The sequence below is a fragment of the Talpa europaea genome (assembly GCF_964194135.1).
Source record: "Talpa europaea genome assembly, chromosome: 11".
NCBI lineage: Eukaryota > Metazoa > Chordata > Mammalia > Eulipotyphla > Talpidae > Talpa > Talpa europaea.
Genome location: NC_140078.1, coordinates 27,407,346 through 27,479,434, shown reverse-complemented (window position 1 = coordinate 27,479,434; position 72,089 = coordinate 27,407,346). Strand labels below are relative to the sequence as shown.

Below are 72,089 nucleotides of genomic sequence, written 5' to 3'. Positions count from 1 at the left end.
CTATCTAAATTACAGCAAACACCAAATGATTTGATTCAAAGTTCCTGAGGTTTTGGGGGGCATTTCTATTAATGATTTTTGTTAATTTTTTCATTTTTAAATGTTTTCCCTTTTTTTAGTTTTTATTTTAAAATAATTTTTATTAGATGATATGTAAGATGACAATTCTAGAACTATCTACCCCATATTGTGTAAAATAACTTGAATATGGTTAAATGACATCATTAAAAGCTGACTAATAAAGTAATAAATATATACTTGTACTTTTAATAGTACAAAGATAAAAATAAGAAAGGAAGTGTTATTGATGTAAATTGGGTGGAAATCAGAAAGGACATGAGAAAGAGGAAACACTTTTTTTTTCTCATCATAGAGAATGTTAATGCACTGACTAAATGCATTAATAGGGATAATCACCTGAACAGACTATAAGCCTTCCTAAACCAAAAGCAAACAAAAGGAAACAGACAACCTAAAATATCTTTAAATATATAAAAATAGATTATGTGAAAGAACATATAACCAAGACCAAACATAAATGTCATCTCAATAAATATAAATGGGTTTAACTTAATATTAAAACAATTTTAGATTAGATTATATTACCAGGCAAATGCAAGCTCTATGACCTATATAAAGGACACACCAAAAAAGTGATTCAGAATGGTCAAACAGAAGGATAAGCAGAATTCTACTGGGAAAGGCACCTCTTTAAAAACTCAAGAATTATAACTACAATATAGAAAATGTTTAATTCAACCCCTAAAACAAAAAGTACTTTGTAGTTTTGAAAAGTGCAATGTATACACAAAGATACCAGTTATGAATATCGAATATCTATGAATTAAGTAACAACAACAACAACTACAGGCAGAAATGATAGAAGATAAAGAGAAATAGAGGCTTCTACTTTGGTAGAAGACTTCAAATCAATTCTTTTAGTCTATAATAAAATTTTGAGTGGAAGAAAAGAAGGAATGTGAAAACGCTAAATAACTTCAAAATAGAATGAATTGATATATATCCTGAAAACAGAGCATATGCTTCCGAATTATTCAAGAAATTGACCACATTTTGAAGAATTGGAGTAAAAAAAACCTCAATACATTCCAAATAGAAATACTTGAAAGGCTTGAATGAGTGAATGAATGCTCCTTAAGCATCTATCGTTTCTTATTGACATTGAAAGTCCTTTGCAGAGGCTGGATATTGAAAGTTAGACTTGTGTGAATTAAATGACTAAGAGGAGTAGAGAGATACAGGTTAAACAGCAGCATCTGATTTTAAATGTACAGTATAGCATTAAATTGGGGAGAGCTAATATCAGAATGTATGAGTTTTTCTTGGGTTGAGCAAAGGTAAAAAATCTGGCATTATTTCCAAAGCTACCTCATCTTATTTTTCTCTTTCCCTACAAACTACTTAATGGCAACACCCTCTGCCAATTGGTGCATAAGCACACCCCTTCTTTTCACTAAACTAGGCTGTATAATTCTTCAATACTCAGTCTTGTCTTATTCTTAGAATCCTTTGTAAGAAGAGTTTGTATAATCTTTCCTCACTCAGGTAGTATTGAATGTAGAGTTAAAATTTGTTCCTATTCTAGGCTTGTCCCTCTTGTTTTTCTTTATTATTTGCTCTTGCTGTTTTTAAAGAGATTCACATTGTTTTTGTGATGTGACTGGTATGTTCCAGGAAGAACTTAACTGGAAAGGGCCTGTGAACAACTTGGTAATGTGAATAATGTAACACAAGGAGCAAAAAGTAAAATATTTTGCACGCAATGTGGTGTGATCACCAGCAAAGCATCATGCATTCCACTGAATGTTGTCTCTTCACTCCATGCCAGAGTTAACCCTTTGGTAGCTGGCTGTTTCTGGGGTTTCAAGAGAGAGACTGGGATGATTTGGGATAACTTGGGGACTCACAGCCATGACCAGTTGCCCGTTGGTGCTTAAATATTATATTTTAATATAAATTGTAAGTACCAGCTGAAACTGAGCTCTGAGTATAATCTAGATAAATATTTTGTAAATATTTACTTCCTTTAATGGGGTTTAAGATGGCATTTTGCCTATACCTGTTTTACAGATGGAGACTAGAGAGTCTATATATATCCTGAAAGTTTATAATTTACATTGGTTGTAACCAACTGATGGTGGGAAGTATGAACTCTAAAGAGGCAATATGGATTAGATGAGTCTAGATTTATTTAAAAACTCTTCTTCCAATAACATTTCCAAATAATCCGTTGTGTGAGTTGGTCTATATATTTTTATATATAAGTTATTAAAATAAAATGACATGCAACCATTTCTTGAAAGTGTGATTCCCTGTTGCCTGTCACATATAGCAAATTCCTGAAGAAGAATACCAGGATATGGATAAGCTGAATACCAAAATCTAAACTGATTATTTTTTAATCAAAGGGAAGTAGATAACTTGGAATTCCAAGGACTTAAATGTGTTGTGATCTTTTTATCTTAGAAATAGCATGGTATTTCTCTGACTTCTATATACCACATCAATTTTGGAAGGAGATTCTGAAACTCTGTAATGCTATCAAGCTGACTTTGTACAGTGTGACTGCTGTTCACATAATTTTCAGTCAGACACATGGTATTCCAATTACTTTTATTTTTTTTTATTTTTTTTTATAAATTTTATTGTTATATTCCCCATACAATTGCAGCCCCCCCATTCTGACCCCAATTCCTCCCCTCCCGCCCCCGCCCCCCTAAAAGTGTCTCTGGTTCATAGTTTTTTGTTGATTTTGATTTTCACTTTCTTATAGTTATTCATTTTCCTGGTCCCTTATTTAAGTTTTCTAGATTCCTGCTATGAGTGAGACCATCCGGTATTTTTCTTTTTCTTTTTGGCTTATTTCGCTGAGCATGATCCCTTCCAGCGCCATCCATGTTGCTGCAAATTGCATGTGTTTATCTTTTTTGAATGCTGAGTAATATTCCATGGTGTATATGTACCACATCTTCTTGATCCAGTCATCTATTTTTGGGCATTTGGGTTGTTTCCAAAGCTTAGCTATTGTAAACAGTGCTGCTATAAACATAGGGGTGCAGGTGTTCTTTGGAATTGATGTTTCTGTGTCCTTTGGGTAAATACCTAGAAGTGGAATTGCTGGATCATATGGAAGCTCTATGTTTAGTAGGTCCAGAAATCTCCATACAGCTTTCCACAGTGGTTGGACCAGTTTGCACTCCCACCAACAGTGCAGAAGAGTTCCTTTTTCTCCACACCCTCGCCAACATTTGTTGTTGCTAGTTTTTTTAATATGTGCCATTCTCACTGGTGTAAGATGGTATCTCATGGTAGTTTTGATTTGCATTTCCCTGATGACAAGTGATGTTGAACATTTTTTCATATGCCTGTTGGCCATTTGCATTTCCTCTTCAGAGAAGTTTCTTTTTAGCTCTTCTGCCCATTTTTTGACTGGATTATTTTCTTTGTTGTTGTTGAGTCTCATCAGCTCTTTGCAGATTTTTGTGATCAGTCCTTTATCATTAGTGTTGGGTGCAAAAATGTTCTCCCAGTTGGTGGGGTTTCTCTTTGTTTTTGTTATTGTCTCTTTTGCTGTGCAAAAGCTCTTTAATTTGATGTAGTCCCAGCTGTTTATCTTTGCCTTCACTATCACTGCTTTGGGTGATGTGTCTGTAAAGATGTCTTTGATGTGCAAATCACGTAGTGTTTCGCCTATATTTCCTTCTATATATTTTATGGTTTCAGGTCTTATGTCTAGTTCTTTAATCCATTTTGAGTTGATTTTTGTGTATGGTGTGAGGTAGTGGTCAAGCTTCATTCTTTTGCATGTAGCGACCCAGTTTTCCCAGCACCATTTATTGAACAAACTTTCTTTGCTCCAATGCATAGTCTTTGCTCCTTTGTCAAAGATTAGTTGACCATAAATCTGTGGGTTTATTTCTGGATTTTCTATTCGATTCCATTGGTCTGTATGTCTGTTCTTGTTCCAATACCATGCAGTTTTGATGATTATGGCTTTGTAGTATAGTTTGAAGTCTGGGAGTGTGATGCCTCCATTCCCTTCTTTTTTTTTCAGGAGAGCTTTGGCTATTCGGGGTTTTTTGTGATTCCATATGAATTTCATCAATAATTGTTCTATTTCTTTGAAGAATGACATTGAAATTTTGATTGGAATAGCATTGAATCTGTATATTGCTTTTGGAAGGATGGCCATTTTAATAATGTTTATTCTTCCAATCCATGAGCAGGGGATGTCTCTCCATTTCTTTGTGTCTTCTTCTATTTCTTTTAACAGTGTTTTATAGTTTTCTTTGTATAGGTCCTTTACCTCTTTTGTTAGATTTATTCCCAAATATTTGATTTTTTTTGTTTCAATAACAAAAGGGATGGTTTTTTTGATTTCTTCTTCTTCAGATTTATTGTTTGTGTATAGGAAGGCTACTGACTTTTGCGTGTTGATTTTGTATCCTGCCACTTTACTGAACTGATTGATGAGTTGAATTAGCTTTTCTGTGGAGTTTTTGGGGTTCTCTATGTATAATATCATATCATCTGCAAATAGTGATAGTTTGACTTCTTCTTTTCCTATTTGGATTCCTTGGATGTCTTTCTCTTGTCTTATTGCCCTGGCTAGGACTTCCAGTATTATATTGAAAAGCAGTGGTGAGAGTGGACATCCTTGTCTTGTTCCAGATCTTAATGGAATTGCTTTCAGCTTTTCACCATTGAGAATGATACTGGCTGTTGGCTTGTCATAGATGGCCTTTATGATGTTGAGGTATGTTCCTTGTATCCCAAGAATTTCAAGGGCTTTTATCATGAATGGGTGTTGCACTTTGTCGAAAGCTTTCTCAGCATCTATTGATATTATCATATGGTTTTTATATTTCTTTTTGTTGATGTGTTGGATAACGTTGATTGATTTTCGGATGTTAAACCATCCTTGTGTCCCTGGAATGAATCCTACTTGGTCGTGGTGAATTATCTTACGGATACATTGTTGGATTCTGATAGCTAAAATTTTATTGAGGATTTTTGCATCAGTGTTCATTAGGGAGATTGGCCTGTAGTTTTCCTTTTTTGTGTTGTCCTTGTTCGGTTTTGGTATTAGTGTAATGTTGGCTTCATAAAACGTGTTTGGTATTGTCCCTTCCTTCTCAATTTTTTGGAAGAGTTTGTGAAGGACAGGCACTAATTCGTCTCTGAATGTTTGGTAGAATTCATTTGTAAATCCATCAGGTCCTGGGCTTTTGTTTTTGGGGAGGTTTTTGATTACCATTTCAATTTCGCTAATTGTAATTGGTCTGTTTAGGTGTTCTATTTCTTCTTTATCTAGCTTTGGGTGATTGTAGAGTTGTAGGAATTTGTCCATCTCCTCTAGATTGTTAAACTTGTTTCCATATAACTGTTCATAGTAGTTACTGATTATTCTTTTGATTTCTGCTGTGTCCGTTGTGATTTCTCCTCTTTCATTGATGATCCTGTTTATTTGTGCTTTCTCCCTTTTTTCCTTTGTGAGCCTGGCTAGGGGTTTGTCTATTTTATTGATTTTTTCAAAGAACCAGCTCTTGGTTCCATTGATATTTTGGATTGTTTTTTTAGTTTCAATTTCATTTATTTCTGCTTTGGTTTTTATTATTTCTTTTCTTCTACTGGTTTTGGGGTTTTTTTGTTGTTCTTTTTCTAGATCTTTGAGCTTCGAGGTTAGGTTGTTTCTTTGCGTTCTGTTTCTTGATGTGAGCCTGTATTGCTATATATTTTCCTCTTATTACTGCTTTTGCTGCATCCCATACATTTAGGATGTTGGTGTCCACCTTGTCGTTCAATTCAAAAAATTTTTTAATTTCTTCTTTGATCTCCTCATTAGTCCAATGGTCTTCCAGTAGTGTGGTTTTTAATCTCCATGAGGTAGGAAAGTTCCTTGCCTTCTTTTTATGGTTTATTTCTAGTTTGATGCCTTCATGGTCAGAAAAGATGGTTGATATGATTTCAATCTTGGTGTATCTGTTGATGTTTGTCTTGTGCCCCAGTATGTGATCGATCCTGGAGAATGATCCGTGTGCGCTTGAGAAAAATGTGTACTCCGTTTTTTTTGGGTTTAGTGTTCTATAGATGTCTGTTAAGCCCAATTACTCTAGGTCCTTATTTAGAGCTTTGGTTTCTTTACTTATTTTTTGTCTTGTTGATCTATCCATTGTTGATAGTGGTGTGTTGAAGTCTCCCACTACGTATGTGTTTTCTCTGATGTCTGTTTTCAGAGAGGACAACAGTTGTCTGATATATTTTGGTGCTCCTTCGTTTGGTGAGTATATGTTAATGAGTGTTATTTCTTCTTGAAGTATTGTCCCCTTGATCATAATGTAGTGATCATTGGGGCCTCTTTTTATCTTTTTGTGTTTGAAATCTGTTTTATCTGATATAAGTATAGCTGTTCCTGCTTTCTTTTTTGGTCCATTTGCTTGTAGGATTGTTTTCCATCCTTTAACTTTGAGCCTATTTTTATCTTTTGTAGCTAAATGTGTTTCCTGGAGACAGCAAAAGGTTGGGTTTTGTTTCTTAATCCAGGCTGCAACTCTGTGTCTTTTTATTGAAGAGTTTAGTCCATTTACATTTAGAGTTAATATTGATATGTTAACATCTGTATTTGCCATTGTGTTTGTCTTTCCTTTGATTTTATTTATTTATTCTTTTAATAACTTTTTTTTTTTTGGCCTTCTTTCATTGTTATTCGTCGCTCTGAGGTTCTGGCTTTAGGACTCCTTGTAGTATTTTTTGGAGTGGGGGTTTAGTTGCAATGAAATTCCGGAGTTTCTGTTTGTCTGGGAAGGTCCATATTCTTTCTTCAAAGAGGAAGGAGAGCTTTGCGGGATAGAGTATTCTTGGTTGGCATCTGTTTTCTTGGAGTCTGTTGACTATGTCCCTCCACTCTCTCCTTGCCCGTAGTGTTTCTTCGGAGAAATCTGATGTCAGCCTGATTGGTTTTCCTTTGAATGTTATCTGTTTCTTCCCTCTTGCCAGCTTCATTATTTTTTCCTTGTCCTGGATTCTTGGGAGCTTTACTATTATGTGTCTTGCTGTATTTTTCCTTTCGTCGTGGAAGTTTGGTGTTCTTCTTGCTTCTTGTATATCAATTTTCAGCTCCTTCTTCACATTTGGGAAGTTCTCTTCAATTATCTCTTTGAATATTTTCTCTGTTCCTACATCTCTCTCCTCTCCTTCTGGTATTCCTATAACTCTTATATTTCCTTCCCTCATGGAGTCAGATAGTTCCCGAAGTCTTTCTTCGTTCTTTTTCCTTCGTACTTCTCTTTCCTTTTCTGTTTTGGTTCTTTTTATTTCTGTGTCTTCAAGATTACTTATTCGTTCTTCCATTTCATCTATTCTGCTTTCATTGCTTTTCCCAGAATTCTTTAGTTCTTCCATTAATTCTTTGATCTCCTGCATTTCTTTTACTTCCCTCTTTAGGGACTCAATTTCTTTCTTCTGACCATTGTTTTCCCTCTCTAGGGACTCAATTGCATTCTTCTGATCGTTGATTATTTTTCCCTTATCATTGTTTTCCTTTATGACTTCTGTCAGTTTTTTAATCACGGCAATTTTAAATTCTCTTTCTGGAAGGCTCAGAAATTCTTCCAAGTTATTGTCTTTGCAATCTGGGGGCTGGCTTTCTTTTTGTGGTGTGCTTTTTCTCTGGAGAGTTGCTAGGTTGCGTGTGGTTCTTCTCCTCCCTACTGTCTGTTTTCTAATTTGCCGTATGCGTTGGGACACTGTGTTGTTGGGATTGGCCGGCATCTTGGGTGGGCTTCTCTGTTCCCCTCTGGTTCCTCCAGGAGTCATCTGTCAGTTTCAAGCAGTCTTTACTGGAGGAAGGTCCCTGTTCTAAAATGCCGATGTGGGAACACACTCCCCTGTGCGCCTGGTCTGCCCCGGCGGTGGGTTCCTGCTCCCCTCTGGGCTTGGACTGCAGGCCAGAGGGGGTCTGGCGTGGGCGAACTTCCCCCGCTCACCTCTGGCTCCTGAGGAAGCCTTCTGCAGGTAGCCTTTACTGAAGAAATGTCCCTGTTCTAAAATGGTGATGTGGGACACACTCCCTGCGCGTCTGGTCTCAGGCACACTCTTCTGCGCACCTGGTCTGCCCCGGCTGTGGGTGCTCGCTCTCCCTGTGGGCTCAGATTACTTGTTCGGAAGGGGCCGGGTGTGGGCTAACTCCCCAGCTGGCCACTAGCTCCTTCAGGAGCCTCTGCTGGGGTCAAGTCGCTAGGTGGCGCCAGAGATCTCTCCTAGAGCCCTTGGGGAGCTGATTTTCCACCCCGTGGGACAGGGAGCAGAGCGGGGATGGTAGGGTACACCTCAACGGCTTTGGGTTGCTGTGTCTGCCTTGTGCCCCACTGTCGTGGGGAACTCATGCCCCTAATTTCGTGCCCCGGGTCTCAGTTCCAAAGCCCTCAGTTCCAGGACGCGGGCTGTAGCCCAGATCAGTGGCGCGGGAATGGCGCCTTTTGAATCCCGCTCCCCTGCCTGGGCGCCTTGTTCCTGCTCACTCAGGGAGGGCCTCCGCCGTCTCCCCGCAAGCCTAGGTCACAGGCGCGGGGACCTGGGCAGCTGCGATCCGATCCGGATCCGCGTCTGCTTTTGCAGCGCGCCGCTTTCCACTCAAGCTTAACGGGCGGCCGGGGCTGTGTGCTGGTGCTGGTCTCCTCCTGGGGGGCGGGGCTCTCTTTAATGGCGCCTGGAGCTCACCTCTGCGGCGGATCCTGCAGGGTTCTCCACAGCTCCCGTTCACGGGGTGTGGTGGCTGAAATAGTTCCTTTCCACTCACATTCCCACTTGCTGTGTCCGTTGTTCTTGTTGGCCGTTTTGGTTTGTTGTTTTCCTCCTCTCTGCCGGTCGGAGAGTGCCGACTTTGTGGGCGGGGGAGGGGAGCAGGGTTCTGCGCTTCCCTCCCTTCTGGTCCTCATTTATGGCAACTTTCTTCTTTGGGCAGTTTGCTGGAGTCGTCCCTTTATCTTCCGTGTCCCAGTTCTCACTGCCGCTTTTCCTCCCTATTAACTTTTTTTAATGGGAGATCTTACTCGCAGCATCTCCTCGGTGCCATGTTGCTCCGCCCCCTTCCAATTACTTTTAATGTGCATGTTTCTTGACTTTGCTTTCATGCTTTTTATTATTATTGTTGTGAAGAAAAAATTTAATCCAAAACTTAAAAGCGGGAAAACAAGTTTGCTTTTCATTGTAATGATGCCATGTTCCTAGATCAAAAATTGTCAATTTGTTGTTTTTCCTGGTCAGGGTCAAATAGTAGTGTTTTACATTGTGGGACCATCCTATCTAGATTGCAATTTTTCGACTGCGAAGCAAAATCAGTCATCTATAACACAAAAACAAATGGCAGTTTGTTTTTGCTGATAAAACTTTATTTACAAGAACAGTGAGAGCCACCCAGCTCAAGTTTGCTGATCCCTGCCTTAAAGTCACATGATACATATATTTAATGGATTCACTATTTACTATTGCTTAGGATTCAGAAAAGTTTTAACTGTGTGAAGTTGGATGTTCCTTTATTAGAAACTGAAAAGATACAAATGATTTGTTCCCAATGCTATACAAATAATTTTTATCCAAAAGCAATTAAAATTATTTTTATCTGATGTGATGATTTTTCTTGTGTAGAAAAGTCAACTCCGGAGATTATGGTTTTAGCAGATCAATAATCAGTTTTGCATCTAATACTGTGACTTATTGCAGAACTCTTCTTTCATTAACTATATAATCAGCAGTTCCTTTTATCCTCTTTTGAATCAACTTTGCCATCCTGTTGTTTTCTTCATTAAGGAGTTTAATTGATTAATGAGTTCAATTTCTACTCATGATTTCACATGTATAATAATTGTATTATTTTAAATGAAAATATACCTCAGATATCATTCTGTTGAGATATTCACCTAAATGGAAAAGCAAGAAAGTTGGCATGGGCCTGCCTACCTTCTGTGTACTATAGGCCCCCCTGGCTGTTTAATTGTACCCCTAGATCCCAGTAGCTCCTCCACGCAGGAAGGCTAGTTCATGGCATACTGGGACATGTAGTTTGACGGCACCTGCATGTAAGGTGGGGCAAGGAATATGGCACTTTTCCTCCCTTCATGCAGGTATAACTGTAACAAAACTAGAAAAGTAGAAGATTTTTTTCTTCCTAGAAATGCATATGATATGTGTTTCTAATTCTAGTAGGCTATTTGTACCAGGTAAGCCTCTTGCATCATTTTCTATTTTCTGGTTCCACTTATCATAAGATGGCAGATATTTTATAACTGGAATTTGTCAGCACTCTTTTCTGATGTTATCATTTTGTCATAAATGAGAATTAGGCAGAATTAAAATAACTTTTAAGTATAAGTAAAACCTTTCATTAAGCAGCTTTATCCTCCCTCTCACCCCCAAGCAACCCTCAGGATAATTTGAGATGTTCAATTCATTTTTTCCCCCTTTGGCTCATGCCAGTGACTGTACCTACTTTCAGGAGAGACTGAGTCTTTTGAAAGACAGCTGAATTCACGTTAATCAGCAGGTAGTAGCAAAATGAAATGGATTTTCTTTTGCATCGCTCTAGATGGTATAGTGCTAAGCTAAAAAATACTCTTTTTTTGTTTGGGATTTATGGGATTTTTTTCTATTCTGTGATACTTGACAGTCAGAGATAAAAAATGTCATGTAGATCATTACTGGGTTCCCCTGGGATAGTTGGAGATATACACAGTTGAGACTCTTGACTGAGATATGAAGAGGTCAGTTCAGCTCTGCTGTTCCCTAGCTGCCCCCTGCTATTCCTCATTTCAAATGAGTAATTCATTTTATTGTGTCCAGTTGAGACTTAGGTGTGTATATTAGTCAAGACTAATAGTCAGTTGGGTTCCTAGAAGTTTAAAGACAGCCAATTTATGTACATATCTTAAAGGATAATTTTTTGGAAAGGATAAACTCATGACTCTCATAAAATATAAAGTAAGCCCATATAAGAGATTTTATTTAACTTATTAATTAATGAGAGAACAAGTTCCTTACAGCTAGTTTAAGGAATATACAAAGAGACGACAAATATGTAGGCTATCAGGAACATTGCAGTGAATTTGAATTATTTTATTTTATTTTTTTTTATAGAGGCATGTTTTATTTATTTGTTTGTTTGTTTTGTTTTGTTTATACATGCACTGGGTACAGTCAGAAGCGCGGGAGGGTGAGAGAATTCACCAGAGCCAGAGTGGGGAGCAGAGCAGGCAGAAGGACCGAAGTACACTGCTGAGGGGAGCAGCGGGCGGCAGGAGAGGTCTGCGCGCCATGTGGGACCCTCCTCTGGTGGCCGGGGAGCAGCCGGGGATGGAACCGGCGCCGCAGAGGCCGCGAGCAGCATCGCAACCCAGAGCTCAACCGCTGCGCCACCGGGGAGGCCCGAATTTGAATTATTTTAATGGGAGCCAAAATGTTCTTCCACAGAAGACAGAAATTAATTGAACCTTACATTTGCATATTTGTGAACAAGAATTGTTTGCATCTCTTTTAGTTTTCTACAATTTACAGATTTACATAAACACCAATAAAATAGAAGATGTAAAGGCCCCATAGAATAAGGTAATCTGGAAGGATATGCTAGATAATGCCTAGTTTTCCACTAACAACCTCCAGCAATTTTTGGAGGTATATTTCAGTCTTTCCTAATTTTCTCCTCAAAAGAAAACCTGACTAACACTATGTTTGTATTTCTGGGGTTATGTAAAACAGAAAAGGCAATGTGTTCTTCTATATCTGTTTGCCAGAAACAATCAAATAGGGCAACAGATGGACTGAGGAGCAGATACTTGAAAACTGGAGAAATCAAATGGAAGAAAACTAATCTTTAAAATTAACCTTCACTCATTGGCCTTACAGGATTTTACTTTGTATTCTTTGTTGTGGAAAATTTTAAGGAAAAAAACACTAATAGTCCAAACTGTCTTTTTAGCTGCTCTGTTTACATTTGACAATCTTTTCAACATTTTGTTATGTCAGAAATAGTACCATAAATTTTGGAGCTATAGGGGAGCAAAAATCTGACACCCCCGTATATATCATTTTGGCAAGAGGTTGGGCCCTGAAGGCTGGATGGAAATTGTTTTTAATCTTGATACTAAATTTCTCTCTGTAAGGGCCATGACCTTATCTCTTTTGGGTGGAGAAAGCAGAACATAAATTTGTGGGGTTTTCCTGATAAACTCCCATATTGTATTTCCCTTTTCTTCCTCCAACCTCCCTTGTCTTAGCTAAGCTAGTTAAGATGACATGTAAAGCCACATGGGCAAGTTACTCAGTTATACTAGGTCAGTCTCTCGAATGTACAAAGGAGATGTACATGTTATTATTAAACTCCTTTTGGCATTTTCCTCTCATCAATCTGTCTGATGCTTGCTTGATTGTTTCCTGGCCTAGAAATATAAAGTATATACTATAAAGTCTAGTTATAAGAAGCTATTCTTGCACTCTGTGTCGATTAATTATAATCTTTACAAATTTGTATATAATTTTATAAGTTTTCATTAATAGGTGAGTACATGAGGCTTAGAAATGTAAATAACTTTCTCAGATTCCCTGAGCTAATAAATCAAAGAATTGATCATTCAAACCCTTTCCCCATTTTCCAATCAGTAGTATACTCCCATTGTCTGGAAATTGAAGCACACAGCTAAATAAAAAGAAAAGAAGAATCCCTTAAATTTCCATTACCAAGAGTTCACCATCTATACTCACTTTGGCACATATCCTTACAGTTGTTTTCCCATTTGTATGTATCAAATATATATGACTTCTGATAGAAAAACTCACTTGTACCAGATGTCACACTTCTTTATTTTTTTTCATATAAAAATAAATTTGTCTTTGACCTTCATCTTACAGGTTGTTATGTTGTAAGTATCGGGATTCCTGATTTTCCTTGGTGTCAAAGAGAAAACTGGGACTATTTTATATTGCTAAGACAGTGAAAGAAGGCCTTTGATCTTAAACCCAGAATGATAGAATTTATCACTGTCTAGTGGGCTCAGGAGGGCAAGGGCTTCTCTCTTCAGGGTTCAGAGGCATATAGAAAGTTTTGCCCAGAGGCTCAGTGGTAGTTTGAGCTTACCATTGACGTTTTGCCACCACCTAAGGGTACTTGAGGCATGGGGCACTCTGTGCATAGCCCTACCCTTTAAAAGACACTTTATCTTCCTGCTATTTTCTCTTTGTGAAAATTCCTTCTCTCACAGTATGATCTCTTTTCTCCAAGTTAAAAAAACAATGAAAACAAGACCTAGAAGGGGAAATGTTTATAGCTAACAACCCCTTTTTGAAAAAGGAAAAAATAAAGTACTTGGCTATGAAAAATATTTTTTCTAATTATTTATTATAGTTATTATTTACAAATATGAGCCATATATTACCTGCTGTTTTTAATATAATTTAATCTATATTTTATATTTATGTATAAATTTATACACATTTAAATCCATTTATATTTTTAATTGGATTTTTCATATTCATGAGATTTAAGAATTCTTTGTACATTTTGGACACAAGTTACTTTATCAGATGTATGTTTCCTAATTATTTTGTCCATTCTATCTTTCATTTTCTTAGGAGTGTCTTTTGTGAGCAGAAATTTTTAATTTTTAATAAAGTCCATTATATCCATTTTTTTCTTTCACAAATTGTGCTTTTGGTATTGCATCTGAAAGCTGATCTCATTTCATATTTTCTTCTATAAGTTTTATAGTTTTGAACCTTGCATTTAAGTTTATAACTTATTTTGAGTTGATTTTCTTGAAAGATGTAAGGTATATACTAGATTCTTTTTTTTTTAAATGAAGTGTGATATTTCTTTCTTTCTTTTTTTTTTAAATAAATTTTATTTTTATATTCCCCATACAATTGCAATCCCCTTATTTTGACCCCAATCCCTCCCCAAAACTACCCTTTCCCCATTGAATTGCCTTTAAGCCTTTGTCAAAGCTAAATTGATTATATAGTGTTGATCTATATTTCTGGACTCTCGATTCTATTGATCTGTGCATCTACTTTTTCACTAATTCCCTCTGTCTTGATTTTTACCATTTTATAGTTAAGTATTGAAATTGGGTAGTGTAAGTCCTCCTATAGTATACTTTTTCAGTCCTGTATTAGTTACTCCAGGTATTTTTGCTTTTTGATACATATTTTAGACTCAGTTTGTTGCTACCTACAAAGTAGTTGCTGGAATTGCATTGACTTTACAGATGAAATGGCAAGAATCAACATCTCTGGCCAGGATTGTCAACTAATGATAGGAGGAAATACATACCCAAGATTTGCAAAAATGCTCGAGTGTGCATGTTTTACAGTGTCTTCTACAGCTCCCCAGCAGCATAAAGTCCCACTTAGTCATAGTGGCAATTTTTCACTAAAACACCTTTTATTAACTGACTTTCTCTCCCCTGCTCACTACACCACTCCCTACCAATGTTTCCTGTAGTCACCTCTCAAACTACTTGCCCTCAAATATCTCATCTTAGGTTTTACTTCCCCAAACTAGAAATTCAAACTAAGACAGACCTGTGACAACACCACTATATTAGAAGCCGGGTTCAAGTAGGACAATTCTACTTCTGGCATATACCTAGTCTCCAAAGTAGGACTGTTACAGGACAAGGTGAGGGGCACCTCAGGAACCCCAACCCTGCCACTCTAAATACTCTAGTGCGTAAGACCTTTGATGGAAGGGAGCTTTAATACAATTAGTGTGCCATAAAGAAAAGAGAAAGGATAAAGTTTCCAAATAAAGCACTCGTAGTTATCTTTCCCCTTGTGGGTAAATGCCCAGCCCAACAGTGTTGGCCCAAAGCCACTGAGGCCCTAAAGCCTGCAACAAGTCTAAGACACCTCCCACTGATGACCCATAGAAAAGGGCAGAAGGGGGCAGACAATTCTGGTAAGAAAAGAACAAAATCAAAATCAAGATAAAGTCTGCCATTTTTAACACCCCACGGTCTCTCACCCACATCTGTTTCAACCAGTCCAAGACCGTGAAGCAAGTGCAGCTCCTTCACATGTCTCTCTGCTCCAAGTGCCTCCTCCAGGTCTCCTTCTGGTTTTCCATCTTTCTTCCTTCCTGCCTCCAGTCCCCTCTCCAGCTTCACCTCCTCCTTGCTCAACTCCACCCTCCCTTGGGTGCAGCAGGGAAATTGGAACCTCCCCTTTCCCTGGGGACCACCCTGTAACAGGACTAGGCCTACTTAATTGATCTAAATAAAAAATTCATAGTCTGGTAACTTAATACCTATCTTGGGCATTAAAATTTATTCTTTCATATAAAAGGTAGAAAATAAGTGTCCCTCTCAAGTCTGCTTTCTCTCCAGAAGGGAAAAAAAAGAATAAAAATGAAACATTAAATTTCAATGAACATGCGTGTGCATGAAAATCTTCCTCAAAATAACTAAAATGTTAAAAAGATGTGTTGCTATTTTAAAGTCAGATTTGGATTTGCCTCAGGCAATTTTTAGCTTCTAGGGTTTTATGGCTCACTAGTTTCAGGTTAGAAAATTAGAATTGCAAAGGCATGCTGTGGTTTCACTCTGCCATTCTTACACAAGTGTTTCCAGGGAGGGAGATAAGGTTGGGGGTGGAAAGTTAGGAAGGAAGGAATGAGTAAATGAGCAGTACCAAGAGAACTGGCCCAGCTATCTGTCTTTATTTTTAACAGTCTTCAAATCAAGTCATGCATGCTGAGCTCTGCATAGGCATCAGACATTTGGAGGGGTGGTTGAGTCTTCTGGGATCACACTCTGTGAGGGGAAGAAAATGGCTTCATAAAGAAATGATGCAAACACAGTACTTCACCCTGCCAGCAGTTTCTATTTGCAATTGCAGAGTGAAGTATCTGCTACATCCAGGCCTCAGTCGGCTGCAAAAACAATGTATTGTAATCTGATAAATTTCTTTTTGCAGAAATGGAGTTATAGTCAGGCCATACCAGATTCTGCAACCTTGCACTGCACCCAAGGAGACTTCCCTGACCTTGGGGGAGTGCAGAAGGCTAAAGAAACATCCTCACTTTTGCAAGTTAATTTTCCTTCAAGAATACAAGCTAGGCCAAAGGAGTTTCCATCCAGCTTTGGGGGGAAAAACAAAAAATGAATTAAGTAAGTTTATCAGACAGCCTGTAAAAATGTAATATTAGTCCTTTATTATGATATACTGTCAGCCAACACTTGCTTCACTTTCCCTGGGAGGAATTGAATTAGAGCTGCTGATCAGGGAAGTTCTTCATTGTCCTGCCAGCCTGCACATTCAAATGATTTAAATATAATCTCCAAGAGACCTTACATTATAGAGGGAAACTATATTTAAGTCTTATAATGAATACATTAATAATCTATGAAAACATTACCTCAACACTGCTGAACTCAGTCACTACCACAATGTCTCTCTTTTCCCATATCACCAAGCCTCATGGAAATGAAATGACTACTCCCCTATTCCAACACCTAATATTTCCTTAACTCTAAGAACTGCTGTCGTGAGCACATAAATGATACTCTTCCTTTGAAGATCATCAAGGATCTCACCTCCAATCTACTAAGTATTTTTCAGTCCTAATGGAATGCACCATTCCTACCCACCCCTCTCTTTGTCCTCTGACACAACCTACCCACCCCTCTCTTTGTCCTCTGAAACTGTGTTTCAGGCATAGGCCTTTTATGTTGATATGGTGCTGAGTCTCCTCTCTTTCCTGTGCATCCTTCCTGCCCTTCCTAGTGGTTATTCGCTGAGGTTCTTTCTTCCAACCTCCCATCTTTTATATTCATTCCCTCAGTAAGCATTCATTCCCATATTTCCAGTCATCACTTCCTCGGTGGCTAGAATTTCAGTAACACTCTTGAATGATGAAGTACCTACCTTTGAGGATGGAATTCCCCAGTGGAGGATGCTAAAGCAGGACATTTGAAGGAACTTATCTCCCTGATCACTTCCTTGGAGCTGCTATTTCTATCTTGCCCTGTCTACCTCCTGATTTCTTCTACATGTTAGAATGAAACCTGTGTGCTTAAACCATTGTTATTTTGGATTTTATATGCAAGAGGTTCTAATTTATTTTATTTATTTTTTTTTAATAGAGGCATGTTTATTTATTTATTTATTTGTTTGTTTGTTTTGTTTATACATGCACTGGGTACAGTCAGAAGCGCGGAAGGGTGAGAGAATTCACCAGAGCAAGGGTGGGAGCAGAGCAGGCAGAAGGACCGAAGTACACTGCTGAGGGGAGCAGTGGGCGGCAGGAGAGGTCTGCGCGCCATGTGGAACCCTCCTCCGGTAGCCGGGGAGCAGCCGGGGATCGAACCGGCGCTACAGAGGCCGCGGGCAGCTTCGCAACCCAGCGCTCAACCGCTGCGCCACCGGGGAGGCCCAGAGGTTCTAATTTAAATAATAAAAGTAGATATAATAATACCTTCCTCATAAGTTCGTTGTAAAATCTACCTGATATAAGCGAGGTGCCTTTCAATGTCAACATAACCTATGTGGTCCAAATATTGTAGGCATTTATTATAAACTCCATTCCCAACTTCATGAAGTAACATGTCACAGAACATCAGCTATATCTTCCCCAAACTCCTGCTCCTAATTTCCTCATTCATTGGTTTATAATTTGACTAATCTCTTGTTAATTACATTTTTGATTCTCCTTCTTCTCTTCATATTGAATTAATTGTTAAATCCTATTGATTTTGTCCTTCAAAGTTTCTCCAGTTAATTCCCTCACTTTTGTATTTCCCTTGCAAACTTTCTAATTGCAACTTTCATTATCACCTATTCAAATCATTTCAACTGTTAACTCAGTTATTTCCCTAATTCCTCTTTCTACTCCACATTATTTTATGGAAAACGAGAAATAAATCTTCCAAAAGCACTGCTCTAATATTGTTGCTCCCCTGATTTAAAAAAAAAATTCAAGTGGCTTGTCATCACTCACTGAAGTAGACAACATACTCCTCAGCCTGGCATTGAATTCCCCTACCTGCCTTCTGGACTTCATCTCCAATTCCTTCCACCCCAATCAATTTAGATTCTTTGATTGGCTTCTATGATCTTAATTCTGTTGTTTGACTCATGGTTAACTCACCCGGAATGTCCTCTTCCTATTCCACTCCTTACATTTCAGTATTTTAGCTAACTTTCAAAATTTCATGTTACTATGGTCAGTTCAGGAACTCCACCTTACAAAATAAATGTAATTTTCACTTTTAGCACTTTTCATATCTCTATGATGCTTCTTCATTATTGCTTTACAGCAGTGGTGCTCAAATTTTAGACTATGTCATAATGATCTGGAAGATTTTTGAAAACACAGATTGATTGATAAACCCAACTCCTAGAAACTGATTCATAAGGTCATGGTGAGACCTGAGAATCTGCAATTTTTGACAAAGTCTCGGGTGGTGCTGATGCTGATGGTCTGGGGATCACACATTGTGAACTATGTTCTCCCTCCACATTGTAAACCTCAGATCAGAAAATATGGTTTATTCTAATCTTTGCATTTCCTGAAGTTACCAGTACAGAGTAGATATTTAATCAGTATTTACTAAAAGTAATTGAATAGAACAAGAAGCCAACTTCCTGCTTTCAAAGTTGGCATTGACCCTTTGGAGTTAGGTTCAATTATTGGTTTCCATCTACCAGAAAGGACACATCTGAGTGCTGTTGCTGAGCACATTGTCTTTTTCTTCCTAGTATTTTCTGCTGCCCTTGGTCTGGAAAGGTGAGTTCAAAGCATGTGTTTGGAGAAATATTATGTATTTAAGGCATGCTATGACATGAATTCAATGAAAGTAGTAGTTGAAGGGCTCCCCTGAAGGAATAGGATGACTGAAGTTCAATATTGTGGGAAATTAAATATGAAGGTTGCCATGGTAAGGTAACGACAGATTTCAAGTCTATAATTGTACCCTGAGAGAGGTGTACTGGAGCCCCTCCATATACTTTTGTTCTCTCTTATGCTTTTAATACTCCAGAAGCAAGTCACTCTGAATTTAAGTTGCACTTATAATTACTTTTATTAGTATTAGAATGTTCTTTAGACCTAATGTGATTTTAGGAAAGAAAGTTAATTGAAGTTTTTCTTACTTTCAAAATGTGGGCAACCAGGTGTTCTGGTAAATTCATTTCCTGTTTTCTTCCTATATGGAAATAACAGACTGATATTTTCCTACCTGTCTATACAGTTTTCTAGTCAGGGCATTTATTCAATGGGATGAGGGGGAATTTTGCAGATGGAAAGTGTTTTTGAAATGACAAAAAAAAAAGAAAGAACAAGTCAGCTAATGAAACAAAAACAACACAATCATTTCCCAAAGTCCTTTGTTCCTAACTTTTAATATTTCACGTCATACTTAAATAAACTCTATAGCAATAACAAAGAGTAAATGGAGACTGTTACAATAAAGAACATATATCAAATGTGTATGCTTTTATTTTAAAGAAGCAATTCAATTTTACCCAGATGGACTATTTAAAAAAAGTCATATCTATGCAATATCATTTTTCAGCAGTGGCACAGATGGCACCTTTTCATTTGCTCCCTGTGCCAACATAGTGTTTTCAGCTGTCTACCTCACCCCCACCATGATTCCAAGTTTACATGTAAGAGGACATGTTGGTTGCATTAACTCAGAGACCCTTGGGACACTGCATTGCTTGGGGCCCTGACATTACTGTTTTATGATATTTCCTTCTTCATGGAAGCAGATGGGTTTGCCAGACCATGACTTTTATCTACTGTTCTCGACTAAGGTGCCCCAAGGCTTCCTGCTCCTTCCCAGAGATAGACCTCAGATCTACTGTGGTGGAGAGAAACATATAACATCTGCAAACCTTCTGTAAAAAGATATTGTTTGTTTAAACATCCTGTTTCTTGCTATTTATGTTTCTAAAAATTAGGGAGATGTTTATCTCTTCTTGTCTCACTGAGAGTAAAAATTAAGATTGATGTCATCAAGGGCTCACAATTCATATCCTAGTAAAAAACAAAACAAAACAAGACATAAAGAACTTCCAAAAATCAAGTGGAAATACACCACTATAGCTTCCCTGGCGATAGTAGCAGAAATTCTGCTTCCTCTAGGGAAATTATTATGATCTTTTAAAGGTAGCAAACCAGAGAGAGAACCTAGGAGAATCCCATTCAGGGAAGGTCAGGTGACTCAGAACTGGGAAGCACTTGTAAGTTATATTTGAGGAGAACTAAAGAGAGAATGAACTGGTTTATCTCATACCATTCTTCAATTTCTGTTTCATTGTGATGAAATAAGACTGGCCAAACAGCAGAAATCCCAATTTTTTACCTGCCCTTGGATCCTCATGGACCAGTACTTTTCATTTTAAGTCTTGACTCCTAAGCTAAATGGTTTCATGGGCAGTGATTGGTGTTTATCATTTCCAACATTCCACAACTCTATTAACTTCTCTTGCCTCCTGTTCCTGAATGTAGAGCTGCTAGTACTTTGAAAATCACTGTCTTCCCACCCTCCAGTCAGTCCTGTGACTTTGCCATGTGACACATCAAAAGGTTGAAACTATTTCCCTGCCCTTTGATTGTGATTTCATCCACGTGATTGCTTTCACCAATGGGATGTCAGCAGATGGGACACAAGCAGAGACTTGAGAAAGAGTTTGCCCATTTCCACTGTGGTTTTTCCCTTGCTGATTCCACAAAGATGTGCTCAGGCTATTCTGATAGAAAATGAGTGACAAACAGAGCATAGTGGAGTTATTTTATTTGTTACGCATAAAGGTAATCCAGTAACTAATAGACAACTGATTCCCATATCAATCCTTTCTCTTTTAACCCTTTGTCAAATTCTGGACAATTTTAGCTTCAACGTAATTCGCTCATGTGTACACTTTTCCCCACTTCCATGGTCACCAGTATAGTCCAAACCATCTGCATCTTATTTCACCTGGACTTTGTAATGGGTTCTTAGATGTGTCCCCTGCTTTTCCTCATGCTTTCTTGCAAGCCAGTCCCCACTCAGCAGCCAAGGGATCTTTAAAAAATATAAGGGATCATGCTCAGCAAAATAAGCCAGTAAGAAAAAGAAAAATACCAGATGGTCTCACTCATAGCAGGAATTTAGAAAACCTAAATAAGGGACCAGGAAAAAGACTACTTATAATAAAGTAAAAATCAAAATCAACAAGCAACTATAAACCAGAGACAGACTAGAGGGGGGAAGAGGGAGCAGGATCAAAACAAGGGAGATGGTGGGAATTGTATGGGGACTATAACCAAGATGAAAATGCATACATTGTGCAAAAATGAAAAATGATGTAAAAATATATAAAAATTTAAAAAATAATAAAATATAAAATATTTATATAATATATAATATATATTCACATAATGAATATGAATATGAATATATTCATATAATATATATAATATATAAAATCACATAATGTTAGTCCCCCTGCCTAAACCCTGTGGTGAGTTCTCCTTACTCATAGAATAAAATCCTCTATGATAACACAGTTGTTAACATCTGAACTTGTAAAATACTGTCCCATCTTCTTACCAGACTGCTAATTCTTGTCTGCTCATTTTTACCCTCAAATAAGTCAAATACTTTTCCATCTTAGAGTCTTTGCTTTGCCCTTTGCCCAGAACACTTTTTTCCCAGCAATGCTAACTTGATGTTCTCTGTGTGTCTCTGCTTAAACATCATCTACTCTGGGAGACCCTTGCTATTCTCTATCTAGAGTTCTCTTCCCAAGTTGAAATCATACCACTCCAGTGGCTTTTTTTCATAACATTTATCGCAATTTGTAATTTTTCTGTTTATTTCTTTTTTTATTGGTTGTCTTTCTTGTTAGAATCTAAGTTCCTTTTATTTTTTTTTATTTATTTGTTTGTTTGTTTGTTTTTCATTTTATACATGCACTGGGTACAGTCAGAAGCGTGCGAGGGCGAGAGAATTCACCAGAGCCAGAGTGGGGAGCAGAGCAGGCAGAAGGACCGAAGTACACTGCTGAGGGGAGCAGCGGGCGGCAGGAGAGGTCTGCGCGCCATGTGGGACCCTCCTCTGGTGGCCGGGGAGCAACCGGGGATCGAACCGGCGCCTCAGAGGCCACGGGCAGTTTCGCAACCCAGCGCTCAACCGCTGCGCCACCGGGGAGGCCCTCGAAGTTCCTTTTAGACAAGTTCTTGACTTATCTTATTTTCTCTGATTTTCACTTTTGCCATCACCTCACCTATCAGTGTTCTGTGCATGTGTGGATGAGGTAAAACTAGGAGACTCATATATATGCACACATAATACCGGCAATAAGTATTTGTATGTATATGTTAGTGACTCCTTCAAATCCACACACATATGTAATGTATATATGTAGCATACACATCTATGCAATGTACAGGTATATGTATAATGTTCATATATATAAAAATTGTTTATTTTCAACCTGACACACACAATCTCCATTCTATGAAAACATAACTGAATATCTTTTCATAACAGCAGATATAAGCCTACATCAGCCTTATGCTTGCATAGTGTTCTTGTGTCTAAATGTAGCCAGAGTGAGCCAGTACTAAGATTGCTCCCAGCTTAGTCATGAGGAAACAAAGACTGAGGGAGGTCAAGGGTTCACCCAAGCCAACCAACACTGGACTTTGTACGTGAATCCCAGTGTTGGGTTGGGGGGCACTGTAGATCTGGCTTTGTACTCCCATGACATGTGCATGCATGTCATGTTTGCTGGGGGGTGGGGTGGGGTTCAGTTCCTGCTGCTGTTATACTATGTGACTTTCTGCTGCCAATCCTCCCTCCAGTAAATCCATATCCTAACAATTTGAATGAGATGACATTTGTCCCTGTTTTTCAAATGTTAATGTCATAAAATTGCCCAGCGATCTTGTTAACACACAGATTGCTGGGGCCTCCCCTCCAGAAATCTCACTCAGCAGATCTAGACTCAGAGTACTTGAGTAGATCAGATACTGAGTATCTCAAAGGCTGAGATACTACATTTTTTTCTTTAAAGATTTATTTATTTATTTTACACAAGAACTGGGGCACAGGCCAGATGCGCGGGAGGGTGAGAGGATTCACCAGAGACAGAGCAGGGAACAGAACAGGCAGACTGACGAAACACACTGCTGAGAGGAGCAGCAGGCGAGACAGGAGAGGTCCACAGCGCCATGTGGGACACTCGCCGGCCAGCCAGGATCGAACCGGCGCTGCAGAGGCTGCGGATAGCTTCACAGCGCGGCGCTCAACCACCTGCGCCACCAGGGGAGGCCCTGAGATACTACATTTCTAACAAGTTCTGAAGTGATGCTGGTACTACCAGTCCATGGGGTATGTGAAGTGCTCTGTAAACTCTAAAGCCCACTTGAATTCAGGAGAATATGAATTGTGTGTCTTTTTTTAAGCCCTTCCTGAATGTGAGCTATGGTGGCTGGCATTATGGGTGTGGGGGAGGGGGAAGTAACAGTGGGGCTTCATCCATGAAGACTTAAAATTTAGTATTTGTTTCTTGCCATAAAGAGGAGTGGCTGCTGATCTCCAGTGGCTAAAAGGGAGATTCAGAGACCCACAAAGCCTCAGATCACAGGCCCCAAACCACCATTCATGGGTAGAGGCTGCTCCCTGGTTGAGCCAACCACACGCAGGTGTCTCCCTTCACCCTTCCAGGTCATGCTGCTCTGAAGCTTTCTGAAGGCTCAGTCCTGGGGTGCACCCTTTGGCTTTGTGTCTGTCAAGCAGTGTGTATTTTCTGCTTGATCTTTTTATATTCTGCTCTCTGCGCTCTCCTTCTTCTGCCTCCCAAACAACAGTGACTCACAACCTCAAATGCTGCTCCCTTTTTTCATTATTTTTAGGAACCACATGATTTCCCTCATTATCACCTTCAGGAGTGATAAGGAGAAGAGGAGTTGGTCCACAGTGTTTTATTTTTCAGGGTTGAAATGAGGAGCTCAAAGCAAGTAACAGTTCAATAAATTGGAGTTCATTTGAATGTTTTAGTAAGTCAGTTGCTCTGCAGAGGTGGTGGTTAAACATGGAATTTGAAAATTAGGGGTTGATTGAGCTGCAGTTAAAGGGATGATGTTAACAGTCTTTTCATTCTTCTAAAAATTCACATATCAGCTCAGATGTCCTGGATAACATTTGAAGTCAAATTTAACAATCCTTCCTAAAACTTAACAGTTTACTATTAGCCTCCAAGAAACATAGGTAATTTTGTCTTTTTTTTAAACACTAGGTAGAGGGCAGGTAGGAGTAGTACAGATGTATTTTCTCTCTTTTATGCTGTTTAGAAGTCAACATAATGTAATCATGGAACCTGGGATCTGTGCGGGGGCGGGTGGGGGGTGGGGTGGGGGCTGGGGTGGTGGTGGGTTAATGACTTAATCACAAAGTGGCCAAATTAGTTATCTGTTGTTGTGTAACAAACTAGCTCAAAACTTGGCAGTTGAAAACAAGCATTTATTGGGCCTCTATGGTGGTGCAGGTGGTTGAGCGCCACACTGTGTAGCTGTCTGCAGCCACTGCAGCACGGGTTCAATCCCGGCTGCTCCCCTCAGCAGTGTGTTTCGTCAGTCTGCCTGTTCTATTCCCCACTCTGTCTCTGGTGAATCCTCTCACCCTCCTGGTTCTTGTATAAATATATAAAATCTTTAAAAAACCAAGCATTTATTATCTCACCAAGTTTCTGAGACTCAGGATACAGGAGTAGCATATTGCGGTTTAAAGTTTCTCATTTGGTTGTAGTTAAGATGTTGGTTGAACTATTACAGACTTCAACTTACAGAAGAGGCTAGAGTATCTGTTTCCAATAAATCTTATTCATATGTCTGTTGACTGGGGACCTCTGTTCTATGTCACATAGACCTCTCTATGGGGTTCCTTGAGTCCCCTTATGACATAGCAGCTGGCTTCTCCTGGAGCAAGTGATTCAAGGGAAAGAAAGGAGGAAGCCACAGGCTCTTGATAATCTGATTTAGAAGTTGCACACTGTCACCTTGTTACTGTGTGGAGGAAATACCACCTGATATTTGCATGTTCTACTGAGAAGTTGTAAGACACATGAAAGATTTGCAATATCATCCTGGGAATAGTGAAAAATAATAGCATGTAATAATAATGAAAAAATGATAAAAGAGGAAAGTTGAGAGTTTATTCTGCTCTCCTAGGTATAAATGAGGAAGGATTTGGCAACCATTGGCTTCAAATTAGTACTTTCTGTTTAATGTCTATATACATTATTAATCAGCTAATCTCATTGTGCTATTTGATTCAACAATAACAATCCCCTGGTGGCGCAGGCAGTTGAGCTCAGCGCTGTGAAGCTGTCTGCAGCCTCTGCAGCATCGGTTCAATCCCGGCTGGCCGGCGAGGGTCCCACACGGTGTGGCAGACCTCTCCTGTCTCGCCCGCTTCTCCCCTCAGCAGTGTATTTCGTCAGTCTGCCTGTTCTGTTTCCCTCTCTGTATCTGGTGAATCCGCTCACCCTCCTGCACATCTGGTCTGTACCTCGGTTCTTGTATAAATAAATAAATAAATCTTTTAAAAAAAACCCAATATCTTAAATGGTTAGACAACATTTCTATATTCAAGGATAAACAGAGCTATCCCAACTAAGCTGACTCAGTTAAACCCAGCCTAGATACAACCTCATCTGACCCTTAGATGAATGAGTGAGCTCAGCAGGGACCAGCAGAAGTACCAAGCTTGGATCTGCTGAACCTTGCAGAAATGTAAGACATAATTTTTGTTGTATGCCAATGAACTTGTGTGACTGTTACACAGCAATAGTTACTGATATGTTTTCAATGCCATGAAAGAAACAACCATAAAGGTAAAATTTGCAAATCAATATAATACGTATCATGCTGGACAATGAATAGCATGTTCTAAAAAGATCAAGAAAGGAGTGCCTAAATCTACCTCAGGGTGATCAGGGAAAGTTCATTTCAGTGGATGCTGCTGGAATGAATCCTAAGTATGAGGAGGTGTTAGAGGGGGTTGGGAAACTGAGTTGCTGGGAGGAGCATATGTTTGGCAGAAAACTGCAAGCATCTTAGTAGCTGGGAAGAAATAATAATGGATAGGTCCTTAATTGTTGGCAGTCCCTGGATCACAAATAGCTTCATACTTCCTGCTAAAGAGTTTGATTTTTTTATCTTACAGGTAACTTTTTTTTTTTTTTGTGGGACCCTTGCCAGTGGCTGGGGATCGAGCTGGTGCTGCAGAGGCTGCGGCAGCCTCGCAAACCCAGCGCTCAACCGTTGTGCCACTGGGGGGGGGGGGGCTTACAGGTAACTATTTAAAGATTTGTAAGGATAATGGAATGTCTCAGGCTCTTTTTCACAGCCCACCACCAGCCTCTATGGCTGCCACCTGCTGCTGTGCTTTCCTCCTCGGTTTCATTACCTACACGTGATATTGTGTTATTGCAAAAAGCACTTGGGAGCACGAATACGGGGCATTTGCACCTATGATTATGAACACTGGTGCTGAGAAGCCAGAATGCATGGAAAGTGCATATATAAATGTGGAAACCTGGGTCAAGAAGGGGAGTGAGAGAAGGAAGTCAGGGTGAAGACAGAGAGAGAGAGAGTGGAGATTGTGGAGGTTGGGATGCTCTGTTACTGCCAGACTCACAGCCTCCCTGCCTGCTAGTCCGCCTGTGTGCCCAGTCCCCTGCTTCAACATTAAAGGTCTGTCAAATCTACCAAGGCTTCAAGATTTTTTTTAAAGATTTATTTATTCATGCATACAAGAACTGGGGTGTAGGTCAGAGTTGTGGGGGACAGGGGGTGAGAGGATTCACCAGAGACAGAGTGGGGAGCAGAACAGGCAGACTAATTGAAATACACTGCTGAGGGGATGTAGGGTAAGGAAAAATATCAGGCTTTTCTGCGCTCCCGCCATCAGGATAGATGAGGGAACCCTGTGATCCTGAATGCATGCCTGATGGTGGGCGCCTGAAGTGGGTACACCTGGGCTAAGACTGGGCTTTTAAGGGCGGCGTCACAGGGACGCCAGAAGCAGCAGCTGAAAGAGAAGCCGAGAGAACACCAGAGAGCCCAGACAGAGTGAAGACTTGCTGGGGGCTGGGAGGACTGCCAGCCTCCCAGCCCCCCAGCACCCCTGCCTGCCATATGCCTGGTGAACCCCAATAAAAAACCTGCAAAACCACTGAGGACTCTGATTCCTCCTTTACCCCGTCTGCATGGGATCAGAAAACCTGCTCAGTGGCCATTCCTGCCCCTTACAGAGGAGCAGCGGGTGAGACAGGAGAGGTCTGCTGCGCCATGGGGGTTGCGTGTGTGGGTCAGCTCCCTGCTGGGGATCAAACTCATGCCACAGTGGCTGGCAATAGCTTGATAGAGCTGAGACTTTAACCCCTGTGCCACCAGGGAGGCCCCCAGACTTCAAGATTCTTTTTCCACTTGCCAAATCAACCATGAACCTGCCAGAACTGAGATGGTTGCCCTACAGGTTTGAAGAGGCATTACACAATTATAGTGATGATTTATTAAGTTCACTCACCCTGAGAGCAATGTGAAGTCAAACAGGGGTTGGAGAGCTACCCACATGGTGCAGCATGTGGTCAAACAGGGCCAGGGAGCTACCCACATGGCGCAGCAGACCTCTCCTGACTACCGCTGCTCCCTTCAGCAGTGTACTTTGGTCAATCTGCCTGTTCTGTTGTTCCCCAGTCTGTCTCTGGTGAAGTCTCTCACCCCCCACACCTCTGGCCTGTACCTCAGCTCTTGTATGCATAAATAAATAAATCTTTAAAAAAAAACAGGGGCTGGGGAGGCTTGTTTTGAGTATATACCTTTCCAAATATTGCTATGGGGGTAAGGGTGAAGAAGTCAAAGTGGAGAGGTATTAGGGGGTGGTGCAGACAAGAATTGGAAAATGATTTAATAAGGAGGTGGTGCCTGGCTTCAGTCCCAGGCAGAGAAGTTTGGAAGGAGGTGGTGGTAAGTGTTTCAGTGTGGGTCATGATGAGTTTGAAATGCCTGTGAATGAGTTGGAAGGAGGTGTTTAGTAGGCAGCACACACACCAAAAATGTGGTTTGGGATCTGAGAAGATGAGCCTGCAACAGGCACCTAGTTTTGAATATCATATGCATGGAGGAGTAGCTGAACTTTTACAAGCAAGGTTGGGTTTCTGTGGAGTGAAAAACAAACCAAATTTGGAACCTCAGGGAGATACCAACACCAAAAAGATGGGCAGTGGAAGTGGCAATGGGAAACTGAGTCTGCAACCAGTCCTCTACCTCCAACTGTTCAGGCACTATTTTATCTAAGTTTTTAAAATATTTATTGCTTGTTCTATTACAACTAGTTATGTCATTCATTACCCACCACATGGATTTCTATATTATCATTTTGCCAGAAATGTTCAGTCATGTCTTCTTTGGTGTCCCTTTTCCTTATCTTCCTTCTCATGATGAACTTTCTGCCCTTTACCTATAGGTCTTCAGAATTCAAAAACAAAGGAACCTTCCTTTATTAATTTCAACTGTCATTCAAAATCTTTGATCCATTATTTAGAACTCTATTTTTTCTCATTTCTCATCTCATCTTCACTTTCTCCTTTCCAGTTTTTCTCCAAGTTATTCTACAGTGGTGTCTTTTAATAGTTTCGTTTTTTCATAATTGTTTTCACGTCTTCTTTTTTAGCAGTGGAAACTCAAACAAAATCTCACTTGAGACCCATGTATGACGCAGGGAAATGTGGAGCTGTTATGATGTGACTGATGCCCCCTCAAGTTGAACAGTATACAACCTGCACAACAGTGTGCAGAGCACACCAGATACTTCTTAAATACAACTTCAAACTCTCTTGTTCCCATCTCTTATACCAGTCATGCAGTGCAGTCAGTTTCATATAGATTTCAGCCAGCATCACACAAGCATGAACTGACAGTGCCCGCTTCATCCCCACCTCTCACTTCTGGGTTGGGGATTCTTTGATCCCCTGGTACATCCTTGAAAAGAACTCTTTCACATTCATGCACATAACCTGGAAGTATAGGGAAGTTGAAACAGATGGCTAAGTAAATTTTCTCCCTTTCTTACCCCAGGAAGATAGTTCTGTTATGCATTTCGTAAGGCCTCCAGCTGCCCACTGGTGCTTGTAGCATTGGCTAACTCCATAATGAATTCCTGCATTGCCTCTCTTCTCCATCATTTCACTCTCCCACATCTCATTCCTGTATTTTGGAATCATATTCCCAGGCTTATTGTTCCCCAAGTTAGACTTTAGATTTATGCCTCTATCCCAGGCTTTATGTTCTGAGGAACCAATCTGTAACACCCCCTAAGTTAGCCCCCTGATTGGTGGGGGAAACCCATCCAAGGTACTCTGAAAGTTCTAGTTTTAAAACCATTGTTTTGGAATAAAATGATGTTGAGAGAGTTGTTAGGAATATCTTGACCAAAGAACTGCTCATTAGTCTCAGAACTCAGCAGGCTATTTGCCTTTAAGGTGTATGTATGAAAACTCAGGTCATAGATCATTGCCAGCCAGTCAAATCAATAGGTGTGGAAACAAAATGGATTCTTGGTGGGGAAGAATAAAAGTTCTAGCCCCTTAGAGAATCTATTCAGCCTAGTTTGGAGTTTTGCCTTTAATAACAAACGAGAGTACAGATTTAGGTCTCTAGGGCTTTCTAGCTCCACAGTCTCTGAAAGTTTAAAAACACACACCATTAGCACTTGCCTCATCTTTCCTAAACTGGCGGTTGTCACAGTTCCTTTAAAGAAGTAAGACAGTGCCTCAGAAGACAGCAGTCACCTCCCACACCCCCACTCCCCCAGACACCCAGGATATATCTTGTGTATACTTAAGCTGTCTCTGACACACATAATTTCTTTTTCATCCCTGAGTAATCAGTCTTTTTATCCTCTTAGCAAAGGAGAACAGTATATTTTTATACAGAAAAGATTGGGAGGAAAGGAAAATAAAAGAAAGTCCCCCACCCCCTTTCCAGGGTATAGTCCCATAAAATAGCTACAAATTAAAGATGGCAGGGAAAAACCAGAGAAGTTTCTGGAAAAGGGTTTTTGTCAGGTGCTAGTTGAAGATCTGGTTCTATTTTGATCATTTTTTTTCTTTAGTTCTGTTACTTAGGGGTTAATGATGGTGTTAAAATCCCATTATTTTGGAGGGATTAGTTTCATTATTTCATGAATAAGGTCAGTCCTGTCAACAGGCTGCCACCTTCCATCAACAGCCCCATGTCACACAATCACTCTGCTCTTGGTTCTCAAATCCTCTTTTGGATTGCAGGTCCTATAAGCCCTATTTTCTTTTGAATATTAGTAAAGGGTATGAATGTTAGCATATTCCCACTCTAAGACACAAGAGAGCTCACCCTAACCTTTGTTTCCATAAGATTCTGAGGACACAGAGGAGAAAAAGAAAAATCCCGCAGGTCTCTTTGAGGTGGTGGTAGATTGATTAAAAAGATAGCCATAATATTCACCCCTCTCTGTATCCATCTCCTTTGCAGTAGACTTTGAAGTTTTCCCCACTTAGGTGAGGAGTATATCCCCCACCTCTTGCATCTGAACTGTCTTCATTACTTGCTTTAGCCAATGAGGAGAAAAGCAATGAAGGGAGGCCACATGCTTCCACTCTCTTTCTTGAATTTTTCCTGACATTGCCATGAGAACAAATCCTGGTTGGCCTTCTGGAGAATGAGAAAGCACATAGAGAAGAGGTGAGGAAACTGAACCAACCAACTCTCAGAGGCTGAGCTGCCCAGCTGACCTGGAGTTGACTTAGTCATGTGAGGAATCCAAGTATGGAGGAATTGCCAGCCAAGCAGTCTAAAATGCCAAACTACAGAATACAAGCTAAATACAAATTTACTGATCTAAGTCAACTGGTTTGGAACAACTTGTTATTGAGCAATAGCTGACTATTACAAAAGTTCACAGTCACGCTAATTCTTTGGATCTTTTCCCAAATTTCCCTTATTATCATTAATGGTGCCAGCAATATGGATAATAAGAAGTAATACTAGGCTAGAATATAGGCCATGCCACTAATTTGGTTCTCAGAATAACATCTAGGGAATGATTGCTATTTTGGACAAAAAGAATAGAAAATACAATGTTAATGCCCTGGACTTTTAATGACCTTTGAGTAACGGTCAGAGAGACTAACCAAACTTTAATAGTGGAAAATCTAGCTACAATTAGGAACATCGATATACTTGTATAGTTTATCAGGAGATTTATCAAAGGTGTGAAACATCTTTGATGTGTAAATTAATTCACTTAAACATAAGATGGAGTTCAGTGAGTACATCATATTTGCATGTATGCAATAAGTGAATTTTCTAATTAAAAGTGATGCTAGGCCTGTTTCTACCCCTGATGCTGATCATGTCACCTTTCACCTTGTCATTTTGATGGGATGTACAGCTTATAAGGCATTTTGATGAAGATTATCCCAGTTGATGTTCTCAACCACACTGTGAAAGGCAAGCATTATGAAATCTATTTTGTTTAGACATATAGACTGAGGCTCAGGTAGTCTTACGACTCTTGATTGAATTCTCTTTCCATATCACCTCCATGCTGCCCTTTAGTTTGTAACTTTGGGAGGGGTAGAACATAACCTTTTATATAAACTTTCATTCTTCCAAATCTTGTTTGGGGAGGGTATGGTGGAGTATGAGTGGCAGAAGCTGAATTTCACACATGAAAGTCAAAAAGCCCAGGATATAGTTGGTATTGCTTTGCATGCAGCTCCCTGCTCACTACTGAGGATTGCCAGTTTTTAAAAGCAGGCATTTGGAATTAAGAAGCATTCACTGAAGAAGGGTGGATCCAGATAATGCTGGGAAGTAGGTAGAACCTAATTCATAGCTCTACAGCAGTGTTTGGGGCAGATCCTCAGAAGCAGCATGTATCTCATGAGAAGGTGTTGTCTTAAGTAGGGCTTCCCCAGAAGCAGATCCTGAGACAAGAATTTGGGGGCAAGTGGTTTATTTGAGAAGAGATTTTGGGAAATATAAATAGTGAGGTGGGAAAGTGTCAGAGAAGTGTGAGAAGACAACCAATTATGACAGTGATAATTACCTGCCAAGTTGTCATGTAACTGGATATGGATTCTGCTGGAGAACTCTGGGCAGCAATGTAGAACACAGCTCTCAGAGTTATCCAAACTGGGCCTAAGGAAGCTGGGAAATCCACTCACATATTGCCATTCATCCTTGGTTGAGGGCTGCTTTCAAGGACATTAAAATTTCAACACACTGTCATTTCCTGCCCTGCAAAGCTCTTCACGGAAAATAGCCCTTTGTGAGTAGAAATAAATGCTCCCAGGATGTGGGCAGGGCACCGGCAGCATCTTCTAAGTTTATGGACCAAATTTTTCTGGATTTCTTGGGGAAAGAGGTTCATGAACTCAAGATACAAATCTCCTGAACAGAATGGTCTTGAAGCTGTGTTGTGGCAAGAGGCTAGAGGGGCTAAGGATGGTGTAATAGCAGTAAGGGAACATCAGCTGGTGTCACCCTGCTGGGCCTGGTACCTTAGGACAGTTGGATACCTTGGGCTGCTTTGCAAACTTATGCTGGAAATAGCTGTAGTTAAATAACTTAACGGTTTACTTTCCCTAAGTTTCCTTGTTTCCCAAACCATCTTAGAACATTGTCTACTTTTCTAGGATTTTATATTATATGTATCCTTAGCATACTGTTTTAACCTCAGGATTTGCCTTCTTGCTCACTATCCCAAGGATTTTGCAAAGTTGTTTTTTTTTTCTTTCCTGGATAGTGTGGGAACTAGTATTGAATGAGTTGCAGAGAAGGTACTCTAGTATCACTGGGAAGATATAGGTAGTTTGTATGTTTCATCACTCCTCAAAATGCTTCACAATGGTCTCACTGAACATATTTTAGTTATTTCAACTTAAGTTACTCCTTGAATAATTCCCTGCTTAAACTTCCCGTCATCCGTGAGGTGCTCTTCAACCATTCTATTTTATTTACTTATTTTTAAAGATTTATTTTATTTACTTATACATATAAGAACTGGGGTATAGGCCAGTGGTGTGGGGGTGAGAGGATTCACGAGAGACAGAATGGGTTGCAGAACAGGTGGATCTACTGAAATACACTGCTGAGGGGAGCAGTGGGTAAGACAGGAGAGGTTTGCTGAACCATGTGGGTTAACTCCCTGGCCAGGGATGGAACTCAAGCCACAGTGGCTGGAGATAGCTTGATAGGGCTAAGACTAACCCCTGCACCACCAAGAAGGCCCTAACCATTCTATTTTAAAATAGCATCCTCTCTCCCACCTTATATACACTTTACCTTTTTCACTGTTTTATATTTTTTTGTGACATGTTCTATTTTGATTGTTTATCTCATTCCAGCTTGACTGTAAGGTTGGTTAATGCAGGGATTGGGCTTCCCTGGTGGCACAAAGGGTTAAGACACAACCTATGAAGCTGTCCATAGCCTTTGCAGCAAGAGTTCAATCCCCAGCCGGCCAGGGAAGTGACCCACTTGGCACAGCAGTCCTCTCCTGACTTGCCCGCTGCTCCCCTTAGCAGTGTATTTCAGTCAGTCTGCCTGTTCTGTTCCCCACTCTATCTCTGGTGAATCCTCTCACCCCTACCTCTGGCCTGTACCCCGGTTCTCGTATGCATAAATAAATAAATCTTTAAAAAATTAATGCAGGGACTTTTCCCTATTTGTCCCCTACTGCTGTATTCCCAATACTCAGAACAGGGCCAAACATAGATGCTCAATAAATACTCTGTAAAGGAATGAATGAGTGGATGGATGAATGAAAGACTGTCTTACCAAGACCTTCTATTAAGAAGTGTATTACATTTGTCTGTGCTGCTATTTGTGAATCCACATGTCTCCTGGGGTTTCCTGAGTGGTTGAATTGAGAGAAGCACAGTCCTGGATTTATCTCCCAGGCCTCTCTGTAGCTTTGGAGTCACACACATCTGCTTTGAACCATGCCTGTATTATTTATTAGCTGAGAAATTGTGTTCAAATAAATTATTAATTTCTTTTTTTGGCAAAATGGGGCTAATAATGCCAATCTTGTAAGTTTAGAGTGTTTAATGAGTCAACAAAAATAAGATACTTAACATAGCACCTGGCATGTACTTACTAGATAGTCATAAAGTATGACTTTTCTTTCCTTCCTCTTCATTTCCAGTTCAATCATCAATCTGCTGACAAATCAGTGATAGCAAAATTGGGAAGCTGGTCAAAGCAGCTGCTGGGGGAGGAAGTGGAAGATGGGTACCCGAAACTGGAAATAGAGAGGCAGACAAGAGGAAAGGACTCTGCTTTCTAGGACCTGGACCACCCTTCACCTTCTGGTCTTTAGCAGGAGTACCCTTTTGTCAGTGCCACATATGAAAAGTGTAGAGGATTTAGCCTTTTCAGTGCTCTGTCTTGCCAATTGTTATATTTCTAATGTACTTCCTGAGTTGGCACCTTACCCAAGAGCTGATTCATCCCTGGGGAATATGTCTTCCTTTGGCCAAAAGGAAGTAACTACATAAAAGCTGAGGCTGAACAAGTTCAATTATGAAAGGAAATATGGTTTAGAATGAATTACATGATGGGCCTTAAAGCAAAATGCCTGTATCTTACATTTCATGCATCTTACTTTTCATAGGGTTTTAATTAGTCAAAATATGTGGAAACACACTCACTCACCTGACTGAGAACAGATGGAGTTGGAATGGAATTTTGAACATACTCCATATATTGATCCGTTAGCAACCTTGATAAACACAGCATATTTATTCACTGTCTCTGTCTTCTAGCATCCTCTCCCCTGCCTTAATTTTAAGGAACAAATGTGTTGTTATAGTTGTTCTTTAGAATAACTTCCCTTAGCACCTTGGTATCTCCACAGCCTATCCTGAGGCTTGAGGCAGTGGCTAAAGAACTGCAAATATTTATTGAGAAAAATGAATTTGTCATGGTTGTTTTCACTTCCTAACTGTTCTCCCCAGACCTCCACAGAAGCTGGTGATACTGTCTGGCAGTCAACCAAGGCAACCAGAATAAATCCATCTGCCTTGCTGTTATAATGTAGGAGAGACAGAGGAGGTGGTAGAGGCAAGGAAGGCAATGGTGGTGTTGGTGAAGGTGGAGGAGGAGATGGTATATGGACTGGGAAGGTGGTGATGATAAAGGTGGAGCTGTTGAAGGGGCTAGTTAAGATGGTGGAAAGGTGACAGACAGTAGAAAGGTAAAATGGAGGTAACGAAGGCAGTTGTGGTGGTAGTAGAAGTTGAGGTGGTACAGGCACTGGCCAGGTGGTAAAAGCGGTGATGTCAAGAGACTTGAAAACATGTCCACATGAAAACTTGTACATGAATGTTCATAGCAGCATAACTGATAATATCCCCAAAGTGAAAACAGTCCATATGCCCATCAATGGATAAATGGATAAACAAAATATGCTTTCCATACAATGGATATTAGTTATCCATAAAAGGAATAAAGTTTTATTACATGCTACAACATAAATGAACCTTGAAAACATTATGCTAGATAAAAGAAGCCAGTCATAAAGGATCACATATGATATAATATCATTTATATGAAATGTTCTAACAAACAAATATATACAGGCAGAACATAAATTAGTGCTGGGCTATGGCCGGTAGAAGTGGGGTGGGAGTGAGAGCTAATAGGTTTGGGGTTTCTTTTTGGAGTGATAAAATTATTCTAAAATTAGATTGTCTGACTGTGAATCTACTGAAAAAAATGAAATTAAATCCTTTAAATGGGTAAATTGTATAGCATGTGGATAAAGTTGTTAAGAAGGGGAAGAGTGGTCATGGAGGGCTCAATTTTCATGGTGGGATTTGGGGGAGAGGAAGAAAGATAAGAGCTGATTGACACCCAATATATCTGAATCTAGGCAGGCTCCAGTCTGAGTATGCATATATGTTTCCATGGATTTTTAAAATATATCTTTTGGAAAACTGTATTTCTGTCCACAGCTAACACTTTAACCACACACAGGCATTTGTGAGACAGATTATAAAAATCAAGACAACCTTCAACGGCTATTGAAAATGTGTCTAAAGGGACAACTTTGCTTTTTCCACACAGCGTCCTCAGCATCCAGAACTGGCTGTCTTAGGGCCATTGGGACAGAGCAGCTGGGATCACCTCCTGTAAGTGCAAATATCAGCCGGGGTCCATAAAGAAATTAAAGCAGACATCTGAGGTCTATAATTTTTAATAATTTTAAACTAGCTACAAAATGTCAATCACTTTCACAACCGACAGGAGACAGGAGGAATTTAATATTACATGCTGTAATGATATTTATCTCACAGTTTATCTATATTTCATTCATTTATATTATTTTTAAAGGTTTCTTTATCAGCTACTAAACATCTTAGCAATTTGGTGTGCATAGCTCTAGATTAAGCAACAGAGAATTGTATTGATAACAAACCACAGGGGAAATGGTGATTAATAATGAGTCAGCCTTACAAAATTTACATCTCCACACTGTTTCACAGCAAGTTTGCTTTCTCCAAAACATCGCCTTCAAAAGCAGCAAACAAACCCTATATTACATCCATTTGACATAGTTTCAGCCAAACGTATATTTTGCTGGAAATGATTAAGTGGTGAGTGTGTCAAATCCACCTTTTTTTTTAAAAAAAAAAGAGGATGATTATGGCTAATAAGTCTATATGTTGACAGAAAGAAAGTGACACTACGCAGTTTTGCTGGTATAACTTAATCTTGACAGCGTCTCAATACTGAGCATGCTTCTTGTTGTTGTATGCTTGTGTGTTTTCTCATCAGTATGCTACTGTCATGGAAAGATTTTGTTTAAGTAGGAATCTAAAAATCTATTTAGTTCTCATGCATAAATGCATAAATCACATCACTTTTAGTGCAATGCCTGTTAAGTTATTCCACATTGTCTAATCATGAAATCATAAAGACAAATGACAGCCAAGAAGAACCAAAGACAGCAAATTTTGAGAGTTTCAGAGCCTGACACTCAAAGAAAGGACTGGGGCAGTAGCTCTGTGGAATGTCACAGTTTTACAAGAACAATACTGTGTATTGAAAGAATCAACAGCACATTGAGCATTCCTAAATTGTTATCATTCAGCAAACGCCACTGAAGAGATAAAAAGGAAAACTGAAGCCCAAGATACTTTATGTAGGGAATTAGAGCCACCAAATGACCACTATATACAACCTTTGGAAAGAAAGAGACCCAGAAAGAATGAAACACACATAATATGTTGGGAAACTGATGGACAACACAAGACAACATTCACAATGCGGGCGAACTGATGTGTGTGTGTGTGCGCAGACCTACTAGGTAATACCATGAGAAAAGCATGAAGGTGCTATCTTGCCCGACAGCATTTGGAAGAGAACTCAGATGGGCACATTTAACCACTCCCCAGCATCTTTGTTGCACGTTGGTTGGCCTCATCAATTCTGGTTTTGTTGGAATCAGCCTAGAAAAAAAGGAAGAAAACAGAACTATGGTTATCCCTTCCATTCATCTTTCTAGATTCATTTCAACCCTTCTTGAGTGAAGCAACTTATCGAAACCTTGTCCTTCAGAAGTGACCATCCCCTTTTTGTGTGTGTTTCAGTAATTATCATTACTTATGGTTGTTCCTGGCCATCATCGTAGAAACTTCATCTTAGTTCTCAGACCAGTTTTCCCCATCAGAGAGCATCCTTTTGAGAACAGAGTTATAGTTTATATTTCTCTATTGGAGTGACATCCAGTGTCTTCTATAATAGGCACTCACCTCTATTGAAAAGAGTTGCATTACACACACTAGTACAGCTGGATTCAAATTATGTCTAACTTATTAGCGGTTTGATTTTGGACAAATTACTTAGCACTGTGCAACTGCAGTTTTCTTGATTTTAAGCTGGGGGCAATAAATAATACCAATGAGCACCACTGTCTCTCGGGTTCCATACATTCAACTTTGACAACATCGAGATTGACATCAACTATGCAGTTTATGTATTAATGACTTTTTCCAAGTAAATAAACCAGTCGGAGAAGATGTAAGGAATTTGTCTAAAGTCATAATACTAATAATTGGGGAAACCAAGGTGAGGAGGCAAGTGACCTGGAGTCAGTCCACACTGGTAATCGCTGTGTCAATCACTGTATTACTTAGGCTTGCTATAAGGATTAAATGAGTGTATCGAGTGTATATACATACTGTGCTTACAATAATGTTTTGCAAAATTTGAGTGTTCAATATACATTACTTTACAATTATTGAGTGATACTTGCTTTGAGGATGTTAATAACGTTAAGCCCCACTTCTGAAGACCCAATCCTATGGACTTGATAACTGGCTTATTTTAACGCTGGGCACATTTACTATAATTGTGTGCATTGTTTCATCTCCTCACTGCTTGACTTACCTCTTGCTGTATATGCAGCACAAAACTAGGACTACTACCAGGATAGACTTTTAAACCCAGAAAAATAAAATATTCCCAACTCTATTAAGAAAGATATGAGTCAGTAAGTAGAGAGACAAAGAAAGAGATTCTGTTTAGGCTGTTTTATTCCATCGTGATTGGTAATATTGGTCCCTTTCTAGACTGGGAAAAGGAGGAGGAAGTGGAGAGGCAGGATTAGGAATCTGAATTATTTTTATATCAGCAGTATTAGCCAATGATTTCTGATTTTGTGCCTACTACTGTTCTGGGTGCTTTCCAAATAATACTGACCTGGGTTTTCTTTTTTCAGTTTAATTGTGAATTCCTAAAACACTAGAGTTATACATCTTCAAATAGAAATTTGTAAAGTTAAAATGGAAATATTTCTAGATTCTTCATAATGCTAAGTTATCTGGCAATTGTTCCTTACCATTTGTTTGGATAATCTAGAGTTGACTTTCAAAACAAGTGAAATAAAGCACTAATTTCCCTTGATTGTATTGATCTACAGACTCACATTTTTGACCTTAGTTACTAATTTGGAGAATGAGTATTTCCTCCAATATTACTTGACTCTTAAATCTTCCCTCTGTAGTTACAGATCATATTGGAAATAATGACTCTTCATTTCAAAGGAAAATTACAGGTTCAAACCAATGTTCCTGCAGGTTGAATTATATTATTTTTCCAGCCTAAACTCTGAGAAAAACTCAAATGAGAAAAATAATCCATTGAAAAATGGAAGGCATTTCTGGAGACAAATGTTCTCCAGAAAGTGCATACGAATGCACTTGTGAACTTTCATCTGGTGGTACAAGGGATATTTTGAAGTCAAACATGAGGTTACCCCTTGCAGAGTCTGAAAGCATCTTGGAAAAGCAGAAACAGAACTGTGTTTGATGAGCATCTGTGATTTCCCCTTACATTTTTTTTCTAAAGTATATCAAAATTCAAGCCGACAGAATATCTGACATACACAGTACCACATCTTTATTTCATTATGTAACAGAAAGAGTGTCTTTCAGAAAAAATTCTTGTGATAATCTCTTTTTAGAAACCTTTCTGTATTTGGAAAATGCCTCTATGTTCATCCTATTTCTAAATTCTTTAGGAATTTATTATGGAATACGTCCCACCCCAGTTTTCATATATCTATGTAGAGAATCCTAAACTTGTGCCATACTTGGTAAGCTATATGATTTCCCCCTGTGAGAAAGCCAATACGACCACCATAGAGCTGCTGAGAGCTTTGGAAGGTGCTATCTGGCCCACCCTGCCGAGCACCCTGGGAATTGCCTCTACTTCAGACCATGACAGATGCATTAGGTCCATGCTCAGAATTAGGAAGTGGATGCTTACTACCCTACCCGAAGGCCCATTCTCACCCCATGTTGAAACTTCTGTGTTAACGATCTTTCATGAGAGTTCTCATAGAGCATCTGATATAAACTTGCACGTTGGTTGGCCTATTTTAATAGCTTTCAGAAATAATAGACATTTTTAAACCTGGAAGATTATTTATTTGCAAGTGTGTGTGTGTGTGTGTGTCTATTTCCCTAAAGCAGAAAGCAAGGTTTTTAAAAAATATACAAAGTATTTCAAGGGGGGAAATCACATTGTTTGGGACTCCAAAACATCACTATTAAACTGAGTGGTGACAAAGGATCATGGCTGAGGGATTGGGTGAAGGTTGTTGTTCGACTCATGCAAGAAAACGAGAGAAACATCAAAGATTATTCCTATAGTGTGACTTCAATTAGATATTAGATATGCAGGAGAGTTTTACATTCTGTTCCCTGTTATCAGAAATGAGAACTTACAAGAGAAGTTGAAAGTCTTTTAATAATTATGCATATAGTATGTAACATTTGAGGGCAATACTGGGTGGAAATGGGCTTCATCTAAATAATTTTCAGATTGTGATTGTGGGGGGAAAAACTAAGCTAGTCCTCCAAAGGCAACCTAGAGCCTGCCTCCCCTTTTTAAACAACTCCGTATTCAAGGAGTGGCTATTTTCCAGACAGGCTATTGTCTGACTTTGATTAAACCTTATAGCTGCATGTTTTTGTCCTTGTAGTAAACTGGGCCCAGAAAGAATGGTCTTCCCTAAAGATGAGAACTATTGCAGAAATGAAAAGTGGCATAATGAAGATGTCATTTTCCTTTTTAGGAATACTTAAAAAAAAAAAAACCTTAAAGTCTAACAGTATCAATAAAAGTTTGACTTTCCCTTTTTAGTAAAACTTCTTTTGGAACTCTAATTGGTTTTGATACACTACCCACCAATACCTGTGAATAAAGTGGGTCCATTAATAGAAAATAATTACTTCTTGTTTTTTCAAATAATTTTTTTTGTTGTAAGCTACTTTAGCAATTACTTTGTAGTTCATTTTTCTTGGCCATAATGGGTTAGGTCAGTTTATATTGACTCCACTTTTTGAAACTCTCAATATTGTTCTAAAATCTATTGATTTGCACAGCAATAAAAGCTTTAGCATATCAAAGGATTCTTAACAATAAGTATGTAATAGTCTGCAAAAGTAAGCTATGCACAAGCATTTTGCCATCCAACACTGACATTTGTGTAGCTCAATATCGATCAAGAAAAATATTTATGGGATCAGATATGTTTTAAATGTAGTGCATAGAGCATAATAAGGAAAAGAGTTCCTTTTATGTCTACTCATTCCTTTTTCAAGTCAGTGGAGGCTGGGTGGATACCATGAAACTTGTATTTAGCCTTGTGATTTAAGGGATCTCAACAGCATCCTTCTCTGTTTACTAAAGTGGAATGAATTGTTAAAAAGGAATTCAGGGCTTCACACTCTAAACTTCAATATCTCCCAGGTAATAAATCCACACAAGGATAGTCAACTAGAATAAGATTATAGATGCACAGTTATTATTAAACCTATAGTGTGTATATATCCCCCTTTTGGCAATTGAATATCTTTAAGAGAATGTAAAGAATATTCAGAACTCTACTGACTGGAGAGGGAGTGGAATATAAGGACATAGAAGTCATGTCAGATTTCTCCAGTGTGAAATATCAGTGTTTGGTGCCCTGAATCTTTTTATAAAATCTTTCCAGTGTTTCTTTCTGTTCTCTTTCTAACCTCAAGCCTTCAGACCCACATTTCCCCATTCTGCTCTCCATTCTTCCTTATGCCTCTTTGGGACAGTCGGGGGTTCAGTCTCAGAGCCATGTCTGGTGTCTTTGCCTTGTGTTAGCTTCTGATGAAGTCAGCTTCATCGGAATATGTTCCTTTAAGATCTGGACATATGAACTGTTGAACTGGAAATGGAATCTGAGCCTTTTTGAACTATTCTTAAAGCTTTGACATTTGTAAAATCAAAGCTCATATTCATCTTCTGACTAAACTAAAATAACTTTTCTTTCTCTCATATCCTGATTCTATTCCTACATCAGCTCTAGTTGAAAAGCTCCTAACCATCCTTCGAGGCTCAATCCAAATTCAACTTACTTTTGGTGATTTTTTTCATCTCTGGGTCCTTAAATCTTTCTTTATCGAACCCTCCTTAGTTTTTTATGCATGGTTCTCCCAAATTACATTTTGTTTGGTAGTAAATTCATCTGGAGGCTTGCTGCCTCCTGTGGGTAATGAGTTTCTTGGCATTAGGATGGTATCTGTCTCTCTCGCTTCCATATGCCCTTCAGTGCCTCACACAGTGTGTGAAATAGAGATGAATCTGCTGGATTAAATTCTACTTTTCATTTATCTGTTGCTGAATTTTTCTCTTGGAAAATTAATGAGAAAATCTCTATCTACCAGTGTGCCTGAATCCCATGTCGTGGTTTGAGGCCTTATTATGCTCTCCACACTTCCTTTTTGGTTATTTCAGAAGAAGTGAAGAGCAATGGAAAATTGATTCCTGCCACACACTCACCTTCTCCATGATCCTGTCGATCTGGCGATTCTGTGTATCGATCTCGTTGCCCATGTCCAAGGCCATGTGACGGAGGTTTCCAATGATGCCGCTCACCTGCTCCAGGTTTTCATCCATTTCATTTTCTCGGGCATCATTTGTTACCCTGAGTGTCAAAGCAATTTTTAGCAGATAAGAGAATGAGAAAAACCTTGAATATGAAGGACCCAAAGCACCGGGAAAATCTGTAGACCTCTAAGTAGTACTTTAAATTTCATTTTTGAACCCTTGAATTTCTACTTTTAATGAAGCATATGAAATAGAATAATGTATCTACTTTTCTCACTTTCATCAGTGCATCATTTCCTACCTTCATGTTTATCCCATTTTCATTTTTGAAGTGTAAAATCCTTTAAATTGGGGGGCTTCCAGGTCAGAGAATGAAGATGGAACTATTAGAAGCTGTGTTTTTCTTTCTGAAATGACAACCCAAATCTCCAACGGTCAAATTCAGAATGAAAGGAAATGTTTATTGTGCTAAATCAGAGACTTTCTCTGCTCATGTCCTTGGGAACAACATCATGGGAAGAGTAACAGTAATTAGTCTGCTCCTTAATACTGCTTGCTCCCAGAAACTGCAAAAGGGCATTATTTGTTCAAGATGATATTTATTTGCTCAGATTTCAATGTTAGAGTGTTTTTGATGGCATTGTGAATGGGTGATTTCAGGGGAGAAAACTGAGGAGGAAAGGATTCCCCTCTCAAAGTGCCTGACCATTTTGCCATTTTTTTCCACAACCCTGCTTGAAGGTTAGAAAGGTACTAACTCTTCATTGCGAATGGTATTTATTCCAGAATTTTGTGGTTAATTAACATTTACCTACTATGTGTCTCTGGGTACAACAGAAATAAAAATAGAGCTATCTTTCTAGGTAGTGATCTAGACCTTAAATCTAGGTGACAATGCCCTGTCTCTTGAGTCTGGCTTATTGGTTAGCAATATCAGCTAAAATAGCCTAAGTATAGATAGCTTTACAAACAACTAGCCAGTCACTGTTGAAACCTTGTGATGCAGACTGTAAAAAGGGATAGTTTTCTTTTCTTTTTAATAACAGGAATGTTTGTTACAATTATCCTGTTTGCTGGTCACATGAGAGTCGCGTTCTGAATTCACAGATCTCATTTGAGATTTTTAATAGATATTTAAGTTGGCTTTTGCTTCTGGTTCTCAAAGGAAATAATAAGAGTCCAGGTATGCGCATTGTTTTCCATTTGTAGCTCCAGAATCATTCTCTGACCTTCTTTTCTTTGTGTCCTGAAAGTCTAACTGCTCCACAACTATATCATCCAGATTCTCTTAATCTTTAATTTCAGGAGAGCTTTAACCCATGGGCAATGAGAGAGAAGAAGGCAAAGGGCATTTCCCCTTTCACTTATTTATTTCCCTGTTTCATTTCCTGCTGGTGTTGGCATCAGCTGCATCTCTCTCTACCAATTGCCTCTCGGTACTAGCAAAAGTTTTCAGCTGTCCCATGGGATGCTTTCTGCTGTTGATAAAGTCTATGAGTAGTTTACCAATTCTTGTTCTGTTTTTATTTACTTTTTAGCAAAGTATTACCATTTACTTACTTTCCCTATTAATTTTTCAATATAATTTTTACAAATGTAATAATAGTAATAAGAATTTTATAAGACACCTAGGCTGTGCTAGGAACTTTCCACATATTATCTCACTTAATCTGTGCTAGAAATTATTATGCAGAGACTATCTCTCACATTTTTCCATTCAGAAGAAAGTGAAGATCAAGATTGGGTAGCTTGCTTAAGATATGAATTCAGATCCAAATCTCTCCAAAGACAAATTTTTAACTACTTCACGCCTATAATTTCACATCTGATGCCTTTCCCTGTCATTAACTTCTGTAAACTATCTCTTCAATAATTTCTGTTCAAAAATGATTCTGTTCAAAAGTTATGGAATGAAATGCTGATTGACTGCCACATTGAGGGTGGAGGTAGTCATGTGACTTGCCTTGTCTTGTGAAGCTTTGGCAAACATTATAAATGCTTGTGTGCTGGAGCTTGCCCCTTGGAATGCCCAAATAAGAAATTCGGGCTAGCATGCTGGAGAGGCCATGTGGAGGAAACGTGAAGGCATCCTGCCAGCAGATCCATCCACCAGGGACAGAGGCCATCTTGTATCAGCTGCACCCAGTTGCTTGCGATGAGTGAGCCCAGGAGAGGGTCTCAGAGAACTACTCAGTTGACATACAGATTCACATATGATAGAAGAATTGTTATTTTAAGAACTACTTAGTTTGGAGCGGCTTGTTGCACCCTACTGCTACAGTGCCGTCTGCACCAGGCTCACCTGCGGATGAAGCCACCACTGATGGCCATCTGTTCCCGTTCATCCACCACACGAGCTGGCTGGCTGGCCACCACTCCATCCTGATTATTGCCCCAGGCTTTTTTGTAAGCATCACTTGATTTAAGCCTATGCAAAAAAGAGGGTGAGTGCCAAGGCAAGGGGATGGAGTGTCAAGGTCATAACAATGGTTACCTCTTCAAGCGAAGAACCCGAACCAAGCGAATGAGTTTCAATTCGAGGCATTAGAGAATACCGATATATCATAATCCTGACCCAAACAGTTGGCCACCACCATGCCTCAGCTACTCAGCATTTCATTTCCAATTGAGTAAATTGCAGTTGTCAAGACTGCAAACTTTGCCCACAGGCACTTCTTGTTTTGGTTTCCGTTTGTAGTTCAGTTGAATTTAATACTTAGATTAAGGTAGCTGGAGGGTGCTGAGTTCTATTCCAGTGACACAGCTATATTTTGAGACACAAAACACACAGAAAAACATACTGGCAGACAGACACAAAACAAGACTGCCAAGTAGAGTGTGTACAATACACCACGGCAACACACTGTCAAGAAAAACATACTTGACCAAGTTTTTACACACCTCATGCAAAGATTCCCTGTTTAATTCTCTCCCCCCACCCCCCACATGTGTGGAACTAACCATTGTAACTCTGCATGAAGGACATAAAGGATTGGTGGTTGGCCAAGGGTGATGGTCTTTGAGTTGCCTCTAGAGTGATTTGAATTAGATAATATATCGGTACTTCCAAACAGTCACCATACATCCAGAGTCGATGTACAAACCTTTGTCCACAGAGACAAAAAGTAAAAGAGGCGTAGTGAAATGAATGCAGGAAAATAGAAGAGAGAACAAGCCATCTAGCACCAAAAAGGGAAATCCCTCTACGTCTTCTTCATGCACCAGCTACAGGCATGAGTAGAAAGTGAAGCATTCTCGTTTAAGCCAAACTACTCCAGAAGTTGATCATTCTCGAAAAATGGCACTAGCAGGACAGTAATAGCCTTCATGACGATTTGAAACGCAGGTTCAATAGCTTCTTTGCCGGACTGAGGGGCGGGGTGGGAGTAATTACAAATTCCTACTTCAAACTATCCTGGAGGGTGTGGGGGGAGCGTGATCTGGAACTGGTGTGGTCTCCAGGGGCTGTATTTCACTGAGCTGCCTTGGAGAGAGACTTAAAATCCAGGCATACCTGTTGTGCCCAATAGGAACATGTGCAGCATATTTTGGTGTGGGTGTGTTGTAATTTAAGGCAATCAAAGATGTTTTTAGGATTTTTTGCATAGTAGAAACCACACGCTTTTTAGTCCAAAAACAAAAGCACATCCTTTGGTCCTCCTTTCACATTTTCTATTACAAAACACCAGAATTTGAACCCCCTTTTCAATTTTCATTTACAAGAAAATCACAGCCATCTATTATAACTGGCTCTAATACTAATATTTGCAGATTGGGGACCAAGCAACCCTGGAGACAGTTAGAAAATTGTACAAATTAATTTCAGTAACTCCCACAATCTAGTGTGGAATGCCATAGCCCTCAGAACTGTCATAATTTGCTGTGCTAAAGAGCCATGGGCCCACTCAGTGGGACAGGATCCAAAAACTAAGAGAGCTTAGAGTCTGGCTTGGTTTTTTTCCCAATCCCCCCATCTCCTTCCTCCTATTAGTAAATGAAATTATATGGACCTTGTGATGTTTTCTGCTATGTCAAACGTCTGGCATACCATCTTTGGCAAAGTCAGGAGGGTAGGGAAGTTTGCGTTTCTGAAAGAAGGCGAATCACTGCACCCACAATGCTGCACATAGACTCACAGAACTGCCGTACATCTACCATAGTCCTTGGAAACATGCCGAGCCCGGGCGAAGCCCTCAGAGTGTCCGGGGCACCACCAGCCACTGCGTTGTGACACATGGTTTTTAAAGCATTATTTACACACAATAGGGAACACTTCGGTCAAGCTTTGAAGCTCAGATAGGGTCTCTTGTGCAATAAGGAATTACTGCCAACCGTAAAGTGGAATCTGTAGGGGAACTTAAGAATTCGTTGGGGCTGAGGGGCTGCCTCCATTTTGTCCTCCACACATAGTTGATGAAAAGGGAACGTAAATCTGGTGGGATTCATCACAAAACAGGTGAAAATCTCACCTGGAGGCAAGATGCCATTGGAAGGATGTATAGTTAAATCTTGACTAACTGGAATGCTTAGCAATGAATCGTTGGGTGGATTCTCTGATCTTCTAAATTAACAATGGGCTATGGAGGAAAACAGTTTTTAAGAGGTGCTTATACTCTTGGGCCACTTTCCTGCCTTGAAGTCTTAGAGTGGCCTTCAGAATTGGAACTTTACTTGGTTAGGGTTTCTCTTGATGTGCCCCATGGACTTTTCTCTGAACTTCAGCTCTTATTATTTGGTCCTCTTTGATATGGAAGTTAAAGGATGGAGACTGAATTAGAGAATGTGAATTTCCTAAACTACCCTGAAAGAGGAACGATTTAAACTTGCCCTTTGTGATTAATTTTTTCTTTATTTATTTGTCAATTTTTGCTAAAAGGTAAGTACAGTCAAGGATTCTAGTTAGCTAGATTCCAGTTAGTCAGGCTTTAGCATGGGTCATTTTTTTTTTAACATTTTAAATTTATTTATCAATTGAGCCCCTCCCCCTCCTAAACAGGAAGTGGGATATTTTTAATCAGCCTCAAAGTTTAAAGGATGTGAATGGTCAGATAATCAGCTAGAAATGACATCAATTTCTATTCTAAAAGCTAGGATCAGGAGAGATTTTAGGAAAAAGACTTCTGTTCAAAGGGAAATGGGTGGGGTGAGGGAGATCAAGTAAGAAGTTTAATTTTTGAAATGCATGTCAGATGATCTGCTCATGCATTTTTTTTCCACTGCTAGTCAAATGAGACTATCTTCCACAACCCTCCTTTTCCGGTTCCTTCTGTTGCAAACCTTTATAACCACATGTCACATTTCTGCTACATTCCAAAAAAAAGCGTTGCAGAACCTTGAGAACAGTTGAATGTTTTGTGATGTTGTGCATGCAAAATCTACACATTTCAACATTTCGGCCAGTGTACGGGCAGATGTTCCAAGAAGAAAAATTTGAGAGAGATGGGTCCAATTTGGTAAGGCTTGAGCCCTTCTTGCCAAAAGACTTGCAGCTTCTGCATTAGGTGCAGCCACAGCTGACCAGACATGGCATCTGGTAGATAGCTGAAAGACAGAATGTCTGTCACCTCCTCTTTAACTCATGGAATGCTTACTTGAGCCAAATTACCTGTCTCTTTTGCCTCTGAAAAATCATACCTTGATATAAATATATTTCTCACCTTCCAATCTTACCCCCAGTCTTTTCTAAATGTGCCATTTTGGCTTTGGGGGTTAGAGGGAAAGAAAATTCCCTACGTGCCTCTTCCTTGAGGCTTGTCTCTGTCTCGAGGTACACTTTCTGGAAAATGTTGAAACGTTCATCAATAAAAGTTGCTGACAGTGAAGATTTCACTGTAGTATGCCTGATTTTTAATGCATCAACAGTAACTCCTACTAATATCATCTATGCTATGAGATGAATGCATCGGAGACGGTATTGATCTGTTCTGCATGCCACATGCTCATCCTGCCTCTGTGCCTGGCAGGAATGAGCTTGTCAAGGCTTGGAGACGGGCCTTGGGAAACCAAAGCTTCAGGCAGGCAGGCAGCACCTACTTGTTACAGGGACACACACAAAGCCCGCAGAATTTTCCTAGGTCCGTCAAATTCTTTTCTGCTTCTTTCATGTCCTTATTGATTTGGTCCATCCCTTCCTCAATGCGTTCCAGTTGTTCTGATTAAACACAAGTATTTTATCCCCACAGAATGAAGCAGATGGAAAAGGACAAAGAAAAAAAGACAAAACTTCAGACATTCACTTTGACATTAAAAAAGAAAAGAAAGAAAGAAAGAAAGAAAACTGGACGCCACAGATTAGAGCTGGTACCCAGTACCTACTTGTTACAAGGACATATGAAAAGGCCACAGCATTTCCCTAAATCTTTTAAATTTTTCTCGGCCTCCTTCATGTCTTGGTTGATATGGTTCATGCCTTCTTCGACACGATCGAGTTGTTCTGGTTAGGACAAAGGGATGACAGTGTGGAATGAATTTTTGGGGGTTTCCAACAGAACATGAGAAATGACTATGTGAAACGGAATTTGAAGGAGAAAGAGAGATTACAATGCATTATTCAAGAGGATGCATTGCTGTAGACTTCTGCCGCTGTCCTACACAGATGTGGGTGAAAGGAAATGAACAAAACGATGCACAAAATAGTTTGTAATTCAGACATGATGGGATAGGGTAGGTAGGCCTGTTTGATTCTGAGTGTCCAGGAGAGAAGCACACAATAGTCATTTACTCAGACACCAGTGAAACCCAAGAGAAAGAAAAACAGGGTGTTAGTTTTGTTTTTGAGGCATTCAGGCTACTAGAGAAAGTATATGCTTCAACTCTAAAATACCTGTATCTTTTGGTTTTTATGCATCCTCGATCAGGGTAGAGTTGAAACTAGAATCCATCTTCTCCTTTGGGGAAAGCAGCGACAGTACAGGGGTAACTGATCATTTTCCCTTACCAGTGTTCTCTAGCCAGAAGTAGCTTATCAGCAACTCTTAGTTTTAGAAACTTTGTTTTTAGAAGCCATAAAAAAACCAGTATCAGCACAATAATGTTACTAGTACTGGAATGTTTTAATTCAGTTAAGTTTACTAGCTGTGAAAGCTTTGGACTGGCCCCTGATTTCCCATTCTCTATGAAGGGGGAAATGCTAAATACCAATCCCAGGCAGAAAGCAGGGAAAGTGAATGCATGGGTCTGAAAAACAATGGATTGGAACATAGGACAGTCTCGAGTCATCTCTGCAGTCAAGCTGACCTTAGCGTATTCAGGACATAGATCAATAGCCATAAAAACAAACCATACTTCTAGGTTGCCAGGGTTACATACACTACTAACTTGATTAATTTTTCAAAAGTTGTGTCATCAAATTGAGTAAACTACAAGTGCAATGTAAGGATTTTAAAAACAGCTTTTAAGACCATTAAGGCAAACCGCAATGGGATGGCTGGCTGTCTATTACAAAACCTAATTACATTTCCTTTCCTCTTTTCATCTATATTTTCATGCATGCATGACTTTGCCTCTGGAAGTAAAGGCATGGTAAGTACAAAACTGATGAATAATTTGCAGTCTGAGAGCATATATAATCACTTAAGAATAATCTCACATTAAATCAGAGAGAAGGAATTGTCATTCCAAAACACTAAGATAGGTTCACAATTGGGAAGCCTGTCCATTTGGAAAATAAGAGCCTATTGTGTTCTTTTAGTGTGTGAGGCTAGGCTAGACTAGAATTCAGCTTGTCCTAGGAATCCTCTCTCTGCCATGTTTTTCAAATGACTGGTGAAAACAAAATTTTTGTATTCATCCTGCATTGGATGGAAGGAGGAAATAACAGTATATGACAAAGAACTTTGTTGAATAAATAGAAGTATAGTAATATCTTTAAGAAAATCCTTAGAAGAGATTAAAAAATGAATAGTGATTCTTTACATTTCAGGGAATCTTTTCTTTTCTGAAGACTTCATTCTGGTTTTATTTTAAAATTGCAAGAAACTAATGTGTAAATCAAATTAACTATTTTGTGAGGGAGTTGCTGGGGCAGGGGGTGGGGGTGGAGAGGGAAAAGCAGCTCAATATCTTTAAGAGAAAAGCTATGTTAAGTACAGATGGAAACTGGGATCCTAAATCCCAAAAGAGTAATGGCTAATGGCTTCCTGGTGTGTTGGGTTGTGATGGATTGAAGGAGTGTCTGGCCTCAGAGGGAAAGTACCCTGGAGTGAACTAAGCACATTTGAAATGTGCACAGATGATGGCACAGGGAAACATATTCAGGTATTTGCCCTTCTGAAAGAGTTTCTCTTGAGTTAATATTTTGGCCAAAATCAACCACCATCCTCATCTCACTCAGGACAGACAGTAGCATCTTGGAAGCTGATGCAAAACACATTTGGAGTTGACTATTTTTATTTCCCTAAATGTACTTTTTGACTTTTTGTTCTTGAGCTTGGCAGAATAACATTTTGGGGCTGGAAAGAGCCTCCAGTAGATAACACTAATATGTTGGAGGAAGAACTTAAATTTTCTCTTGTCATTTTTGAATGACTGGTTATTTGTGAGAGATCCACCAAAGGCAGACTGCCGAGGGATTTAAGTTTAGCCAACTTTTATATTAGTCATATCTAAGACAACATAAGGCTCTTGGGATTCTCAACCCAGTTAAAAACAGTAGAAGAATAGCAAGACAATGCTACTGATCCATTGTGTAAGCCTTCATAACTTTCAGTTATAAGATGCTGCCACATGGTTTTCATTTAGCATTAATATGCATATGTAAATTCAGTTAAATATATTTAAATAGCCACATGTGGTTAGTAATCATCTTATTGGACATTACAGCTTTAGTCATTCATAACAAGTTTTTGCAAATGGACTTTAGCAAGAAGGTTGTATTCTCAAATGCTACCTTTTAGTGCCATGAGCCTTTGAGAAAGTTGGCAGCCTCCCTGGATGAAGATTTATTTTGCCTTTACTCTGCCAGGCAGGGGTCAGAGGTTTCACTGTTTAGTTCAGAGTTGATCCCAGGGGCTTTTCTAAAGGGCTACATCTTCACTGTTGAAACATATAACCCAGGAAGATTGCAAAGGAACAAGAGATACAAAAGTGGAAGGTTAACTCATCCCACATTAGTGCTAGGGTTGCTTCATGGGCATTCCCTCGGAGAAAGTTTTCTAGAGAAATAAAAGTTCCAGGACTCAGTACGTTTCCAGGGCCATCTGTATGCTCAATGCTTCTTGGTGTCTCCTGATACCTGGGTATAAAACAAGAATCCCAAAAGGAGTTCCTGAGTGCAACCATTTAGCTAGACAACCTGGAATGGTTCTTTAGAAGGAAGGCTGTTCTTTGAGACTCAGGTGCAGCTGCAAGGTAGAAGTCAATACTTTTGGAGTTCAGGCACAGAGAAAGTTAGTAGAGCATAACTGGAGAGAAATTGTAAGGCAGTTATTGATTCAAACAACTAAACATGACATATACAGAATTAAAATGTATTTACAATGGCAGTGAGAATTGCTATTCACTTATGCTCATTGTCATTTAACAAGACCCCAATCTCCTATAAATGGAACAAGTAACACTTAAGAGCAGGCAGAAGGCACCCACTGCTGGAGGTTTTACAGGTGGATGCATCTCATCAAGCTCAATGTCATCAACCTGGAAAAATTCAGGCTACCCTAGGAAATACATTTAACCATGGAACTCAACAGTTAGTGTGGTGTGGCCACAAATGAAATGTTTGAGCTGAGAATATTAACTATTTTTGTGGGGAAAGGAAATCTCTTATTCCACTTCATTTCTCAGACAATAATATATAGATGTTCCTGGGAAGCATTTATGCTTAAGAATAATATATTTTTATATTTGTGTGGAGGTTTTAGTTTTCTCTCTAGACTTTCTTTGTGATAGTACAATGAAATTTGCAACTCAAGTAAGCATGTTGTTAAGCTTCTCTCTTTTTGATTACAGATTTGTATATATTATTTTCCATATTTTTATATCAAAGTCTCATAGGTTGGTGGTGGAGGGGCATTATCCTGACAGTTTCCCAAAGTTTTCCTCTGATTGCAAGACATCTTTTTTGTGACCTTCACATATAAATTATTAGCTGAGAGAGTTCATATCACATGCAAATTATTAACTAGAAGAGTTAATAAAGTGGAACTACTAATTATTGCACTGTAAATGTATCAATTTAGCTCTGGAAATGAGGTACCTCTCCTCTATATGGGCATCTGCTATTTAATTTTAAACATTTTTTTAAGATTTTATTTATTTATACAAGCACTGGGTACAGTCAGAAGCGCAGGAGGGTGAGAGAATTCACCAGAGCCAGAGCGGGGAGCAGAGCAGGCAGAAGGACCCAAGTACACTGCTGAGGGGAGCAGTGGGCGGCAGGAGAGGTCTGCGCGCCATGTGGGACCCTTCTCCAGTGGCCGGGGAGCAGCCGGGCATCAAACCGGCACCGCAGAGGCTTCAGGCAGCTTCGCAACCCAGCGCTCAACCACTGCGCCACTGGGGAGGCCCCTGCTATTTAATTAAAAAAAAAAAAGTAATGTTTTGCTGATTGAGTTTCAAACCTGGGACACTGTTATACAAACCAAGCCTGCAAGTTTTATAATTATAGCAAATTCATTTGGGGACTTCTGAAGACTACCACAGTTAATATAATTCCTTTCAAATTTAACTCCTCTGGAGTCCATTATTTGTGTGTGTGTGTGTGTGTGTGTGTGTACATTTTAAAAACTGGGGGAAAGCATTGGGGTTGATATTCAATTGTTTTTCTTTTAACTAATGCTTAAGGGTAATATATTTTTGTAATTGGATGGAGATTTTGGCAAATTTTCTCTCTAGATTTTCTTTATCATAGTCCAATTAAATTTGCAGCCCAAGTAAGCAAATCTTTTTTTTATTAGTGAATATTTATTGAAAAAGTTCAATACAAATAAATAATATAAAAACAGAAGTCCTAACATGACATCCAAGATGCACCCACTCAGACCTCCCTTTAAGAGGGGCTTTTCTGTGAGGAGTTTAGTGAGTGGACTTCCCAGCTGTGGTACCTGTGGGCTCCATCTTGGCATTTACATAGTGGCTATGCTCTCCCAGGGATGCTTCTAGCCAGGACTAAGCAAAATGGGGTTACCAGAGCTGAAGTGCTGAAGCACCTCAATGTGGGGCTGCTCTTTGGGTAGTCTTTGGGTAAACTTTGCTCTGCCTCCCCATCAGCCCACTGATCCTTTCTCAGAATAGCACCTCATCTGAATCCCTTCCTACCCAACCCTCTTCCTCCCCCCATTTCCTATTACAAGTATCAGACTCCGTCATGATAGCTGAAGGCTCCCTGCCTGCTCCTGCCGCCTCTACTCTTGACTCATCACAGACATTCTCATAGACTTTTTTCTTTCCTCAGACTAAACCTCAGAGACTTTGATTTTTAGCATTTATTTCCAGTAATACATTTTCCTGTGGTGCCTCCCTGCCCTGCCCTAACTCCTTAGAAGTCAGTAAATGAAGATTTATCTAATTTATTGTAATGGTTGAAGAATATTTCCTTTATGGACAGCTCATAATTCGTTTATTTGGTCTCCTAACTCACAGACATTTAGATTGTCTCCAGTTTTACACTATTACAGACACTTTTCTTTGTATAGTTGTAAATATATAGCCGAAGTATAAAATTCTAAGATGTGTGCACTTTAAAATTTGGAGATATTGTCAAATTGCTCCATCAAGAATGAGAATTTTTTTTTCCCAATACATTCACAGCATTGGTTACAATATTTGTGATAGTCTGCTAAAGAGTGGTATCTGCTTATTTGTTTTAGTTGAAGCATGCTTTCATGTCTATTTGTAAACTTCTGATTATTCTTCATCTACTTTTCTTTCCGGTTTCTACCCTTTTCTTTGATGATATGTAAGGGCTCTGTGGATTTTAGGGAAAGGCCTTATGTCTGTTATTGGTCATTCCCCTAGGTTTGAGTTTTATTATTAGAATTTGTTTATGGTTTCCATACTGTGAACAACTCTTAGTTTTATTTTTGATGTTTAAAATGTCTCTCACAAGTCCTGAGAATTCGCTAATGCTTTCAAAATATATAAAGAGAAAAAGTTCTCAAAAATCTGTTTATAGGATAAGAATTCAGAATGAAATCAGGTAACTAACTTGTGGCTAGAATTAAATAAAATTTCAACATATAACTAGATGTACTGAAACAAAGACAAAAACGGTCTTACCTTTCTAGATTCCACTTTAGAGTATAAACGCTATACTAAAGATCTGGCCCTCTGGTTTTCATTGCTTCTAACATCTTTATAATAATTTTTAAAAACAGGTTTAATTTTTCATTTTCCAATGATTTCCTTCTGCTTATATCCTGTTAAAAATAGCTTCCAGGGCCTCCCCCGTGGCACAGCGGGTTGAGCGCAGCACTGTGAAGCTGTCTGCAGCCTCTTGCAGTGCTGGTTCGATCCCCGGCCAGCCAGGGAGATTCCCACATGGTGCAGCAGACCTCTCTTGTTGCGCCGCTGCTCCCCTCAGCAGTGTGTTTCGGTCCTTCTGCCTGTTCTGCTCCCTGCTCTGTCTCTGGTGAATTCTCTCACCCTCCCATGCCTCTGGCCTGTACCCCAGTGCTTGTGTAAATAAATAGATTTAAAAAAAATAGCTTCCAGTTATCTTAGAGATATCCATTATAACTTAGAAATAAAAAATACTAGATACTGAATTAGGATGGTCAAAAGAAACAGCATAATTTATTATTATTTCCCTAATCAAGAAAGTCAATTCATGGAAAAGATGCAGAAGGAAAGAAATTCTCACACTGACCAAAATATCATCATTTTAAAAAATCCAAACAAATGTCTATTGACTTCAAACTTCTGTTGCCCGGACATATATCACAGAAAAAGTTATTCAGTCATGAAGGACTCCACATTTCCATACATTTACCAAGCTTTTCAACAGAGAAAGGAGGAAAATCAGGATAACAATGCTAGAATCCTCACACTCATTCATCTGTGTGACATCAAAATAACCACCTGTATTTGCACAATAAAAAAAGTACTTTATTCAGATGAGGAATTGTTCTTACTGAAGAAATCTCAACTTACCTCCTTGTTCATCCAACATAACCAAAGTCCTGATACCAGCATCTTTACTCTACATTCCAATAATGGTAGCAAAGTTGAAAAAGAGTTAGAGAGAAAAGAGAGAAAGAGAAATCAGTCAGGGGACAATTAGCCCTAGAAATGGAAAATGAGGAAGGACCAAAGGAAAAAGAGGGAGGAAATATGGCCAGAATATTAAGGGCTGGGGAGGGCCTCAAATGCATGGGGCATTGATTCTCTAGGTAGAAGATTGGGATGCAGCTCATTCTCCATGGGGTAGAGTTGGGGATGGGACTTAGCATGGAATTGAAATACACACACTTAAAATTATACTGTGCTTTTATAGTAGGAAACTAAAAATGATTATAGTTTTCATAATTCCAACCAGACAAAGTAATTCTTTCAAAATCTTCTAAATGAAATAATCTCTGGCATAGTATGTCAAAAAGTCTCCATCAGTGAAATGGAGAAGGATGCCCTTCTAGGACGATGTGGAAGAATCTTGGAGAGTGAGACTGTTAGTCTTATCAAAAGAGATGTTTGCTTCAGGGGCCTCCCCGTTGGCACAGCGGGTTGAACGCAGCACTGTGAAGCTGTCCATAGCCTCTGCAGTGCAGGTTTGATTCCCGGCCGGCCAGGGAGATTCCCACATGGCGAGGCAGACCTCCCCTGTCTCACCTGCTGCTCCCCTCAGCAGTGTATTTTGGTCAGTCTGCCTGTTCTGCTCCCTGCTCTGTCTCTGGTGAATCCTCTCACCCTCTCGTGCCTCTGGCCTGTACCCCAGCTCTAGTATAAAAATAAATGAATCTTAGGGCCTCCCCGGTGGCGCAGCAGTTGAGTGCTGGGTTGCAAAGCTGCCCGCAGCCTCTGCAGCGCCAGTTCGATCCCTGGCTGCTCCCCGGCCACCGGAGGAGGGTCCTATATGTTGCGCAGACCTCTCCTGCCGCCCGCTGCTCCCCTCAGCAGTGTACTTCGGTCCTTCTGCCTGCTCTGTTCCCTGCTCTGGCTCTGGTGAATTCTCTCACCCTCCCACGCTTCTGACTGTACCCAGTGCTTGTATAAATAAATAAATAAATATCTAAAAAAACTAACTAAATAAATAAATGTTTAAAAATAAATAAATAAATCTTAAAAAAAAAGAGAGAGATGTTTGCTTCATAAAAGTCTGAGAAACAGCTCAAAGGGAAACTCATTCTCCCATTTCCCTTTATGGAGAAAAGTTGTATAAGAGTTACCAATGAGAAATATAGACTCTTTATTCTGAAATTGAAAATTCTGCACAATAATACTGTGTGAGAAAATAATCCATCCACAAGTTTTGCTACAGTTCTTTTGTGCAGGAAAAGTCTTTAAAAGATACTCTTCATAAAAAATAAAAGACCTTCTTCATCTCACTCCTTATTATCAAAATAAATCAAACACTTTCTGAACTATTTGGAGGACCAGAGTGGTAGCTTGGGAGGTGAAAGAGCAGAGATTTTGTATGGCTCACACTTGGGCATCATCATTTCTAGGAATTCTAACTAGTTAAGTTAGAATTTCATCTTCCCTAACTTACTTGAAACTAAGAAAGAGGTGTTAGGAGGTCAACAAAGATTTTATTTTTAAAAACAGAATTTTAACAATTCAATGCCAATAGAGCTTTTAAAAAATAAGGCATTGATTTCTGTGAGCTCTTATAAGCTCACCATTTCAGATAATGGGTGTAGTTATTCTCAGAAAAAAACCAACTTTGCTTTTGAGCATATTTGTGATAGATTGAACTTGTCAAGTCAGGCTGTGGGTTGGAGAGTGATGCCTCTGGACAACTTCTGGAGTCACTGGAAGCACAGATTTGAGAGTCAAACACGGATCTAGAACCCTGGTGATTTCATTTCCTAGTTATAGGACTGTGGGCAAAAGTTTTAATTGCTCTGTGCCTCAGTACCCCCATTTGTCATACAAAGATAATATTTGTTAACACCTCACTGAATTTTTATGTGAATTGAATGAGTTAATATGTGGCACACACTAGCTTGGTGGTTGATCTGTAGTTAGCTGTCATATAAGGATTTGTAAAATAATTTTGGAAAATGCACCTATAGCAGGATATTGAGGCAAACTAAAAGTATCATTATCAACTACCATAACAAATTTCTAAACTACTGTTTATCAGATTTTAATGTGCATGTTTCCCCTGCACAGGAAGCACACAGATGTAGATGTAGATATTGTAGATACTGATTCAGTAGGAATGGGATACTGTTTCAACAAGCTCTCTGATGCCGCTGATACTGCTGCTGACACATTAAGGAGCAAGAATCTAGATCCCAGAGGAGATTTCAACATCTTTTTTCTTTAATGAAGTAATATTGGTTTATAACATTACGTAGGTTTCGGCATACAACATTATAAGTCACCATCTACCAAAAATCTAATTTCCAAAAATCTTTTTCTTCAATATAAATGAATAACTGTCTATACTAGCTTGTATTTTAACAATTTCATTGCCCTTTTCTGAAAATATTGGCCATTGCTCAGGAGAAGAAATTGTAAAAAGCCATGACTTATCCAGCATACAGATGTGACAATACAAACTGACAAAGGTATCTCAGAGCATTTTCTCGTCTGGGGACACAACTCAAAGCCATGTGTGAGGACCCTGTTCCATTCTGTTGAGGGCAGTGATTGTAAAGCAAGCTAGTGATTTCATTTTGATCAGTCCAGCTCTCATCTGCTTACATTTCCTGTTATCCCCATTTATTTACATGAAGCCCTGCCAGTATGATTCCATTTGTCCAATTTGGTGCTGAATGTTTCAGCACTGGAGTAATTCACAGAACTAATATGAAGGAGCAAGAGTTTGCCCCAATTGTGGAGAATAGAAGCAGGAAGCTCCGATCATGAAGTAAGGAATGCTGGATTATGCTTTTAGCTTAGCCAACAAGTCACCAGGCCATAGTGGATGTCACTTGATCTTATAGGATGTGTCTCCAGGTTTAAGGGGAGAGATGTCAAATAAGTCACCCAGTGGGTGACTGGTAGGTTGGTTCATTCGTTCACTTGTTTACTTATCCATCCATCCGTCCATCCATCCATCCATCAACCCACCCACCCATCCATCCACCCACCCACCCATCCATTGAGAGATTCTAAATGTTCATTGCACCTCTACTTTGCTCCAGGGCTTAAAGGTAAGGAGCAAACAAATGCATGGCTTTTCAACTATGCTTCACAATGTAAGAGTGAATTGGGGTAGAGCTGGAATCTAGAAGTCAATAATTCAAAATTCTAACTTATCTTTGTAGTCCTATTGCTTAAGAGTCAGCTATTCTGTGTCTCAGCTTTCCCAGCTGTCAAGGACAGAAATGGCTCTCTTGCTTCCTAGAGTTCTTATGAGGCTAAAATAAGCTACAGAACAAAAATACAGTCTGCTAAAAGTTCAAGTCTTTGGAAGACTATGGTTTAAAAAGAAGTACATTAAAATAAAACATTTAATTTGTGTAGAATCCCAATCAGTTTAATATGAGCTACTATGTTTGCATTCTTAGATCCTTTACTTTTAGGGTAATTCTCAAAGAAAAAAGCAAATATTGTAGGAGTTGCTGATCGAAAATAAGTTAAGTGCTGTGTGTAAGAATTTATACTCTGCCATCAGGGAGACCTCAATCTCATTGTCCTTTCTGTGATTTGTAGCGGTGTGCCTGAAGCAAGTTATGTAACCTCAGTGCATTTTAATTTTTTCTTTGGTAAACTGGAGCTCAAAGTAATAATAAAAGGTGACTACAAGGATTAATCAGATAAATATGCTTGATGATGCCAGCTTTGAGCACATTATCTGGCACATTGTCGGACCTCCATAAATGTTAGAATTTAATTTTGGCTCCACTGTTTTGCTTACAGCTTTAAACAAAATAACTGGGATGTTCTTTGCGGGAAAGAGAAACACGAGGGAGAAGGGCTGGAGGGGAAATAACTCAGGGAGAGGCAGAATATTACTCTCTCATTCCTTGAAGAGTATTATGTTTTAATAGCTGGGTGTGAGAAGAAGTTGTTCTATTTTTTATTTTATTTTTTTATTATTTTTTAATTTTATATATTTTTTACATCTTTTTTATTTTTGCACAATGTATGCATTTTCATCTTGGTTATGAAGAAGTGGTTCTATTTTTATCTTAGCTCAATTCTTGGTTTCTGTTTGAGATTGCCGGAGAAACCATCCACCTAACAGGGCAGTTGGAGATGTGAGAATGTTTTATTTTTATTCTCTACTTTTGTTTTTTCCTTTCTTGCAGATGAAGTAAGGCTGGGTTTATGGAACATTTTAGTGTCTTTTTTTTTTTTTTTTTGCCATTCTGAGGTTCTTTCCTCAAGATATTATCACTGAGCTAAAACTTGAAAACAGGGCATTAACTGCTAGAGTATCAGAAGACACCACATCTGCTTATCTGAAAACAACTGCCTAATCTGAATTTTCTATTTTTAGAAGAAAGTCTGGGTAACACAGACATAGTTTTGAAATGTTTATTCTCTTCTTGCAGCCAAAGTGTCTTGAAAGATAAATTGGCATAAAAAGAAAAGATGCTAAAACATCCATGAAGTGTGCAGGAGCCCTTAGTGACCACTCTGAAAATTCAGTCTAGTGCTTTTGGGTGACCCTGCCCTAAAGCAGATTCATGATTCTCTGATCAGAATTAATTGTTCCCTTTTCTATAGGTTCCAAAGGCAGGTACAGTTTTTGACTTGGAGAGTTATACTCATATCTGTTTTCACGCACGATACCACTTTGCATCTCTCTCACTCCCAGAGTTAAAAAGTACAGAAATATTTGTTGAAATTCATCCATCCAAAAGATAGTTCCTACTCCAGACTAGAAACCAAGAGTTATGTGATTTCTAATCTTTTCACTTGAGTATATTTAGTTTTTTAGAACTTTCCCCAACTGGCCTTTGTGTAACTTTACATTGTCCTTGAGATATTCATTGAAGGTGGTGTTTATTAAAAAGCCTCTATGCCTCTATAGCTGCCACTCTGTTATGTCCTAGAAATCTATATGAGTTGGTATATATTTCACTGAAAGTGGAATTGTTTGCCTTAGGGAGACTTCACATATTTAGTAACCTTTCCTGTCTTTGAGACTGAATTTCAATGAGAACTCAGCTCATTTCAAGTTATACAGCACTGATGCACTTTGGGATCATGGACAAGATCCTGGTATTTCAATGCTCAGATTTTCCAAATGATTTCTGCCCTTGATGAATATTTAATGCTGATTCTTTTAAAAGAGAATTTCCTTTATGATTGAAAAGCAGAATATCATCTGAATAGCCAATGTCCTAGACAAAAGGGGTGTCTGACCATAAATATAAAATAACCCAGGAGGAAGTAAGAGCAAATCAATCTATTCTAATAATGCCTTGATCGTAATTTTCCTAAGGATGGGATGGCTAATATCTACTGTCATTTATTAGTGATAGTAGATGGCCTCCATCTGTTTCGCTCCTTGTTCTAATATGCAACTTCATGCTTGATCAAGAAACACTTTAGGAAAGTGAAAATATGATTCAAGAATCCTACTTCAATCAATAGAGCTTTTGCAATTATTTTTCCCAGAATAAATTAGAGCAGACACATCATTTTGAAAATTTGGCCAGCACTGCCTGCAATATAAGAGGACACAAAAAAGAAGTATCCATGGCCCAAGATTCAGTGGGTGAGGAGCCAGCACAAAAGGGTGCATTCTAGTTATTTACCCAATTACTTGCTACAGCAAGTGTTTCAACCCTGCAGAGGTGGGAAAATTAGTGGTAGTTCTGGTATTTTAGAAATTTACTTCCAATGTGTCTTACTTCAAATGTGCATAAATTAAAATGACCTTGGAGGCTACAACTGAAGGTCAGAAAGACTCGTCAAGATAATTATACAGCTGACTTCTGGGTTCCTTCAGATCCATGTTAGACTTCATGCAGGAAAGTTACTGAGGTTTGTATCTTTATTTGTTCTCATGACAGGTTGAGGGACAATAAATCTATTCTGAAAGCTTGGCCACCATCCTGAGATTTAGAAAATCTGCCTCCTTCTTGGTCCTCAAGTATTTCTGCATGAGCAGTGATCCCAGGTTAGAGCAAAGAAAACATTTCTTTTTTAGAAAATAAAGACTGCTCTCCTGTGCAGCTGAGGCCCCTTGCTGGCCTGCCTTCCTGTAGGGACCAATTTGAACCACATTGCAGGCTGAAACTTTCATTTTTCCTGATAACAGATTTCGCTAAGTGTCATTCCCCACTTTTCCATGACTTCCTGGGGAGCTCATGGTTGCCACCTTTTCCTCCCTCCTTCTGTGGCAATTCACATTTTGCCACGTTTCATTCCTAGGTGAGAAGCTGAAGCTGCAGAAATAAAGAAAGATATTGGCTCCTGCAGTGTGAGAGGCAGTTGCCTTCCCTTTTAGTCTTATAAAATGTATCTTTTTTTTTTCTTTTCATGCCATTGCATAAGCAATTACTAGTAGCATAAGGCACTTGGGCTCATTTAATCATTCTGCTAGAGAATGCCCAAGATCACTAAAAGTCATTACCACATATGCATTTCTACTGTGATAAACAGTTTCAAAATATAACTAAAATAGCTTCTCACTGAATAAAAACTATCAGGTGTGTTTTATTTGGTTTTGATAAAGATAATCCATCCCATTCTTTTTCCATTTCATCTCTCCCAATGGATAAATTCAATTAATCCATTTATTCTTCTGGTTGACTGCTGCTTTACCAAATTAGAATAAGCAAGGTTTATTGAAAATACTCTTTTGATTCTATCATGGCTATCTGCACTATTTTACCAATGTAAAAATATTGTGGGATTCATTAACCATGCCTCACAAATCGATGTTCCATCTAGAGTTAGGAATACAAAAGAGCTAATATAAGACTTGATATTTCTTTTTATATGGTTACATATTTTTAAGAATCATATATATGTAGCTAAAATGTCAAATTAAATGTGACTTGGAGGCATCGTAATCATTACAAATGAAAATTTTATTTAGATAATTCTTTGGTATAGTAGAAATTGCTCTGATTTGCTTTAAGTGATTCAATCTTTTATGATTTCTTGGGAGCATTTACTGAGAAATACTCTCCCTGACCATGAAGGGAGTCTGACCTGGGAGGGACAGTGAGTGCTTTGATGACTCCCTGGCAGCTTATGTGCAGCATCTCCCTAATTATGAGGCTTCCTGGTGAGCTACAATCACACTTCAATCAAGGAGATCCTGGTCTAGGGAAAGACAATGGGCTCTAGGAAGGGAGTGTGTCAGCAAAAGGGATTAATTTGTCTTATACAGGGTCATTGCTTACCTCTTCCACCAGCTGCAACATACGACGGGTACTTTCCAGTGACTGTGATAAAAAAAAAAAGAAAAATACTGTAAGTGCAGGATCCAGATTTTTGGGAAAATCAGAAATATTTTCTTCCGTTAAGAAGTATGAAAAGTTGCTTTCACATACTCTTAATTTTGTTACTGAAACAAAAATGTATTCCCATTTTCAATCAAAATAAGATTCCCTAAAGCAGTTATATGTCAACTGACCTTCATAAAATCAAAACCATATGAAGCTGATCTTGACATCAAAGAAAAAGTAATCTGAAAAGATAATTTTGCATGTGCAGGATGCATGAAAAATTATCTCAAATGCTCAGTGGACTAATTTGGCCTCCCTGGACCAAGAATATTGAATTTTAAACACAAACATAATTTTTCATGAAATGAGATGAATCTGTCATCAGGTTTCTTATAAAGCTCCTAGAAACACAATTGAAAGTTCTTATCAATACAAGTGAAGCTGATGCCTTAGGGTGAAAAAAAAGCAAGCAGTGTTTGAAATAACTAGCCTATAGGAGACAGCTGTAATAATTATCTTAATTCATAGATAAGAAAAAGGAGAGGGAAAGTCTGAATTCAGATTTGGTCCCTTGGGCACAGTGTTGTCACTTTTTTCTCCGTTCTTTGACCAGAATCCAACAACCAGTGTCATTTCTGAAAGCTGCACTTTTAAGTGACAACCTATTTTGGACAAAATTCTGCAAGAACATGAAGAAAGCTAATTTTCTTGGGAGAAAATGAAATGAACAGTTATAAGCAGTGTATGCTAGCACATGTTTATTAAAAACCAGCTTGTAGAAAAAATAGACATATGTATCTATAACTATATATGTACTTAAGCTTGTTAAGATGAACAGTGCATTGACAAATAAAAAAATAAAGCTCTTTGTTATAATTCCATATAGCCAATTGATTCTCACAGAAAGCTTTTGTTGATTTTTGCTAAACTCTATGTCCAGAGCTATCCATGCATACAGCAATCACAGTTCTGGCATGGATGGTGGTGGAGATTTTCATTTACATTAATGAATAAAAAGGAAAGTGAAACAATGAAAACATGCATTGGACTTTACTCATCTGTAAAATCACATAATTGACTTTGCTGGACAGAATCATAGTATTCAAACACCAGATGACTTCCTCAACTTATGTGTAATTTATAATGTAATGGGTACAGACACTTTTAGGTTTGATCCGCATTATTAATATTTTTTCCACTTAAGTTTAGACAATTAACGAAACAATAAGTCCTGCCCTGATCTACAGTGTTTGCAGACTCCCATGGTGTAAACATTACATGATCATGGTATCACTGAAGGTGAACTTGGGCAGACTGGCAGAACACACCCATAACAGTGTCCCCACACTCCAGTTACAACATATGTCAAGAACACTAAAAGCATAAATAGTAGTAAAATATACTTAACTAATTAGGAAGTGTTGACATTTGACTACTACCTTTGATTTTAATATAATTGTTGTAATTCTCAGTTTATTTAATTCCATTTTTATACCAATTTGCAGAGCTCAAGAAAATGTAACAATCAGATCTCAGAACTGAGCCAGCTCCAGTACCCCATGGTATGTGAGACAACAAACGCACTGCTTTTATTAGATCTTGATTTTTCTAGATTTCTAGAAATTGGAGGTTAGGCCAGGACACTAATTTATATATAGTCTTTCTAAGTTCCTCTTCCTGTCGGTAGAGATCTTACATGTATAGAAACTCACTTATGCTACTTTTTTTTAAATTCAGACTTTCAAAGAAGCCCTTTTCTCACTTGAACCTGAATAAAACAAACTACCCAGTTCCCCGATCCTTTGTCCCCTCCCCCAAGTTTCCTTCCTTTACCTCATCAGCCAGCTGGTCAGCCCTTCGCTGCATCTCCTCCAGCTCATTGCGCATGTCTGCGTCTTCGGCCATGGTAGTGGTGGGGGGTGGCTGGGCGCCTGTGCTGGGGACTCAGTAATAGGTTTGGCCACGGAACCTGAAAGAAAGCAGAATTGGATATGTGAGAGCGTGTGTATGTGTGTGTTGTTTACACAACTAGAGAAAGCTCTAAGTGGTCTGGGCTGTCTATATGAATCAGTCATCTGAGCTGGAAGGCATACTCAGAACATCAGAATTATACCATTTCTCCAGAAGGCACTATGAATACATACTTGTCAACTTTACCATAGAGTTAGATAGCTACATGCTTATGAAATTTTATTATTATTATTATTATTATTATTATTATTATTATTAAGGTAACAATGGTTTACAACATTGTATATGATTTAGAGGTATAGGATCATTCCCTTCAAGTATAAGCTACCACCATAGTAAATTGTGCCCACTCCCCACTTTATTCTCCACCTTCTTCCTATGAAGTATATTTTAAGACTCAAACCATCAAAAGTTTGGAATGATAGGGCCTCCCCTGGTGGCGCAGTGGTTGAGCGCTGGCCTACTAAGCTGCCTACTGCCTCTGCAGCACCAGTTCGATCCCCGCAGCCGGCAAGGGTCCCACATGGCCTACAGACCTATCCTGCCACGCCTGCTGCTCCCCTCAGCAGTGTACTTCATCAGTCTGTCTGTTCTGCTCCCCGCTCTGTCTCTGGTGAATTCTCTGACCCTCCCGTGCTTCTGACTGTACCCAGTGCTTGTATAAATAAATAAATAAATCTTTAAAAAAAAGTTTAAAAAATAAAAAAAAAGAAAGTTTGGGATGATAGGATGTAGGGATGAGGTTCTGAGCTAGGATATGTTTCACTTCTCATTTTAAAATTATTTTATACTTTAAACAGCTTTATTAACATATAATTGACTTACAATAAACTCTGCATATTAAAAATATACAATTTGAGAAGTTTTGACATATGTATACACCCAGGAAACCATCACTACAATAAAAAAAGTGAATATTTTTATCACCCACAAGAATTTCCTCATGGATTTTGTAGTCTGGCCCTCTGACCAGTTGCATTTCCACTCTCTCTATATGCTGACACAACCATTTATATTTTGTCACCATAAATTAGTTTGCATTTTCTAGACTTTTATATGCATGAAATGATACAGTATTTACTATTTTTGCCAAAATTATTTCACTTAGAATAACTTCTTTGAAATCATTCAGTTTGCTGCATGTCTCAAAAATTCATTCCTTTTTATAGTTAAGTAGTATTCCATTGTGTTTACAAGCATTTAGAAACAGAAGGCAGAAAAATCTTTGGTCTCCTATTGTTCTCAGAGGTTATCAAGAGGATTTACGTGGGTGTGAGCACTTATTTTTTCAAAGAGGAATGGGTCCTTAGCCTGATAGGTGGCCAGCCCATTTCTTGATTTTTCACTCGAAATTCCATAAACTGCAAATTACAATGAGCCTGACTGAGCTGCCTCAAGAGCCAGCTAGCCCCCTCTCTCCTTCCCTCCTTCTTTCTTGTCAAATATTTATTGAGTCCTTATAATATAGCAGGACCATGTTAGACACTAAGGACATAGTGATAAAACAAACAGGCAAATTTACTCCCATCATAAAACTACAGTTTTATGGAGATATGGGGAATTGAGGATAGGGGAGTGAACTAAGGAAATTATATTATTCAGTGTGATAATAATTATAATAGGGAACATATTGTGGGTCATGTCGCTAGGAATGGTCATCAGAGGGAATACGGTAAAGTGCCTGAGGAAGGGTTCAAGATGACAAGTATTTGATAGGATGAAATCTGTGAGTAGCACAGTTGTAGAAGGCATGGGCTCTTCCTTTGTGGCTGAGATGGCAACTGTGCCTGGGTATTTATCCCTTTCCATGGTCTAGCATGCTCTCTGGACAACGGCTGCCTAACCAGGAATTACATTTCCAGGCTCCATTGAAAGGAAGTGGTGCTATGTGGCTAGAAATGTTTTGTTTCATGAGTTACAGTGGAAATGATACTTGTCTCTGCCAGAACAAGGCAACTCAGAAGCAGACATTCCTTTCATGCCCTCTCTTTCCTTTTATGCATACAAACACAGGGCCCTAGAGGATCACCAAGCCACAAGCAAGAACTTGGGCCGTATGAATCCTTGCATGGAGCAAAGTTGACAGCTGACCAGGAAGCCCTGAAAATTCACATGTGATTATAGGCACTTGTGTTATGTTGCACTACTGAAAAAGCGAGGGCTTTGCTTTATTTTATTATAGCAGCTGGTGTTACACTAAAGGCTGGAGGAATCTTAAAAGTGAAATAGAAACATTGCATAAGAACATGATTATTTTAATCAAAATATCACTTGCATTTATTTGTCTAACTATTGAAAATTGAAACTAGGACAAGAAATTAGATAGGGCTTGGGAGAAATACATTATTATTATTAATATTATTATTATTATTAGTGAAAACTCTTCCTCAAAATTCCCAGGAGCATATTCATTGAATGGCAAGGGATGAACATTCACAGAGGCAGGCCCTGAATGTGAGCTCTGCCTCCCAGGCTGTTACACTGCTGTGTTGACATCTATGAATGACTTTCTCTGGGATTTTAATTTAGAACACAATATTAGAATCTTTCACATTTATCACTCTTGTGAGGTAACTCAGACTATTCAAGGTTCCTAGGTAGGAGGAATCCTGAAGTGAAATTTCTTTGGAGATAATAGATTTCGCAGTTCTTTTCTATCCAGTGATTCATGGGCAAAGTGTCAAATATAAAATCATAGTAAAAATAGAAGAAAAAACTTTAGGGATGATTTCTGCTAGCAACATTAGAAAAAGGTTGTAAGCTTAAGCTTTTTGAGTATCTATCTGATCATCAGAATAGGTACTCATAATGTGATATAGTTTTATGCTTTGTGTTTTCCTTAAACACAGCTCTCCATTTTAGAAATTAGGGATCTAAGAAACAGAAATTGGAATTTATACCAAGTCATTCCCGAGTCTTGATATGAGCAGAAACAAAATTCCAGTGTTTCCCAGAGCCTGGCATCTACTGTCCAGAATTAAACAATAGAGCAAGGAAACATTGAGTGGGCAAACACTTAGTGGACTTTGATGTCATAAAAACCAACGTGGACAGTCGGCTCTAGAACTTAGTTGCTGGGTGATTATAGGTAAGTTTATCACTGTCTCGGAGCCTTGGTTTTCCTAACAGGGTAAATAATATCACTATCATTGACTTGTTAAGTGAAAATATAGAAGGTTCTGAGTAACCTTGTTTATAAGGATGTGGGGGCTTAATATTGAGAAATTCTTGCTCATTCAGGATAAACCTATACTCTCTGCTAGGCGGGGAACAAATCCAATATTTGTTAATTAGCTTTCCTTTACTAACGGCTGGGTAGGAGGCATGTTGCTGTGGTGCTGAGCAGCCATGGAAGCCTGCAACCAGGGAAACCAGCAGATTGCCCAAGCCTCCCGTCTCTAAGCAGTGCCTCTCACAGGACTGCCATGTGGAGACAAACAAGAGCTCCTTCTAGCCCCACTTTCCACCTTTGTATATTGCTGCTGATTCCTTAGGGAACTTTATCTTTCAGTCTAAGCAAGCAAGCAACTGACCTTTGCTTGTAATAGAACAGTTCACTGGAAGGCAGGGGTCTGTGTGCTTTCAAGACTATAGTACTTTTGCTACTTCCTATGCCTCTAGATCTGAATGCTGATGGATGTACTCCTCTCTCTCTCTCTCTCCTCTCTCTCTCTCTCTCTCTCTTTTTCTCACTCTCTCCCTCTCTCTCCTGTGTGTTTCCTTGGCAATCTCCCCTCAAAGTTGCTATTCTCAGTGCCTAAGAACAGATGTAGAGCCCCCTGGCTTCCAGCTGATGGCAACCTATAAAGATTTGGCTCATGGACAGTTGGCACGATGGCAGAGAAGTCATGTGGTTGGATACTTTTGTTTTCATGAATTTCACCCTACCACCACCACCCCCAAGGATTTCCCATGCTTCTGTCCTACTCTAAAATGTGGGGCCATGTCTGTGATTTGGGAGGAGGGCTGATGAATCTGATAGATTCATAGCAAGCATTTCATAGCTGAAAGGGACATGTCTACTCTCTTAGTTAAGACTGGAGGGAAGGTAAGACAGGGTGCGGGCCTCCCCTGGTGGCACAGCGTTTGAGCTCTGGGCTGCAAAGCTGCCCCCAGCCTCTGCAGTGCCAGTTTGATCCCTGGCCGCGGGCGAGGGTCCCACATGGCACCGCAGACCTCTCCTGCCGTGCCCGCTGCTTCCCTCAGCAGTGCATTTCGTCAGTCTGCCTGTTCTGTTCCCCGCTCTGGCTTGGTGAATTTTCTCACCCTCCCGTGTTTCTGACTGTACCCAGTGCTTGTATAAATAAATAAATCTTTTTTACAAAAAAAAAAAGAAATATTAAAAAAAAAATACAGGGTGCTCCTCCACATCCTCTGATGGGACATTTACTGAATTGTCTCCACAAACCCTAAACCCAAACACATTAAAAAGACTGGCTCAATCAGGATAAACCTATACTCTCATTCTAACAGACATCACCAGAAGAGGTATAATGATGTTGATTAACAGTAATTTCAATAGCTCAAACGCTGTTAATAGTGAAATGGCATTTATTAGCTAGGTGGCTTATAATACTTCACTTAGCACATTAAACGCCCTGTGTGTTGCTGAGCTGGTTGTGTGACCTCAGATAGCAACACCTGTTTCACAAATGAAATTAGAAGCAGAACCACTCAAAATATTCCCTGGATATATGAAAATCTCCTAAAGACCTAAGGGTATCCTGTTAATTATTTCAAATCATCAGTGTTGGTTACAGAGTCTGACCCCATAGTAGGTATTCAGTGCTAGTTAGTTGACTTCCAATAAATGAATGAGCTGTTCCAACAGCCCCAGGTGGCTTTTAATGTACCCAAGTCAGCAATTTTCCAGGTGTGGTCTAGGACAATACAGCTAACATTTCATTAGGGAGAGGAATCACCCAAAATCTTATTAACATAGATTGTTAGTACCCACTGGCAGGAATTCTAAGTTGGGTGGTCTGAGGTAGGGCCCCAGATTCTACATTTCTCACAAGGCCCCAGGGGATAGTCTACAGGCATCACTTTGAGTAGCTCAGACTTATAGAACACTCTCTCCTGCAATGTTAAGTGCCACCATACAGGGTAGGGGCAAGGGTCTATAACCATACACAGTGACAAAATAGTGGACTCAACCAGGGGCCTCAGCAAACTGGCCAAATTCAGCTTCCTGCCTGTTTTTATATTGGCATGAGCAAAGGATGTTTTTTATATTTTTTAAATGGTTCAAAAAGACTCAAAGAAGAAGCATATTTTGTACATGTGAAAACTGTACAAAAATTCAAGCTTTGGGGTCCATAAGTTTTATTGGAGCATGCATCCTCACCTATTTGCTTCCCTACTTACTATCAGTGCTTCCTTTCAGGATGCAGTCGCAGAATAAAATGGTTGCAGGAGACCACATGGCCTCCAAAGCAGAAAATTATTACTGTCTGGTCCTACGTGGAAAACTTTTGCTGATTCCTCTGCTAAATAAGGTTGAACAGAAAAGCAACATTTCATGTCTTTTGTAGCCACAGGCCATTGCATAGGTCCTATGGACAGACAGAGTGTGGGGAAGTTTTATTTTCTGTCTATATTTGTCTATAGCATTACCTTTTCATGGAACTTTCCATGATGAGGTTTGTGTTTTCTGGACCATATTTTTTAAAAGAGAAACAATGCATGGAGTAAGATAAAAAATATAAAAATAAATGGTCCTTTGATTCATTATTCCTGAGGGTTTTAGAACCACAAATCAGATTTAACCCATGTGATTAATTGAAAGGTTCTGGGATACCAACATGGCCTTCATAAAAGATTCCTAACCTCTATGATCGGTTTCAGACCAAGCTTCTCAGTTCCAGCAGAACTACTCGGCTGTTTGTATCAGAGAGAGAAGCATCTGAGGGTCTGTTGTGTTGAAGTATTTATACTAAGTGACAGGTTGCAGCTATTCCTTATGTTAAGCATAACTTACAAAGCTCTTCATTCCCTTATGCTGCAGCCAGGTCTATTTGAGACTCACCTTAGACAAGGGCAAATGGGCTCTGGAGACAATCCTTTCTCCCTCATCAAGGGGCTTATTTATTTACATGCATTAGGGTAAGAGTCCTTTCTTGATGTCAAATCTAGACTCAAATATGAAGTTAGCACCCGGTTAGAGGTGAGAGAGGATATAAAAGGCATTTTGAAATATCACGTTGACAAAGACACGGAAGACTTATGTTAGGGACATCAACAATTAATCCACATGACATAGGCCGGGAAGCCCTGGGGAAAAGTATAAGGTATAAGCCCTGAGCTAACACTCATTTTTCTCTGTGTACCTTTTACTTAATAAGACAAACCAACAAGGCATCAACACCCCCACCTCTGGCCTACACCCAGTTCTTCTATACAAAAATAAATGAAATCTTTTTTTTAAAAAAAAGTCTATTTTATGACCCTACTAAGCTACCTACATATATCAAATTTAGCTGAAAAGGGACTTTTGTTATTTAAATCCCTGAACTCCGTAACTTGACTTCCTGATTTTTGTGTAGTCGTCTCTCATAGTATTATAGCTTTATCAATTTCTTCTTATATTTCAGTCCATTTTGCTTTTTACATTTTGTAGCTGCATTGCTATCTATAGATGTAGATATAGAAATACAGGCCCAGGATTGCTACTTTTTCGTGGTGAATAGTAGTTTTTATCAATATTAGAGACTAATATTGTGCCCATATGCCTCATTTGTTATTTATGTTGTACATCTTTGTTCAAACTCAGAGGTCTAGAATATGTCTTAACCTTATCTCTTTCATCCTCAGACAACCATTAAAAACAGTAACAACCCAGAATTATGCATCCAAAACAGTAACTCTCATTTGGCTCATGACTCAGAATCTAATGGTGTAGCAATCACATGTTTTCTCTGCATTTTTGTCCTTCCTGTAGAAGGAATCAGTACTTAGATGTGTTTGCAGGCAGGTGCTATTGATCTAATTCCCCTACTTAAAACAGGATAAGAATTTGATCAAGAATTTGATTAAGGATTTGCTTTTTTTCCCATGTGAATGAAATTTCTCCTTGAAGAGAGTGAAATTGTGAGACCCAAAGTGCCCATTCTAAAAGAATTATGAAGCTGCTTAGACAGCAGTTTAGGCAAGTCTTTAAGATTCCTCAAATGTACTAGGAG

At 39.2% G+C, this 72,089-nt stretch overlaps 1 protein-coding gene across 6 annotated transcripts; it reads right to left on the bottom strand.

Annotated features, from left to right (window-relative positions):
• Positions 1-37,491: 37,491 nt before the first annotated feature.
• On the bottom strand, positions 37,492-64,842 carry SNAP25 (synaptosome associated protein 25; the record flags this gene model as incomplete). 6 transcript variants are annotated; one of them, XM_084246487.1, is made up of 7 exons in its annotated part: positions 37,492-37,560; positions 42,431-42,575; positions 44,781-44,906; positions 48,794-48,911; positions 55,565-55,613; positions 62,893-62,934; positions 64,771-64,842. In XM_084246487.1, 7 exons carry the CDS (start codon positions 64,840-64,842, stop codon positions 37,492-37,494), a joined length of 621 nt encoding a protein of 206 aa, XP_084102613.1. The 6 variants fall into 6 exon arrangements, with proteins under 6 accessions (XP_084102613.1, XP_084102612.1, XP_084102614.1 ...); XM_084246486.1 differs by lacking the exon at positions 48,794-48,911 and adding an exon at positions 48,512-48,629; XM_084246488.1 differs by lacking the exon at positions 48,794-48,911 and adding an exon at positions 48,512-48,629 and having other exon boundaries at positions 44,781-44,894.
• Between the last annotated feature and the right edge of the window lie 7,247 nt (positions 64,843-72,089).